Source organism: Apium graveolens, chromosome 5 (assembly GCF_009905375.1).
Source record: "Apium graveolens cultivar Ventura chromosome 5, ASM990537v1, whole genome shotgun sequence".
In the NCBI taxonomy this organism is placed as follows: Eukaryota; Viridiplantae; Streptophyta; class Magnoliopsida; order Apiales; family Apiaceae; genus Apium; species Apium graveolens.
In genome coordinates this window covers 12991640-13063728 of record NC_133651.1, presented here as the reverse complement: position 1 = coordinate 13063728, position 72089 = coordinate 12991640, and the positions used below count along the sequence as shown (strand labels likewise).

The 72089-nt window shown below is 33.7% G+C and overlaps 2 protein-coding genes and 1 long non-coding RNA gene across 5 annotated transcripts; 1 reads left to right on the top strand and 2 right to left on the bottom strand.

Moving 5' to 3' along the window:
- Positions 1-43736: 43736 nt before the first annotated feature.
- LOC141659827 (uncharacterized) lies at positions 43737-44570 on the bottom strand. Its single transcript, XM_074466754.1, has one exon. The coding sequence runs from the start codon at positions 44568-44570 to the stop codon at positions 43737-43739; it is 834 nt and encodes a 277-aa protein (XP_074322855.1).
- Positions 44571-58143: 13573 nt separating this feature from the next.
- On the top strand, positions 58144-61948 carry LOC141723426 (AP2-like ethylene-responsive transcription factor ANT). 3 transcript variants are annotated; one of them, XM_074525228.1, is made up of 10 exons: positions 58145-58611; positions 58765-58877; positions 58993-59641; positions 59896-59978; positions 60117-60125; positions 60202-60290; positions 60379-60452; positions 60557-60607; positions 60702-60781; positions 61019-61948. In XM_074525228.1, exons 1-10 carry the CDS (start codon positions 58562-58564, stop codon positions 61612-61614), a joined length of 1794 nt encoding a protein of 597 aa, XP_074381329.1. In that variant the 5' UTR covers positions 58145-58561; the 3' UTR covers positions 61615-61948. The 3 variants fall into 3 exon arrangements, with proteins under 3 accessions (XP_074381326.1, XP_074381329.1, XP_074381327.1); XM_074525225.1 differs by having other exon boundaries at positions 58144-58877; XM_074525226.1 differs by having other exon boundaries at positions 58147-58877; positions 60705-60781.
- A 2460-nt stretch (positions 61949-64408) lies between these two features.
- On the bottom strand, positions 64409-65037 carry LOC141724347 (uncharacterized). The gene is made up of 3 exons (XR_012576610.1): positions 64893-65037; positions 64745-64808; positions 64409-64599 (listed from the first exon to the last, which is right to left on the bottom strand). It is a non-coding gene; the product is annotated as an uncharacterized LOC141724347 (long non-coding RNA).
- Positions 65038-72089: the final 7052 nt, after the last annotated feature.

Below are 72089 nucleotides of genomic sequence, written 5' to 3'. Positions count from 1 at the left end.
ATGTGTATATGTGCATCCATTATTATAAGCTTCAAATATTTTTATAATATTTAATTGATCTCATATGGTCTCTCACTCATTATTATATTATTAAATTAATATAACAAGTTTCAGTTGCTTGACAATTATATGTGTAGATTAAAAAGAAATAAATAAATATTATAAATGCTTTACGTGATTAAAAGCATGTTTATGATGTGCTAGATTTGCTAGTTACTTTATCATTATATTTTTTATAATTATTTTAATAGAAAACTTTAAGAATTAAATTGTGTAACGACATGTATTTTCAGTAGCCAATTTAGTTTATATTAGGTGAATGCATGATAATTGGCCTTACTAATTATAAGATTAAGGTGTAAGTGTATGTGTTAATTGGGGCAAGGTGTATGTTATTAAAGATAAGTTTTAATAATAGTTAATTATAACATAGTGCATAATTGTGTTTAAGACCTAGTTGATTGTTTTTTTTTGACAAATTATGGCTTATAGCCTTACAAATGATTATATGTTCTCATAAATTCTCGGGGTGAGCGAGGATCGAACCCAGTACGCTGGGACGACAGAGGATAAACTCTTAACCAATTGAGTTATCCGACCGTGCTCACCTAGTTGATTGTTTTTAATTAGCATGCATGCCTTGTATTAGTTGACTAATTAAATGAGTATAATATGTTAGCAATAGAGAAAGTAAATATATGACATGTTGGTTTATTTATTAATTTATATGCATGTTACACCTAGCAATGGTAATCGCATGGACCTTGTACTTGAATGCATACCATACTAGTTGCATGTAATGGGCTTTTAAGGCCATTTGACTATATGATTTAATTGTTTTTGGCTTTGTTAGATTGTATGCATGCTTTAGTCTATTGGTGTATTATTAATTAAATATTAAAGTTGTAAGTTTCTGTAAATAAATTCTTATGAGTAAAGTATCTGTGTTGATGAGATTTAGTTTTTTATGATTTATTTAGAGGTTATAATCGATCATGTTCCGATTATTAAAATTATAGGAATTGCTCGTATTAATTTTGAGTTTTCAGTCGATTTCGAGGTAAGTACTTTTGACTTTCTTTTAATTTTCGGAAAAGATATTTCAATTCTATTTTTGATTTCGTATAAGATATAAGAACTTTAATTTCGAAATTATAAGATATAAGTATTTGTGAATTTCAGAACCCGGTCTCTACGTTTTCGAACCCGTTCGTAATTTACGCTATAGTTCCGGAATTAGCCTTAAATACCCTTAGTAGGAGCACAAGTGTGCAATTTTAGATATCTATTAAGGGCGCGTAATTATTGAACTTTAGATGCCGACCAGTGGCAAAGTGTGGTAAATAAGAATAAGAATTAGATGCCGGCTACCACAAAAGTGTGGCCGTATATCAAGACTGTGGTACTTATAAGAATTATCGTTTCGATCTGTTTTACTATATTCTGATCTGTTATAAAACCTGCTATGTTCTGTTTTAAATTCTGAATTTTAAAATATAAAACTTTGGGTTGGCTTTATTTTAGAAAATGTTTTACAAAATTATTATTGTTTTGAGAAAATTCGTTTTATTAAAACCCCATTATTTTTCTGTTAACTAGTTCGTCAATTTGTACTTGCTGAGCTTTGTAGCTCACCCCTTTTAATATTTCAGGTTCAGAATTTGGAGCATATTAAGAATAAAGAATGAGAACTATATGAAGATCTGTGCGATTTAAGTTTCGTGATATTTGAATTAGAATAAAGACTTTCATATTTAAAAAATAAATTTGATTATATGTTTAGACAATTAGTATCGGATTTGTGGAGCTGCGTCTCTGTGTTTATGATTTTGATTATTGAGTTTGACCGCTGCTTTGACTTTCGTGATTTATTTGAATTATCGAATAAGAATTTATTTTATTTAAGTTTTGGCATTTAGATTTAATAGTTCGAAAAGTGCGGACCATTACACCAGCTCTCTCCTGGAACTCAGTGAGCAGGGTAGAATCTCCAGTCATGTGCCTTGAGCAACCACTATCCAGATACCAAATTATTCTTTCTGTTTCCCTGCACATATCAAAATCAAATCAAGTTGATTTTGGTACCCAAGTTTCCTTGGGTCCTGCCTTGTTAGCCTTCTTTTTAGGTTTCTTAGGCTTGTCCTCATTTGACTTAGGTGATTGTGATTCAACCTTGGTCATAAGAGTAGGGCTTTGAAACCCATTCATAATTGCAGAATTATCATGCACGGGTTGGTTAACATGAAATGACATATTATGTGCAAACATGTTATTCCAATATGGCATGCTAAATGGCATTTGAGGCATACTGAATGCAGCATAGTAAGGATTTTGTGCAAATGGCATATTAGCAAATTATGTATTCAAATTTTGTTCAGGCATAACATTCATAGGCATTGTGGGCATGTTGGGAAATGAGGGAAGTGCAGACATAGGTGCAGGCATAGCAGATTTGCAGTTAACGGAAAAATGATTAACACTACCACACTTAACACAGATTTTTCTAGATGCATATTTATTAGGTGTGTAGTTGTTATATTTGTTAATTCCTACTTTCCCATTCCTATTATTTTTCCTTTTGGAATCTGTCTTGACCTCTAATTCTCCAATCTGTCACTCAATTGCTTCATTGACAAATGCCCCACATTGCCTCTTTTGTTTTCCTTGACTTGAATTGATTCACCTGTAACAAAGTTCTTGGAAACTGATCCATATTTTTCATTGAGTTTGGATAGCTTAGCTTTGCTAATTTGTTTTCTCTCATTCGACGGATAATTCCTTTTATCTTTCGACAGATAATTTTCATTATCCGTTATATCCACATCCGTTGAAAGTCCTTCTATTAAACCAGGATCCAGTTTCTCCTTGCTCTTTTTTCAGGCTTCTTCATAGAAAGATTCTATGCCTTGAACTTTAGCAATTTGAGTGTGTACATCTCTTGATGACTTCCAAGCTTTGATTACCTCTTGCTCTCGTTCAAACTGCTTTCTTAAAATCTCCTTTTTCTTTAAGGATTCAGTCAGTTCCTCCTTAGCAATTCTACACTCTATCTTCAGTTTCTCAAACTCAACAAATTGAGTTTCTAACACAGTATTTCTTTCACTTAAAAACAATTTTTTCCCTTAATTTTTATGTTTTCCTTGGTGAAAGATTTAAGTGTAACACGCAAGTGATATAATTCTCTTGACATGTCATTTATAGCATCATTACACTCATCTTTAGAAAGGTGTGCTAGATTAGTAGTGATTACCTGATTGCTTGAAAAACTGACTTCTGCTTCATCTGATTTGGCCATTAGAGCTAGATTGACATAACTTGTTTCTTCATCTTCATCTACCCCATTAGCTGCCCAGTCATTTTCTTGAGTCAAAAAAGCCTTTCCTTTTGTTTGAGCAATTCAAAATACTTCTTTTTATAATCCACAGGCTCAAACTTCTTTCTTTCAGAATCAGGCTTTCTGCATTCACTTGCAAAATAACCACTCAAGCCACATTTGAAACATTTGAATTTGGATTTATCTACCATGTTTCTATTTGACTTGGCTGCTCCAAAATTCTTTTTGAATTTAAGCTTGACAAACCTTCTTGATAGGAAAGCTAGATGTTCATCTATGTCCTCCATTTCATCTTGACTCAGATGATCTTCATGCTCAGCCACTAGCCCTTTTCCTTTGCCTTCACAAACCCTAGAGTTTGGTGCAGATTCCACACCTTCAACCTTCATCTCTTTCACTCTCTCTTGTTCACCCACCAAAGATATAGATCCTCCCTTCTTTATTTCTTTCTCTATCTGCTCATCTTGTTCCAACTCAGGCTCATAAGTTTTTAAAATACCATACAGTCTCTCTAAAGTAAATTCCTTGTAATCTTGAGAATTTCTCAAAGAGACAGTCATGGGCTTCCATTCTTTTGGTAGAGATCTAAGGAATTTTAGTTTTGAATCCTTTGTCTGATAGACTTTTTCCATGCAGCTTTAGTGCATTTAGTAGTTTTTGAAATCTATTAAAGATGTCACTTAGAGATTCAATGTCTTCACAATGAAAGTGCTCATACTGCCGGATTAGAAGTTGCATCTTATTTTCCCTCACTTGTTCAGTTCCATCACATATAATTTGAATTGTATCCTAAATATCTTTAGCAGTTTTGCAATTGATGACATTATCAAACATATCTCCATCATGGGACACTTTGCTCATTTCCTACAACTCCTTCAGTATCTGTAGCAGCTCTTCATGGAACATGAGGGCCTTTCTCAATGCAATCAACATATCTTTCATCTTGAGAGAGAAGATGCAAGTGCATTTTCACCTTCCAATGGTGATAGTTGTCTTTATCTAAAAAAGGGATCTTCACTCCAACATCCTTCCTGCTCATGTTGTCAGTTGTTTTGATCTTTAAACTCTTAGTGTGTCAAGAGCTTGCCCTGATACCAAATGTTATTCCCAAGCAATCTAACAAGTAGAATTATAGAAGGGGGGTTGAATGTAATTCTTGGTTTCTTTTCAATCTTTAAAACTTCTTACAAATATAGATATAACTGTGTATGAATATGCTAAGTGCGGATAAGAAATTTTCAAGTATTCAAACATTAAGTAAATAAACAAGGATGTTTAAAAACTTTCTGGTGGATTGTTGTTTCCACCAAAGATATATATAATGTAGAAGATCTCTGTGATGCAAAGAGCACACAGCTGCTTACAAGTAAATTTTACAGAGAGAGAACTAAGAAATTCTTAACAGATTGTGCCTTATCTATTTCTCAGTTCTTTCGATCGATATTTTTCTACTTATTACTCTTGGTTTATATATTACCAAGTTACATATGAAAATGACAAACTAATAAAACAAACATGTCTAAGTCTAATCACATGTTCCTTCATTTTTCCATCCAGCATCTTTGTATTTCTTCAAGTTAACATGGAAATGGAAATGGAAATGCTTCTTGATCTTCATAATCCTGATTACAGGCTGCCACATTCCTTTTATATACAATTAACCCATGTGACTGTCAAGTCACTATCAACTCCTATTTGAATTTGTTATACGTCGAGACTCTGTTGGATCATCCGTAGAGACTCTATTGGATCATCCGTTGATTGGAACTTGGGTCATCCGTCGAAGCCTTGTAGAAACATTCGTTGAGAGTATTTCCATAGCAGTTGACTCAATTTCACTTATGCAAAATTACAAGGCATCTAATATTTACAATTAGCCAACCTATTTTACAGTTTATTCTTGCAGTCAACATGACTTAGAATATCCTACAACTTCTAGTTCTCCAAGGCATTACAGTACACAGAATTGTGCTACAAAGACTTATTTAAACATAAGCTACTCTTTCAACCGATGAAGTGATATTATTCGTTGAAAGCTACAAAGTCACTTAATTAAATCTACTAAGGTGTTTTGGTAAAATATCATTAAGCCTACAACATATTCCTAACACCTTACTTATAACACGACACCCTAATTTAGAATTTACAAGTTATAAGAACATCTTTCATGGGTTAAAATTCTTAACTAAATCTATGTAACTTAGTCTTGTTATGTTAACCTTCTTGTTTCTGTTTCTGTTCAACCTTCTTGTTTCTGTTCAATGCATCATAATCCAAGCCAATAGCTATGTTTGCACATGGCTTTTTCTTCTCATGGTATTGACCAACTAGCTGAGACGCATTGAATGACTTCAGTTTCACTTCATTCTTTTCTATCTTCTCTCTTAACACAACCTATATTTCACTAGCACACTTCAACTTGTTCTTTAGAGATTCATTTTCTTGCTTGACTGTCTCAAGCTCCACAAGCAATAACTCAAACTTTTCTTTCTCACTCTCAAGCTTCTCATTAGCTTTTGATAACCTACTGACCTCCTCAGTAGCTGCTACCATGCTAGTATGATTGTGGAACATTTCTATGCTCATCTTTTCAACAGTCTCCTTATATTGACTTTCATTTAAATCAATAGTGGTAAGAGTTGGTGAGGATGACTCTCCTTGCTCCAAGGCCATGAGTGTATAGTTTCCTACTTACTCATCATCATTATTATCTTAATCATCCCAACTCTTTCCTTCTACAATATAAGCTTTACCCTGTTGCTTTCTTAGAAGAGCCTCATACTTTGCTTCCAATTCAAGATAGGCCTTTTCCTTTTTCACTTTCTTTAGCTTCCTACATTCTATAGCAAAATGGCCCAATTCATCAAAATTGAAGCACCTGATATTTGACATGTCAACATATCCTGTTTTGTAGCTATTTTTGCCGCCAGAGTTCAACTATGTTTTTGTCTTCCAGCTGCTGTCCATGTTGGATGTTTGTCCCTTGTTTTTGAAGAACTTTGGCTTCTTTACTATAATGGTAGAGAATTTTCTTGCTAAGTAAGTCGTGGACTGATCTAACTCATCCAGTTCATCCAAGGTATAGAATTCATCCTCTTCAAGTTCAAGAATAACTTGCTTCTGTGGTTCCTTGTTCTTTTGCTCATTACTTGAAGCAGCTGGAGTCTGGATTTCATGTTCATCATCAGATGACTGGATGTCATTAATAATTAGAGCACTTGATCCATCAACAATGTGACCTTGACCACCTCTTAAAGATTTTCTTTGGATCATTTCCAATTCATAGGTTTTTAATATACCATATAAAACTTCCAGTGTCATTTTGCTCAAGTCTCTCCCTTCTCTTATGGCTGAAATCTTCTATTCTAGATAGTCAGGAAGGGTGAGCAAAAATTTCAAGTTAACCTCCTCAGCTTTATAGTATTTTTCATGAAGCTGTAAGTCATTAATCAGCTTATTGAATCTTTCAAAGACATCATTTATACTTTCCTTTGGTTTAGCAATAAAACCCTCATATTGAGATACCAAGATCCTCTTTTGATTTGACCTAACTTCCTATGTTTCCTCACATAGAATTTCTATTTTCTCCCAGATCTGTTTGGCTGTATCACAGTTGATAATGTTATTGTACATTACATTGTCAAGTGACTCTATCAGTATTAGTTGCAAACCACTGTCCAGAGAGACTTTCTCTTTTTCAATCTCAGAGTACTTTGAGGGATCTTTAGGAGTATAATGAGCTGGGATGACCATGTCTCCATCTGTAGATTCCTCAACTCTTTCCATGGGAGTGAAAGGGCCATTCTTGAGAATCTGAACATGTAATGGGTTGGACATCTTTGTAAATAGCAACATCTTCTTTTTCCATAATGTATAGTTGGCTTTGTCAAAGGCTGGTATCTTGATACTACTTAGCTTCTGTGTATTCATTCTTCTAAGATCTTTAATCTGTTTGCTTTCAGATTTTGCTCTGATACCACTTGTTAGGTAATGAAGACAACATAGGGGGATGAATGTGTTTTTGATGTTCTTAAGGCTTTTTGAATGTTTGTTACTTGGTTAACAAAGTAGATTAGAAATGCAGTAATATTATATTAACTGAAATAAAACAGTGCACACAATATTTCAAAACTCACTTAATTTTGTATTACAATCAAGCTAGTGTTTTGCTTCAAATCCTGGGTTCTTTGTAAGTAAAGAGCTCAGCTTCTTCCTTGAGAGAGTTACAAGAAAAAATAGATCTGTTTGATATAATTTAAAAGCAAAGGACCATTGTTTACTTTATAAATTAGTAAACACGGGTTTACACAGCATGCAATAAGATGTACTAAACCCTACTTTAAGTTATCTCAAAAGCTTTCCATTTCTGGCTTAGTGTATCTTTGCAAATCCTGTGGATCTGTGAATTTCCTTTGTCAGTTAATCTTGGCCTTTGATCTTATACACTTCAAGCTGCTTTTGTAGACTTTTTAATCTAAGTGATTAGATCGTTTGTTGATTGATAATTTTGAATATTTAACTTGTCTACATTTTGTACTTGAGCTTCATGTCGAGATCTTTAGTTTGGTATATAGAGAACTGACATCTCGATAAGTATAATGGCTTATCGAGATCTCTTAGTTCTTTATAAGTGTTTTGACTTATCGAGGTCTCCAAGTTCTCTATAAGTGAATTTGGCTTGTCGAGGTCTCTGAGTTCTCGATAGATAACTTTGACTTGTTGAGATCTCTGAATTCTCTATAAGTGAACTTGGCTTGTCGAGGTCTCTGAGTTCTCGATAGGTAACTTTGAATTGTCGAGATCTCTGAGTTCTCTATAAGTGAACTTGGCTTGTCGAGGTCTCCAAATCTCTGCATGTGGAAATAACTAGTCGATATCTCTAATCTTCACATATTTATTTCCCTTTTCGATATCTCTTAGTTCTCGATATGCATAAATGACTTGTCAATATCTCCAATCTTCATATCTTCATTTGACTTGTCGATATCTCTGAGACTTTTCGATAGGCCAATTTGGACTTCTCGATGGAGTTCTCGAATGACTTTTCTATATGACCTGATCTGTGACTTGTAGATTGAAGGAATTTACGGATGAGCGGAAGCGTGATATAACAATTATTTCGTAAAAACCATGTATTGCACATATAAAAAAATGTATAAATCAGAAAAATGGAGGAATCGTAACCATACCTTGAAAATCGAAGCTTTATAATATGGTTGCTAGCAGTTGCTCCTCAGTGTGTGAAGCACTCTACCGGTATCCACCAAGAATGATCCTCTTCGAAGAAGCTTTTTATAAAACCAAGCTTTTATAAAAATGGAGTTTTGGGAGAGAGAGAGAGGAAGAAGATGGAGGCTAGCTCTTCTTAGGGTTTTCACAAAACCAAGTGTATGTTTAGAATGAGCCATCTCATTCTATTTATAGGGCTCTCCTAGGATTTTTCATAATATATCAATATATATATATATTAGCCCCACATTATATCTTTATAAAAAGCTTTATTATTTCTTTTTCTAAACTATTTAGAAAATAATTCTCTCTCTCATTATTTCATCAAAGAAAATATTCTTTTATGGTGTGACCCTGTAGGTTCAATATTATGCCGGTAGTAGAAATAAATAATTATAAACTTTTATTAATTATTTACATGAATACTAAAATTCACTAAATTTAATTAACTGATTAATTATATTTATTCTACATCGTGAGTGATGTTTCTCAACATATCGCGACTATTCGGATAATATGAATTCACTTCTTCGAATACCAAGAACCTATTAGTGACTAGTTACCGTACAATGAATTCCTTCTACCCTTACAATATCCTGATTAAATACAAGGCATGGATCTCGTGTCAGGCCTATCAAATTTAATCATATGATTTCTTATTCATAATGCAAAGTTCATATTAATGCAAATTAGAAACTCCTTTCTAATTTCATACACTCTGGCCAGAGATTCCAGAACTCGCATGAAAGAGATGTGTCCTAAGTCCAATCATGTATGATGATTTAGGAATAACTTTTACGTAATCTGTTTTGATTTCATTGATATTAATAAAAGACTTGTTTTGGTTTTATTGCGGGCTTTATATATTTAAGTGTTTAAATAAGATATACCATAGTTTAGAGTAAAGCTTTTTATGGATTATGATGAGATCATAATAATGAGACCTAAAAGATGATAACTCTAAACTTAAATATTTTCCTGGTCGTAGGATTACTAACTGGTAATTAGTAATCCGCAAAGATCGGTACATACTATGATTGCTTCATTATGAAGGATGTTTGTTCTCATAGACATTTGTGTGGTGACACTATAGCTAGTATGTAGGTGCTTATTATAGAAGAAGTTCACTGAACATGACTCACACAGCTGAACAACTGATGAAGTTCACTCACGTGTCAGTAGTTATTCACATAGTGATAGTTGTACAAGTATCCTTAGACTTGAGGTCATCATAGTCATCTTGTGTACACTAAACTATGCTTTGGTTTAGTTCTTAGTCTCCAGGGACAATTATAAGGGCTCTAATGGGTATAGGAATTTGTACACGAAGATAGTGTATGATCAATAAAGGATCTACCCCTTCCAGTGAAGGAAGAGAATGTTCAATGCTGATCCACTTATGCTAGTTCAGGAATCTCTGGCCAGAGTGAATGAAATTAGAAAGGAGTTTCTAATTTACATTAAATAGAACTAAGCATAGTGAATGGGAAAGCAAATGATTAAATAAGATAGGCTTGACACAAGTTCCATGCCTTGTATTTAATCGTGACATTGCAGGGTAGAAGGAATTGATTGTACGGTAACTACTCACTGAATAAGTTCTTGGTATTCTAAGCAGTGAATTCGTATTATCCGGATAGCCGCGATATGCTGAGAAGTATCCCTCACGATATAGAATAAATATGATTAATTTATTAATTAATAATATTTGATGAATTAGAGAATTTATATAAATAATGATAAAATAGTTTTATTATTATTTATTTCTACTACCGGCTTAATATTGAACCTACAGGGTCACACCATAAAAGAGAGTGATTTAATGGTGGAGGAATTAATTAATAATGGCTGGTAATTATTTATTTGTGAAATAAATAATTAATTTGCAGATTTAATAATTGATTAATTGAGATTTAATTAATTCTTAATATTATTAATTAAGAATTTAATTTTGGAAATTAAATCAAGTGAGAGAATTATTTTTCTAAAGTGAGAGAATTAAATCAAGTGAATGGGAAAGCAAATGATTAAATAAGATAGGCTTGACACAAGTTCCATGCCTTGTATTTAATCGTGACATTGTAGGGTAGAAGGAATTGATTGTACGGTAACTACTCACTGAATAAGTTCTTGGTATTCTAAGCAGTGAATTCGTATTATCCGGATAGCCGCGATATGCTGAGAAGTATCCCTCACGATATAGAATAAATATGATTAATTTATTAATTAATAATATTTGATGAATTAGAGAATTTATATAAATAATGATAAAATAGTTTTATTATTATTTATTTCTACTACCGGCTTAATATTGAACCTACAGGGTCACACCATAAAAGAGAGTGATTTAATGGTGGAGGAATTAATTAATAATGGCTGGTAATTATTTATTTGTGAAATAAATAATTAATTTGCAGATTTAATAATTGATTAATTGAGATTTAATTAATTCTTAATATTATTAATTAAGAATTTAATTTTGGAAATTAAATCAAGTGAGAGAATTATTTTTCTAAAGTGTTTAGAAAAGGGATTAATGATTAAAAGGTATTTTAATTATTAGTTAATTGGTTAATAAGAATAATCAATTAAAGGGTTAATAATAATAATATTTTATGGAAAATTTTCAGCTGAAAATTTTGCTTATAAATATATTATTATAAACCCTATTTGCCTCAACCCAAAATAATTAACCCTAATTCTAAAGTAGAACAAGAGGGAGGCAACTAATTCTCTCAACCTCTTCCTCCACCATCACATTGTACTCTTGGTGGATACCGGTGGAGTGCTTCACACTTGAGGAGCAGCTGCTAGGGATTTCCGTTCATCGTTCTTGGATCGCTATTAAAGACCTCCATCTTTCCATTAACGTAAAGCTTCTTACGGTAAATATACGGAACTACGAATTAAATATTATTTTTCGCATGGATCCTGCGGAAGGTTTCGTTTTTTTAAGATTTAAATTTACATTTTCGTTGCGTTTATGTGCTAAAACCCTTCATCGCATACTAAGAATAATATAGGATATTTTCTTCCTATTCTGGAAGGGGTAGATCCTCTATTGACGTTAACTATCTCTATACACAAATCCCTATGCCCAGAATAGTCCTAATGGATGTCCTTGATACTAAGGACTAAACCAAAGCACTGTTCATTATATACAAGATAACTTTAACGAGCTCAAGTCTAAGGACACTTGTACAACTATCACTCAGTGAATAACTATTGACACGTGAGTAATCTCCATTAGTTGTTCAACTTATCGAGTCATGTTCAGTGAACTTATTCCCTAATAAGCACCTACATACTAGCTATGGTGTCACCACACAAATGCCTATGAGAACAGACATCCTCCTGAATGGAGCAAGCATAGTATGTACCAATCTTTGCGGATCCACTAACATCCGATTAGTTATCCTATGATCAGGAACTATTTAAGTCTAGAGTTATCATCTTCTAGATCTCACTATTATAATCTCATTATAATTCTAGAAGCTTTACTCTAAACTATGGAGAATCTGATTTAAAACACTTTAAATAGATAAAGCCCATAATAAAACCAAAATAAGTCTTTTATTAATTTCAATGAAATCAAATAGAAATACAAGAAAGTTCTTCCTAACTCATCATACATGATTGGATTTAGGACAAACACTTTCAATCTCCCACTTGAACTAAAGCCAATCACCCTGGTATCTAATACTCATCTTCTCTTTATGACGATCAAAGTGAATCAGAGACAATGACTTTGTGAGTGGGTCTGCTACGTTGTTATGTGTGTCGACTCTCTCAATCCTCACATCTCCTCTTTCAATGATTTCCCTAATCAAATGAAAGTGTCGCAAAATATGTTTGGAATTTTTATGAGACCTAGGTTCCTTGGCTTGTGCTATTGCTGCATTGTTATCACAATACAACACAATAGGCTCCTCAATGCTAGGAACAACTCCCAACTCAGAAATAAATTTCCTCATCCAAACGGCTTCTTTTGCAGCCTCACTTGCAGCTATATATTCTGCTTCCGCTGTGGAGTCAGCCGTTGAAAACTGTTTGGAACTCTTCCAACTAATCGCACCACCATTCAGAGTAAACACGTACCCTGACATGGATTTGCTATCATCACTTTCTGATTGAAAACTAGAGTCAGTATAACCCTCTATTTTTAACTCAGATCCACCACCAAAAATAAGAAAAATATCCTTAGTCCTTCGTAAGTAGTTAAGGATGTTCTTCACTGCTTTCCAGTGGTCTTCACATGGATTCGACTAATATCTGCTCATCACACTAATTGAATAAGCAATATCAGGCCTAGTACATAACATCGCGTACATGATAGATCCTATTGCTGAAGCATAAGGAATCTTACTCATACGCTCTCTTTCCTCAGGTGTCTTAGGAGACATCTTTTCAAAAAGGGACACTTCATGGCTCATCGGTATGAGACCTCTTTTGGAGTTTTCCATGTTAAACCTTTTAAGCACTTTCTGGATGTATGTACCCTGGGTAAGACCAATCATTCTTCTAGATCTATCTCTATAGATCTTCATACCGAGAATATAGGATGCTTCTCCCAAGTCCTTCATAGTGAAGTTCTTTAATAGCCAAACTTTGACTAATTGCAGCATTGGTATATCATTTCCTATAAGAAGTATGTCATCCACATACAATACAAGAAATGTTACCGCGCTCCCACTAACCTTCTTGTAGACACATGGTTCATCTATGTTTTTGATAAAACCAAACTCTTTGATTGTCTCATCAAAACGGATGTTCCATCTACGAGAAGCTTGCTTTAAACCATATATGGTTCGTAGCAGCTTACACACTAGGTGTTCATTTCCCTTGGAAAGAAAACCCTCTGGCGTGTCATATACACTTCCTCTTCAAGTTTCCCATTGAGGAAGGCCATTTTCACGTCCATTTGCCAGATCTCATAGTCGTAGTAAGCAGCAATCGTAAGCAAAATCCGAATTGATTTTAACAGGGCTACAGGCGAAAATGTTTCATCAAAGTCAATCCCTTGCCTTTGTCTGAATCCTTTTACCACGAGCCTGGCCTTATAGGTCTCTACCTGGCCATCTCCTCCAATCTTTCTTTTGTATACCCATTTGCACTCAATAGGCTTCACACCCTCAGGTGCTTCAACCAAAGTCCATACTTGGTTGGTATACATAGATTCCATTTTAGATTTCATGGCACTTTGCCATTTCTCCGAGTCAACACTACTCATAGCCTCATTATAGGTCATAGGGTCATTATTATCAATGATTGATAACTCATTGTCATTCTCAATGACAAGGCCATAATACCTCTCAGGTTGGCGAGACACTCTCCCTGACCTACCAATAGGATGTTCCACAGAAGGTTGTTCAGTTTGAACAGGTGTTTTCACTTGAACCGTAGTAGTTTGTGCTTCTTGAACTTCATCAAGTTCAATTTTGCTCCCACTGTTTCCTTCAAGGATAAACTGCTTTTCCAAGAAGGTAGCATGACTGGAGACAAACACCCTATGATCGGTGTAAAAGTAATACCCTAAAGTCTCTTAGGATATCCCACAAAACTACATTTTACGGATCGAGATTCCAGCTTATCAGGGTCAACTTTCTTGACATAAGCTGGACATCCCCAAATCTTAACGTGTTTAAGACTTAGTTTCCTTTCTTTCCATATCTCATATGGAGTTTGAGGAACAGATTTGGAAGGCACCTTATTCAGTAAATATGTTGAGGTTTCCAATACATAACCCCACAGGAATACTAGAAGATCCGCATAGCTCATCTTGGACCGAACCATGTCTAACAAAGTTCGATTTCTCCTTTCAAATATCCCATTCAACTGTGGAGTATATGGAGGAGTCCACTGGGAGACTATACCATTTTCTTTGAGATAATCTAGAAACTCTCCATTTAAGTAATCATCATCTCGATCTGATCGATGAGTTATAATACTATGTTTGGTTTGTTTCTCCACTTCATGCTTATATTCTTTGAACTTTTCAAAGGCTTCAGACTTGTGTTTCATCAAATACACATATCTGAATTTAGATCGATCATCTATGAAAGTAATGAAGTATGAAAATCCACCCATGGCTTGCGTAGACATTGGTCCACATACATCTGTGTGTACCAATCCTAGTAAATCTGCAGCCCTCTCTCCATGTCCACTAAATGGAAATTTGGTCATTTTGCCCAATAGACAAGACTCGCATATAGGATATGATTCAAAATCAAAGGGGTCAAGTAGCCCTTCCTTATGCAATGTCCACAGTCTATTTTCACTAATATGACCAAGTCCGCAGTGCCACAAGAAAGTGAGATTTTCATCATCCCTTTTTCTTTTATTAGTATGTTCAATTTGTAGTAAATTATGCTCTATGTCACATACATACAGACCATTATTTAAAATACCACTTTTATAAAGAACGTTATCTCTAAGAATTGAACATTTATTATTCTGAATAACAAATGAAAATCCAGCCAAGTCTAACATGGGAATAGAAATAATATTCCTCACAATCGAGGGAACAAAATAACAATTATTTAAAACAATAGTCTTGCCCGTAGGCATATGTAAATGCGATGATCCTACAGCTTCAGCAGCAACTCTTGCTCCATTTCCCATCCGTAGAATCACCTCCTCTTCCTCAAGAGTCTAACTTCTCCTTAGTCCCTACAACGAATTGCAAATGTGAGAACCACAGGCGGTATCTAATACCCAAGTAGAAATTTGATTCAATGACATATTCACTTCAATTATGAACATAACTGAAACAGAAGCGGTAGTCTCACTACCCTTCTTCTTCTTCAATTCTGCAAGGTAAACCTTGCAGTTCCTTTTCCAGTGCCCCACCTTGTTACAGTGAAAGCAAACAGATTTGCTCTTGGGGTCTTCAGGTTTTGGTGGAACCGGCTTTTTCTCACCTACTTTCTTCTTCTTGGAAGGGTTCTTCTTCCTTTTCTTAGGATTGGAACATTCACCAATTATAAGAACAGAGTTCTTCTCAGAGGGAAAATTTGATTCCGCAGTCTTCAACATGTTGTGGAGTTCAGCCAAGCTGACATCCAACTTATTCATGTAAAAGTTCACAACAAACTGCGAAAACGAACCCTGAAGTGATTGCAAGACCAAGTCTTGGCTCAGCTCCCCATCCATGGCAAAACCAAGTTGTCCAAGACATTCAATTAAATTAATCATCTTAAGTACATGGTCATTCACAGATGATCCCTCAGACATCCTACAGCCGAACATCTCCTTTGATATCTCATATCGAGCTGTCCTCCCTTCCATATCATACAACTCTTGTAGATGCGCTAGGATAATGTGAGCATCCATATGCTCATGCTGCTTCTGTAGCTCAATGTTCATGGAAGCTAGCATGATACATTGAGCAACATTTGCATCATCTATCCATTTACGATATACAACATGTTCATCATTATATGTGCATCGTCAGCAGGTTCAGCAGGCTTAGGTGAGTCAAGCACATATTCCAGCTTCTCAACCCTGAGAACAATTCTCAAGTTTCGAAGCCAATCAGCAAATTTAGGACCAGTCAACTTGTGAGCATCTAGTATACTCCGGAGTGATAGTACAGAAGACATAACGTATATAGTAAATCTGTAAATGATGAACACATAACAACACTTAGGAAATATTCAATTTCATTTCAAAACACTTATGAATCGGGTCTTTATTCATAAGTGGCTCCCACTAGTTTATCTAATTTATACAACCCCCTTAAGTGAAAAATTAAGCATTCATAATGCTAGTAGGAATAGGGGTCCTACATTCCATCACACAACCTCAGCTGTAGCACGAAACGTCATGTGATGTTCAATAGGCAGACAACTCTTGTCAATTACATCTTATGTTATTCCCTAATAAAACTTTAGCCTCTTGAATAATTGAGTCACGGTTGTAGCACGACAGACTCAATATTCTAAGTCAAGTATAACCCAACATTTCGTATAATTGAATCAGTCTCCAACGGCCCACGCCTGCAGCACGTAACGACCTTTAGATTCCAATTCAATGTACACATCTCTATGTAATAGACAAGTATTTCTTATTTCGAAATCAAAGCCCTCGGCTGTAACACGAAACGACAATGATTTAAAAATAAGAACTACTTTCTACCATGTTGGAAGGCTATGACCGACACAGGCTCGTTGTGTCATTGGCCAATTACTACTTGATATTATTTAATTTTAGAGGGATTATATTATATTACAATCATAATCATATTATAAAGAGATTCTTCCTTTTAAATTAAATATTTCAAATCAATAATCGATAATCAGATGATTCCCAGATCGGGGGGAGCATTATCAAAAGGAGTCACTTAATACCCCTTTCTTACAGATCGAAATTTGCTTTTGACAGAATCATCCTTTCTCTCAAAATTGAAAATTCATATTTAATTATGTGTTTCATAAAAACAAGAATCTCATGATTGTATTCATAATATTATTTTTAAGGCAAGAAACGATTCATATTCTATATTTTCTAGAGCACGCCTTATTTTGATTTAAGTTCACCTATATCTATCATCGCATGGTAAACATAGGCATATATCTCATATATAAAATAAATAAACAAGTAAGCATGCAAGTAATATCATGTCACACATTGATATAATGATGTATGGATTTATTATAGCATTTTAAAGCAATTAAAACATGCTATAAAACACTTTCGGGAATATAAACAGTTCAAAACTTTTATATAAAAAAATTTGACCACTCCATTAGATCCGTCCCGAAAAAATGAATCCAACGATATATTGCACGCCCAAAACGGAGTCACGAAACTCCAAAAAAATCAAATTTAATGTGGACAGACGGGCTGTAACGCATTGTAGGAACGCGTTACAAGGGTTGTAACGCATTCCGGTAATGCGTTACAACACTGTTAAGTCATTAAAGTGTGTAACGGATTCCGTAAATGCGCAACAGTGTGTAACGCATTCATGGAATGCGCGACACCCCCCCCCCCCCCCCGCGCGCGTGCGCTACACGCGCCTGGCACAACATCTAGCCGTTTGCAGCAGTTTTTTTTTGTTTCTTTTTTCTGTGATCCAACAGTCACCTGCTGTTACAAAACCAGGGAGACCCCCCTTTTCCTTTACTCCCTTATTAACAACTCTTTATTAATATTGTCTCATTTTAATTTTATTATTAATAAATTAATTAGCATTTAATTAATAAATTAATAAAAATCAAAATAATATGATTTCTTAAATCAGGCAGTAGCAGAAAATTATCAGATCAGCCAGGGGTACATATTTTTATTCACATGCATAATTATTTCATGAATTTTAATTAAAACAATTTTTAAAAATTCATAACAAATAATCTATACATCACAAAATTATGAAAAAATACCTAGATTATCTACAACACTTGTAGAACCCAGAGCAGTAGTCAAGATCTTATGCAAATTTTTTTTTGAATTAATTCATAATTAAATCCAAATAAACTTGCAAAAATCATAACAAATCCAAACATGCATAAAAAAATCTAAATTTTTTTATATGAATCTCTATATGCAGAACCTAGAGAGAGAGAGAGGAAGAAGATGGAGGCTAGCTCTTCTTAGGGTTTTCACAAAACCAAGTGTATGTTTAGAATGAGCCATCTCATTCTATTTATAGGGCTCTCCTAGGGTTTTTCATAATATATCAATATATATATATTAGCCCCACATTTTATCTTTATAAAATGCTTTAATAATAATTAAAACTATTTTAATCATTATTTCTTTTTCTAAACTATTTAGAAAATAATTCTCTCTCTCATTATTTCATCAAAGAAAATATTCTTTTATGGTGTGACCCTGTAGGTTCAATATTATGCCGGTAGTAGAAATAAATAATAATAAATTTTTATTAATTATTTACATGAATACTAAAATTCACTAAATATAATTAACTGATTAATTATATTTATTCTACATCGTGAGTTATACTTCTCAACATATCGCGACTATCCGGATAATATGAATTCACTGCTTAGAATATCAAGAACCTGTCAGTGACTAGTTACCGTGCAATGAATTCCTTCTACCCCTACAATATCCTGACTAAATACAAGGCATGGATCTCGTGTCAAGCCTATCAAATTTAATCATATGATTTCTTATTCATAATGCAAAGTTCATATTAATGCAAATTAGAAACTCCTTTCTAATTTCATACACTCTGGCCAGAGATTCTAGAACTAGCATACTAAGAATAACATAGGATATTCTCTTCCTATACTGGAAGGGGTAGATCCTCTATTGACGTTAACTATCTCTATACACAAATCCCTATGCCCGGAATAGACCTAATGGATGTCCTTGAGACTAAGGACTAAACCAAAGCACAGTTCATTATATACAAGATAACTTTAACGATCTCAAGTCTAAGGACACTTGTACAACTATCACTCAGTGAATAACTATTGATACATGAGTAATCTCCATTAGTTGTTCAACTTATCGAGTCATGTTCAGTGAACTTATTCCCTAATAAGCACCTACATACTAGCTATAGTGTCACCACACAAATGCCTATGAGAACAGACATCCTCCTGAAGGGAGCAAGCATAGTATGTACCAATCTTTGCGGATCCACTAACATCCGATTAGTTATCCTATGATCAGGAACCGTTTAAGTCTAGAGTTATCATCTTCTAGATCTCACTATTATAATCTCATTTTTATTCTAGAAGCTTTACTCTAAACTATAGAGCATCTTATTTAAAACACTTTAAATAGATAAAGCCCATAATAAAACCAAAACAAGTCTTTTATTAATTTCAATGAAATCAAATAGGAATACAAGAAAGTTCTTCCTAACTCATCATACATGATTGTATTTAGGAAAAACACTTTCATAGATATCTTGACTTAAAATATTTTTCCCAAAACAGATTTATTCAACTTCAAGCTTCTTCACAATTTCTATGAGGCATGATTTTCTTGATCTTCTTCCAGTTTATTCTTAGGCTTGAGACTGTTTACAGAAAAATACTCCAGTCTAATCTTTGACATTATTACAGACTCAAGTAATACAGTACAAAATTTAAATTTAGATTATCATACAACTAATTATTAGGGCTGCCAATTTGACTTAGTCTTGTTATGATACAGGCATGTCTTGCACAACAAACTCATTCATGCCCTACCGCGAATTCAGTTTTTGACTTGTCGCGAACTCAGTTCTCGACATACTTTTGCTGCATTTTGATTATGCCTTATATTAGTTTCACATATTGTCAATATGAATTAAAACTAGGTAGTTTTCTTAACATTAGAAAAATTCCAAGTTGGATTTTTATTTTATTTTTAGTTTTTGAAAAATAAATATACAACAGGTTTCTGAAATATTTATAAATCATATTCCAGTTAATTCTTACTTAAATCAAATTAATTTTAATTTATTAAGATTTAATCTGTTGCAACATGTTTGCTGAGTTATTGCCTTAAGATGAAGAATTTGACATTCCAATTTCACTTACTACTCTTGTAATGTTACTTCATCTAAAAGTTTAATAAAAATGTCAGCTAACTGTTTTTCTGTTAGAACATAATTGAGCTCAATGGTACCATTTGCAACATGTTCTCTAATGAAATGGTACCTTACATCAATGTTCTTTGTTCTAGAATGATTAACAAGGTTAGCAACAATGAATATTGCACCAGTGTTATCACACATGATAGGAATTTTTTGTAACACTAGTCCATAATCCATTAGTTGATTTCTAATCCAAAGCACTTGAGTACAATAACTTCCAGCAGCTATGTATTCAGCCTTAGTTATGGAAGTTGACACAAACTGTTATTTTTTACTATACCAGGATACAAGTCTTTGACCAAGGAATTGACAACTTCCACTAGTACTCTTACTGTCCACCTTGCATCTTGTAAAATCTGCATCTGTGTAACCAACAGCTTCAAACTTTGTTCCCTTAGGATACCATAGTCCCAAGTTTGGAGTACCCTTCAAATATCTGAAAATCCTCTTAACAGCCATTAGGTGTGATTCCTTTGGATTAGCTTGAAATATTGCACACAAACAAGTAGCAAAGATGATGCCCAGTCTACTAACAGTCAAATAAAGTAGAGATCCAATCATTCTTGTATAGCTTATGATGTCTACAGTTTTTCCTTTCTTATCTTCATCCAACTTAGTAGTTGTAGACATAGGAGTTGATGGAGGTGATCAATCTACCATTTTAAATTCCTTTAGGAGATCTCTAATATACTTAGTTTAACTGATGAAAATTCCATCACTTCTTTGGCTAACTTGGAGGCCAAGGAAATAATTTAATTCTCGCATCATGCTCATCTCATATTCACTTTGCATGAGGCTTGAGAATCTTTGACAAAACTTCTCATTGGTAAAATAAAAATTGATGTCATCCACATAAATTTGAACCAGAATAATATCATTACCATGTTGCTTAAAAAATAGAGTCTTATCATTTATCACGCTAGTAAATCCATTCTTTGATCAAAAATTCTGACAAAGTGTCATACCATGCTCTAGGTGCATGTTTCAATCCATATAGAGCCTTTAGAAGTCCGTAGACAAAGTTTAGAAATTATGGATCTTCAAAGCCTAGAGGTTTTTGCACATAGACTTCCTCTTTCAATTCATCATTGAGGAATGTACTTTTCACATCCATTTGATACACCTTAAAGTTTGAGTCTCCAGCAAATTCAAGGAAAATTCTTATTGCTTCAAGTCTTGCAACTGGAGCTAAAGTTTCATCATAGTCAATTCATTTCTCTTGTAAGTAACCTTTAACAACCAACCTTGCCTTGTATCTAGTAACAATACCATTTTCATCCGTCTTATTCCTCTACACCCATTTTGTTCCAATAACACTTCTATTTCTTGGTGCAGGAACCAACTCTCATACTTTATTTCTCTCAAGCTGATTCAATTTTTCTTGCATTGTATTTTATCTAATCAGGATCAAAAAAGGCTTTCTCAGTTTTTTAGGCTCATTTTGAGATAGAAAACAACTATATAGACATTCATTTACAGTGGCACTTCTAGTTCTCATACCAGCATTGTGATCACCAATAATAGTTTCTTTAGTATGAATCCTATACCATTTTCTAGTGTGATGATTTTGATGACTAGAATTGGTCTCATTTTCTTCATCCATAGCATGACTTGCAGAACTATCACCTTCTCCCCCCTGAGTTTGTGCTATCAAATTCAGGTGAGTTTCTGATTTGAGGTGGATCTTCACTCGTAGAATTTATTGGCTCACTAGTTTCTTCTTCTTCATTGTTTGCATTCTTTCCATCACCACTTTCAGAATCACTATCAAGGTTGCGATTTTCAAAATTCAAGGTTTCAGTTTCACTTTCATCAATGCAGTCCAATCCAGGGTACTTGTCATCATCAAAAGTTACATCTGCACTTTCCATAATCTTTCTTTGCTCTAGCACATAGGCCCTGTATGTAGTCCTTTTCAAGGAGTAACTAAGAAAGATAGTTTCAAGTACTTTAGAGTCAAATTTGCCAACGTATTTTGAGTTGTCCTTTAACACAAAACATTTGCTTCTAAACACATGAAGATATTTAAATGTAGGCTTCTTTCCAGATATGATTGAGTAGGGTAACTTGCCAATACTTTTGTTTACAAAATATTTGTTTAGAATATGACATGTTGTGTTAAAAGCTTATTCCTAAAAGCTTGTTGACAACTTAGCATCCTGCAACATTGTTCTTGCAGCTTCAACTAGAGTTCTATTTTTTCCTTTGAACCACACCATTTTGTTAAGGTATTTGTTGAGTGGCATTTATGACACTTTATTGTGCTCTAATAAGCTTTGAATTGATGCAATTTTACTTAAGTTGTTCAGTATTTTAATATGTTTTCAAGTGTTTTTGCATTTCAGGCATTATCTAGGTAATCAAGTGAATTAGCATTGTTTTGGTGTTAATTTGGTGTCAAGGTGGTGTTGGAATAAAAGCTCATTAAAATCCGGCTCAAATCTGCAAGAAAGATGAAGAAGTCAAGTTTTGGCAGAAGCCCAGCGCGCCCGCGCTGATCAAGCGCGCGCCCGCGTTCAAAGCACAGAAACCAGCGCGCCCGCGCTGATCAAGCGCGCGCCCGCGCCAGGTCAGGATGCAGAATTCTGATTCTATTCTAATTCGAATTGGAAGACTTCTTTGTTGATTAGGGCTGCTATATAAACAACTTTAGGTCATTTTTAATCATATATCAAGCCAGAGACATATCAAGGAAAGCCGCAAGAAGACCGTGTTTAGCACGATTCAACGAAGACGAAGAAGATCTTGTTTTTACTTGTGAATCTTTGTTCTAAGTTGTAACTTGGATGCTATTTTTCTTATTTGTGAACCTTAATCTTGTTTTTTACTTGGTTTTATTTATTCATTATAAAGACTACGTTTGTTATACCATGCTTTCATCAGAACCCACGTTGATGATGAGTCTGATCATGGGCTAATCGTTATCGTGGGGTTCTAGCGGATTTATTTATGGATTTCTTTAGTTAAATTGTATTGATGCCTTGGTATGTGGTGATTGTATGATAGCTTAGTATTGGTTGTGCTTATTCATCTTATGAGCGTCGCTAACTTATAAGATAGTGTGTTAATTCTTAATGAAGCGAAAGTGAATTTAAGGATTTAGAACTTGTCATGCTAGCATAGGTTCATGTATTGTTATGCATGATTCGTAGGTAATTTTAACCATCTTACTTGCCCTATGTAATCAAGATAGATAACTTGTGCTTAAACCGTTATGTTGTCAAATTCTATAGACATATAGGGTCTCAATATAATTGGTGTCTATTCAGCTTCTATCTCTTTTGTGGATGTCTAGTAGTATGGTACTCGTGCAACGAAAGTTGGCGTTTATCAGTTTCGTGTTATCTGATTAGTGTAATCACCATTGCATGCTAATATTAACTTTAATTTTAAAATATATGTTTGTAAATATTTTTTAATTCAAAATTCACTAATTAAGATAACTTATTTAAAATTTATTTATTTTTGTTCAATTAAGTTGAAAATTTTATGACTTCAAAATAAAATTATCTAAACGCGTGAGTATTCGTCAATTATAAGTCATTTATTATATTTATTTTAAGATTTCCTAACAATTATTATATCGTTTGTATAATCTTAATATAAAATCTTGAAAATGTTCATTCTCTTAACATCATGAGGTATGAGGTTTTATGGTGACTTGTTCGTTAACATTATATCAGAGGCTTGTCAGGTGACTCGGGTTCGATTTCTGTCATTTCCAATATTTTGATAATTTATCGTGAGCAAATTAATGTCCCAAATATAGGTGCTTGTGATACACTTTTTGATCCATAAATAGGTTTTGACTGAGTGAGAGTGTTAGAATCTTAATATAAGGATTTTCGAGTAAGAGAGTGTTAGAATCTTGAGTGTTAGATATGAATACAACACAGAGGGGGGGGTGAATGTGTTTTGGCTTAAATGTTTACTTTTTGATCGACTTTGGGTTTAGCAGTTGGTTGTTATCAATGATTTTGTAAAATAGATGTTAAACATAAATAACAATGCAAATATGTAAAATAAAGATCTTCAAAACTCACTTAATTTTATATTAAAATCAAGCAGTGTTTTGCTACAAAATCTCTAAGTTCTTGATTTAGAACTTAGCTTCATTTCTTGAGAGAGAATACAAGAAATTTGATCTTAATTGTTACTTCTAACTAGAGAACTAGTGTTAACTTTATAACTCAGTTAACTGCTGGTTTACACAGTGGATAATAAACATGCTATTAGCTTTTCTAAACTGTCACTTGTCATTTCTATTTATAGAAAAGCAAATCTTTCATTTCTGGCTTAGCATATCTTTAGCATCCCGTATTTACTTTAATCTTCCTCTGTCAGTTAATCTTTACCATTAATCTTGCACATCTCTCAAACTGCTTTTTGTAGACTTGTCAATTCAGCTGTGTGAATTGTTTGCTGATATACAACCTTGGATATTGAACTGTTCTGCAATTCTGTACTTAGAGAAATTTCTTCACTTCGAGATCTCCAATTAAGTTGTAGAGAACTCGACATCTCGATAGGCATGTTGGCTTGTCGATATCTCTGAAACTTCATTGTTGACTTGACTTATCGACAACTCTGAGTTTTCTAGTGAATTTTGGTTTATCGATAACTCAGAGTTCTCTAATGAATATATACTTGTCGATATCTCTGAGTTCTCGAATGGGTATCTGACTTATCGATATCTCCAATAGCATTTCCTGAGTTCTCGATAGACAATTCCTGAGTCCTCGATAGACAATTCCTGAGTTCTCGATAGGTCTTTCTGAGTTCTCGAATGACTTCTCTATAACACTAATTCTGTGACTTGTAGAGATCTTGACTTAGAATGTTTTTCACCAAACAGAATTATTCAACTCCAAGCTTCTTCATAATTCTTCTGAGGCATGACCTTCTTGATCTTCTTCCAGATAAAATTCTTGGGCTTGACACTGTTTAGGGAAAAATGCTCCAGTCTGCTCCATTTACATTTTACAGACATTAAGTGTTACAAGTATAAATTACATATTAAGGTTACAATACAACTAATCTTAGGGTTGTCAAGTTATGATACAGACATGTCTTGCACAACAATCTCTCCCAATTTGTGAGAAGATTGCTTATCACAAATTCATTCCTGTTAACAAGACTAACCCCAAGTTTAACTGATTACTGAAGATAACTGTTCGTTAATCTTCTACTCAGATCATATGTCCATCTGATTTGCTCCATACTATGATCAGAGATGTTAATGACATTGTTAGCTCCAGTAATCTTTGATATTATTTATTATATATTACAATCTCCCCCAACTTGTTCATTAAGAAATTATGCACAAGTTCTGATTGATGATGTCAAAACTTTAACTAAATGCAGAAACCAATCTTCCCATATGGTCTTTTTTTATTGAGTTGCATTTAGGATTATTCAACATCCATTAGCTGTTTTGGCATTTAGATATATCTTCTCCCCCTTTTTGACATTATCTCCAGGAAGAAGGGTCCAGCTAGATGCACATTGTTCAATCTGATGTCATTATCCATTTGGAACACTGTCTGCAGCTTCAAGCTTCAGTGAGATTTATGGTGACGAGTTTATCAAATAGAATAGAAATTTCACTTAGATCTGCAGAAAAAGTCTGTCAGTGATAAAAGTCCTAAGTTCTCTGTTCTTTTGAATAAGTAGTCTCACTACTTCTCACTGCACTAGTCTCATGACTTTTGAGAGTCAGAGTTCCCTCACAAGGATTACTAAATCCATACACTCATCTACCTCTCTTTTTGCCAGGAAGGATCCTGCCTCTCTTATTCTCTGTTTTTCTCTCAATCTTTTCTCTTATTCTCACATGAAAGGCTCAAATATTGTTTGACCTACAGGAATAAGACGTGGCTGAGAAGAGTTAATCTGTGATCATATGATAAGAGGAAGACCATATAGGGCTAATCATACTCATTTCACCAGAAAAATGAGTGCATAAGCAACTATGACTGGGGTCACAGTTTGACTCACAGATTGCTCTGTGGTTGTGACAGTGTGTTGTCCTCCACTTGTAGTGGGAACCTCCAATTGAATTGGAGGAGATTTGACTGGGTTACTGCCATGTGCACCAGCCTCAAACTCTTGTGTGTCTTGCAACACACTGGCACTTGAATGTGCTAAGATTTCCCTTCTTATGACATTGTCATAGGCAATTGTTCTTCTAGCTTTGACTGCTAAGACAGCTTCTGCTAGAGTTATGAGGGGAGTTGTTCCTTCTTGAGGAACCTCCAATTGAATGGGAGAGGATTTAGATAGTTCTCCCTCAGAAGTACTACCCTCAAACCTATCAGTCTGTTAAGATTGTTTTGCACATGAAGGTGCATTAGTGATATTCATGAAAAGCTGATAAATTTCCATGTTTGTGATACCAGTTCCTTTTTCTCAAACAATCAGAACAACTGAAGAACATTTTGGGGATTTTGTCCTTTTATAAAACAGGTTCCTTTTGAGAGTTACCTGAGTGGGATTGTGTTTGAGTCTGTGTTCATGTGCCTGGGTAAACTGCAGTTTGGTTTTGAAATGTTTTAGCTACAGTTTTAACACAAATACCTTTTGATTGAAACTTGAATCTCCTGGTATTGTCTGAGTGGATTGTGTTGAACCTGTAATGCATTGAACATATTTATATGTATTGATTAGGCATAACCATTGAGACATACAGTTGCAAGCATTATGACAGGAAAACTAATAATCAATTAATTTGTAAACACAAGGCAATCATGACATAAACAATCAAGCAACAAAAACAAATTGATAAAGAAGAAGATAATTTCATTAATATTAAACACAGAGTACATTAAGATGCAGATTACATCAAGTAAATCATAATCCTAACTACTCTAATTTAGACTTCTTCTTCTCGGCCTTCAACCTCCTTGCCCTGCGCTGGTAAGCTCTGGACATGGAGTTTGCAAGAGAGATGATCCTCTCCTGCAACTCCAAAGCAGCAAGGCGTTGCTGCTCAACCACCCTTGCACGTCTCTCCATCTCCAGAGAGACTTCCCCTTCAAAGAAAAGAATGCCGATTTGATAATTCCACGAGAGTTCGTCAAAGACCTCAAGTGGAATATCAAAGGGGCTGCAAACAACCCCCTTGAGATGGACACGAAGTCCGATAGGATCAAAATAAACTAGGTCATCATCCAAATGATGGACCAGTTGGTAAACTCCATTTAAAAGTCTGTAAAAGACTGGGGCACCCATTTGAGAAAGAGATAGATGAACAAGAGGTGAGTTTGAAAGTGGATGTTTGTTGAGAATAAGAGTAGAGATAAATGATAAAGAGTGAAGCATTTTAATTTATAGAGAGAGTAAAGATAGAAACTAAGAGACTCTTGAGTTGCCCGGATAATAAGAATAATAATCACATAAGCATACTTGACAGTTAGAAATTACTAGTTACTATTCCCCATGCAAGTACTCAAGAATATTAGTTTACTTTAAAGAGTGACTATTCCCCATGCAAATAAGCACGTACTCCCTACACAAAAAGTAACTCATCCTATCAGCATTTAGTCAAATAAATTAACCACTATCAGCATACTCAAAACAACACAAATAATGTACTAGTCTACTAACATTGGACTAACCTATTTTCACGTAAACAAGAAATCATATAAGCATGTAAATGTGTCAATAAGTCAGAGAAATTAGAGACAAAGTATGTCAAAAGTATTTTTATGAACATAATTTATGAATTAAATTTGTTCAGTTTTTCATACTTTTTTTTGCTTCTTTTGATCTGTTATTTATTAGGTTCATATACTGAAGATATGAAGTAATAAATATTCAGTTTACTTAGAATTTTGAAAAATTCTAAGTTCAAATTAATCTAGAAGTCTGGGTATTTATCGAAAAAGTAAAATACTTATCGAGAAGTCAAATAAACGGTTGATATTAAACTTATCGAAAAGTAATTTTGAATTTGAAAAAGGTACATTCGATAAGTCATTTTATTAATTCTTTTCGAGAACTAAGAAATGATTTATCGAGAACTCTAACTCTGATAAATGCCCAGTTTGTCCGAAAATGGACAAAAAAAATTCTAATTTATTTGAATTGAATCAAATTAAAATCAGAATAAATTTTTCAAAAGTATTTGTCTAAAATAATTCATTGAATTAAATTATTTTAGTTCTAAGTTATTGATAAGTCTCAAAATATCCTTGTCGAGAACTCTGTGAATTAACACTATTAGAGAACTCTACATGGTCTTATCGATAAGTCATAATAGAGCTTATCGAGAAGTCATTCGAGAAGTCTGTAAATAGATTTATCAAGGACTCACTCGAGAACTCTAAAATGACTTGTTAATAAGTCATTTTGACTTATCGAGAACTCAGTTCTCTATACCTTTGAGTACTATTATTCTGCCTTGTATTAATTTTACACATTTAAGATGTAAATTAACAACTAAGCAGTTTACTTAGAATTTGAAATATTCTAAGTTAATTTTTGAGTTTAAAAAATAAATATACAGAGATTCTGAAATATTTATAATTCATATTTCAGTTAATTTCCAATTAAATTTAACTTGGTTGATTTATTAGAAATTAACCTGCTGCAACACATTAGCTGAGTTCTTGCCTTAGGATGAAGAATTGAGCATTCCAATTTCACTCACAAGTCTGGTGAAGTTTGCTTCATCCAAAGGTTTAGTAAAAATGTCACCTAATTGTTTCTCTGTTGGAACAAAAATAAGCTCAATGGTACCATTTACAGCATGTTCCCTGATAAAATGGTACCTAACATCAATGTGCTTTGTTCTAGAATGATTAACTGGATTAGCTACTATAGATATGGCACTAGTATTGTCACACATAATAGGAATTTTGTGTAACACTAGACCATAGTCCATTAGCTAATTTCTAATCCAAAGCACCTGAGCACAACAACTTCCAGCAGCTATATATTCAGCTTCAGCTGTGGAAGTTGACACAGATTGTTGTTTCTTACTATACCAGGATACAAGTCTTTGACCAAGAAATTGACAGCTTTCACTAGTACTTTTCCTATCAACCCTGCATCCAGCAAAAACTGCATTTGTGTATCCAACAGCTTCAAAATCAGTTCCCTTAGGATACCATAATCCCAAGTTTGGAGTTCCCTTTAAGTATCTGAAAATCCTTTTCACGGCCATCAAATGTGATTCATTTGGATTGGCTTGAAATCTAGTACATAGACAAGTAGCAAACATGATGTCTGGTCTACTAGCAGTCAAATAAAGCAATGATCCAATCATCCCTCTGTAGCTTGAAATATCCACACTCTTGCCTTTCTTGTCTTCATCTAACTTGGTTGCAGTAGACATTGGTGTAGATGCAGGTGAGCTATCCACCATACCAAATTTCTTCAATAAGTCATTCACATATTTGGTTTGGCTGATGAAAATACCATCACTTCTTTGACTAACTTGAAGTCCAAGGAAGTAACTCAATTCTCCCATCATGCTCATTTCATATTCACTCTGCATTAGCCTAGAGAATCTTTGATAAAGCTTTTCATTTGTAGATCCAAAGATGATATCATCCACATAGATTTGAACTAGGATCATATCTTCACCATGCTTCTTGTAGAAGAGAGTCTTATCAATAGTACCTCTGGTAAAACCATGTTTGAGTAGAAATTCTGACAGTGTGTCATACCAGGCTCTAGGTGCCTGTTTCAATCCATATAGAGCCTTGAGTAATTTGTAAATAAAGTTAGGAAATTCTGGATCTTCAAAACCAGGTGGCTATTGCTCATAAACTTCTTCTTCTAGTTCATCATTAAGAAAAGCACTCTTGACATCCATTTGATACACCTTGAAATTTGAGTGTGCAATAAATGCCAGAAAAATTCTTATTGCTTCTAGTCTTGCAACAGGAGCAAAGTCTCATCATAGTCAATTTCCTCTTCTTGTGAGTAGCCTTTAGCAACCAGCCTTGCTTTGTTTCTAGTAACAATTCCGTTTTCATCTATTTTGTTCTTGTACACCCACTTAGTTCCAATTATTCTTCTGTTCTTTGGTGCTGGGACTAATTTCCAAACTTTGTTCCTCTCAAACTGATTCAGCTCCTCCTGCATAGCACATATCCAATCAGGATCCACTAGGGCTTCTTCAGTTTTCTTAGGCTCTACTTGAGATAGAAAATATGCATGTAGGCATTCATTAGCAGTTGCACTTCTAGTTCTCACACCAGCTGAGGGATCACCAATAATAGCTTCTACTGTATGACTCTTATCCCACTTTCTAGTGTGTGTCTGTTGACTAGTGCCTTCATCATTTTCTTCAGTATTATCATGACTGTCATTTCCATTCTCTCCTTCTCCCCCTGAGTTTGTGCCACCAAATTCAGGTGTCTGAAGAGAGCTTTCATTCCCATGATTTTGTTCAGAGGTCTCTTCATTTGTCATTTGTTGTGCCACAACTTCATCTTCCTCATCAGAATCACTATCAATGGTTAGATTCTCAAATGCAAGGGCTTCAGCATCATTTACATCAAGGCATTCCAAGCCTGGACACTTGTCATCATCAAAAGTCACATCTTTCTTTCCATAATTTTCTTTTGATCAATCATATAAACTTTGTAGGTTGTTCTTTCCAATGAATATCCCAGAAAAATTGCTTCAAAAACTTTAGAGTCAAATTTTCCCATATATTCAGAGTTGTCTTTTAGAATATAACACTTGCTTCCAAACACATGTAGATGCTTCACTGTAGGCTTCCTGTTAGACATGATTGAGTAAGGTGATTTTCCATGAGCTTTGTTGATGAGATATCTGTTTTGAGTGTAGCATGCAGTATTAACAGCCTCATCCCAAAAACTAGTCGGCAACTGAGCATCTTGTAGCAAGGTTCTAGCAACTTCAACCAATGTTCTATTTTACCTCTCAACTACGTTCTAGCTGCTGAAAATTCTTGAACAATGCCTTTGCTTTTGCAGAATTCACTTAATGTTGAGTTTCTGAATTCTGTTCCATTATTACTCCTCAATCTTTTCACACTAACTTTTTCTTCAGCTTGCTTCTCAATTTTCTTGATGTGCTCAATTATAATATTTGGAGTTTCATCTTTAGAGTATATGAACTCAACTCAAGTGTATCTTGAAAAATCATCAACCATGACAAGGGCATATTTGTTCCTTGAAATGGACAAGACATTTACTGGCCCAAACAAGTCCATGTGAATAAGTTGCAGAGGTGCACTTATAGAATTCACAGATTTTGACTTGTGACTTGATCTTTTTATTTTTCCTTTCTGACAAGCTTCATAAACTTCCAGTTGAGCAAATTCCAGACTAGGCATGTCTCTCACAAGCTCCTTCTTGACTAAGGTATTGATTGCTTTGAAATTCAAGTGAGATAGCTTCTTATGCCACAATTTGCTTTGCTCTTCTGATGCCTTGGTGTAGAAACAACACACTCGTCTGCAACAAACAAGCTTCCCTTTCTTACTCCTTTAAGAGCAATTTCACCAGTCTTTTTGCTAATAAAAGCACAATCTTCTTTGTTGAAAATAACTTGAAAACCTCTGTCTGCAAATTGACTAATACTTAGAAGATTTACTTCTAATCCAGCAACTAGTGCTACATCTTCAATGACAACATTTCCAGAAACAATCTTGCCATATCCCATTGTGAATCATTTGTTGTTGTCTCCAAAGGTCACCAAAGGGCCAGCCATCTCCTCAAATTGTGGTAGCAGGGCCTTATCACCTGTCATATGCCTGGAACATCCACTATCAATGATCCAAATGACCTTCTTTCCTTTTCCCTGTACACAATGAGGATTAAGTGTGTTTAGCTACCCAAGCTGTGTTGGGAACTTTCTTGTTTTTAATTGATTTTGTAGAAATAGAATGAGAATTTTCAGATAAAATGGAATTCATAGACTGTTGAGCATTTTCCCTTTCAGATATAGAACCAATTTTTGATTCTATGAGATCAATTCTCAATTTGTGGCAACTCTTCATCACTTTCATGTTGCAGGGAATGCAGTCAAACTTGTCACAGAATGAATAAGGATCATTAGCCTTAGCTTCATTGTACTTGCAGACTCCTTTAGGTGGATTGCTAACAATATTTTTACAAAGGTGAGTTAGGTGATTCATTGATCCACAATTCTCACACCTCTTTCTAGGAGCATCTGCAACATAAGCAAAATTATTGCTTTTGTTTATCCCAAACTTTCCATTTTTATTCTTCTTTTTCTTTTTGACTTCTTCAGCTTTAATCTCCTTCACAGGCTCCTTAGTTTCTTGATTGGCTTTTAGTGTTTCAACAGAGATGGAAGACTGAGTTGTCTCATCATTTTTCTTTTCCTTGTCCTCATCAGCTATCTCCTGTTTGATGATCAACTCTTCTTCACTGAAGTTCACCTCACATGCCTTGAACAAAGGTGATTCAACTTTCTTCAAAATAATTGGAACATTCTCAGTTTCAGTTGATTTTCCTTTATCACTGACAGACTTCTTTTTGTTGTTCAAACCCTCATAATCAAGACCAATGGAAATGTTTGCACATGGCTTGTTCTTTTTATGATATTGGCCAATCAACTCAGAAGCATTTTTGAAGGATTTCAGCTTCACTTCATTCTTCTCCGACCTTTCTCTCAATACTGCTTTAATTTCACTTGCACACTTTAATTTGTTCTTTAAGTATGCATTTTCTTGCTTAGCAGCATCAAGCTCAACCAGCAACAATTCAGTCTCTTGTTTTTCACTCTCAATTTTTTCATCGATCTTTCTCAATCTGCTAACTTCCTCATTTGCAGCAACCATGCTTGTATGAATATGGAATATTTCTGTGCTCATCTTTTCAACAATTTCCTTATATTGACTCACATTTAAATCAATTATGGTAAGAGTTGGTACATGTGATTTAGATGATGAAGAATCTCTTTGCTCCAAGGTCATGAGTGCATAGTTTCCAACTTCTTCATCTTCATCATTATCTGAATCATCCCAGCTTTTGCCCTCAGCAATATAAGCTTTCCCTTGTTGCTTCTTTAGAAGAGCATCATACTTTGCTTCCAATTCAAGATAGGCTTTGTCTTTCTTTGCCTTCTTGGGTTTCCTACATTCTGTAGCAAAATGGCCCAACTCATCACAGTTAAAGCACCTTATGTTTGATCTGTCAACAGATCCATTTTTGTAGCCAGTTTTGCTATCAGGAGTGTACTTCCCTTTTCCTTTCCAGCTGCTGTCTTTGTTGAAGGAATGTCCTTTGCTCTTGAAAAATCTTGGTTTCTTCACTCTAATGTTAGAGAATTTTTTAGCCAAGTAAGCCATTGATTTGTCTAGCTCATCAAGCTCATTAATAGTGTAGAACTCATCTTCTTCATCCAATTCCAGTATGACTTGCTCTTTAGTGTCATTGACTATTTTCTCACTTGTAGAAATTTCTGGAGTTTGGGATCTTTGCTCATCATTAGTGGTCTGGCCATCATTCACAATCAGTGCACTTGGGCCATCCATTACATATCCTTGACCAGCCCTTAATGATTTCTTGTGAATCATTTCAAGTTCATAAGTTTTCAGAACCCCATAGAGCACTTCCAGTGTGATTCTACTCAAATCCCTTCCTTCTCTGATTGCAGAGATCTTTTGTTCCAAATGATCAGGGAGAGTAAGCAAGAACTTCAAATTCACTTCTTCAACATCATAAAATTTATCATGAAACTGCAAGTCATTTATCAGCTTATTAAACCTTTCAAACACATCAGTAATACCTTCCTTTGGTTTAGCCATAAAACCCTCATACTGAGAAATCAATATCCTTCTTTGATTTGACATAACCTCCTCAGTTCCTTCATAGAGTATCTCAATCTTTTCCCAGATCTGTTTAGCAGTGTCACAGTTGACAATGTTATTATACATTACATTGTCAAGTGACTCAATTAGTATCAGTTGCAAAGCACTGTCTAGGAAAACTTTCTCTCTTTCAATATCAGAGGCATCTTTTGGAGCAAAATGAGATGGAATAACCATGTCTCCATCTGTGGTTTTCTCAACTCTAACCATAGGAGTGAAGGGCCCATTCTTGAGGATCTGAATGTAAAGATGATTGGCCATTCTTATAAACAGCAACATTTTCTTTTTCCATAAAGTGTAGTTGGCCTTATCAAAGGGAGGAATCTTGATACTACTAATTTTCTATGTATTCATTTTTCCAAGATCTAATCTGTTTACTTTCAGATTTTGCTCTGATACCACTTGTTATATATGAATACAACACAGAGGGGGGTGAATGTGTTTTGGCTTAAATGTTTACTTTTTGATCGACTTTGGGTTTAGCAGTTGGTTGTTATCAATGATTTTATAGAATAGATGTTAAACATAAATAACAATGCAAATATGTAAAACAAAGATCTTCAAAACTCACTTAATTTTATATTAAAAATCAAGCAGTGTTTTGCTACAAAATCTCTAAGTTCTTGGTTTAAAACTTAGCTTCTTTTCTTGAAAGAGAATACAAGAAATTTGATCTAAATTGTTACTTCTAACTAGAGAACCAGTGTTAACTTTATAACTCAGTTAACTACTGGTTTACACAGTGGATAATAAACATGCTATTAGCTTTTCTAAACTGTCACTTGTCATTTCTATTTATAGAAAAGCAAATCTTCCATTTCTGGCTTAGCATATCTTTAGCATCTCGTGTTTACTTTAATCTTCCTCTGTCAGTTAATCTTTACCATTAATCTTGCACATCTCTCAAGCTGCTTTTTGTAGACTTGTCAATTCAGCTGTGTGAATTGTTTGCTGATATACAACCTTGGATATTGAACTGTTCTGCAATTCTGTACTTAGAGAAATTTCTTCACTTCGAGATCTCCAATTAAGCTGTAGAGAACTCGACATCTCGATAGGCATGTTGGCTTGTCGATATCTCTGAAACTTCATTGTTGATTTGACTTATCGACAACTCTGAGTTCTCTAGTGAATTTTGGTTTATCGATAACTCAGAGTTCTCTAATGGACTTTGGCTTATCGATAACTCAGAGTTCTCTAATGAATGTATACTTGTCGATATCTCTGAGTTCTCGAATGGGTATCTGACTTATCGATATCTCCAATAGCATTTCCTGAGTTCTCGATAGACAATTCCTGAGTTCTCGATAGACAATTCCTGAGTTCTCGATAGTCAATTCCTGAGTTCTCGATAGACAATTCCTGAGTTCTCGATAGGTCTTTCTGAGTTCTCGATAGGTCTTTCTGAGTTCTCGAATGACTTCTCTATAACACTAATTCTGTGACTTGTAGAGATCTTGACTTAGAATGTTTTTCACCAAACAGAATTATTCAAGTCCAAGCTTCTTCATAATTCTTCTGAGGCATGACCTTCTTAATCTTCTTCCATATAAAATTCTTAGGATTGACACTGTTTAGGGAAAAATGCTCCAGTCTGCTCCATTTACATTTTACAGACATTAAGTGTTACAAGTATAAATTACAGATTAAGGTTATAATACAGCTAATCTTAGGGTTGTCAAGTTATGATACAGGCATGTCTTACACAATAATATCTCCCAATTTGTGAGAAGATTGCTTATCACAAATTCATTCCTGTTAACAAGACTAACCTCAAGTTTAACTGATTACTGAAGATAGCTGTTCATTAATCTTCTACTCAGATCATATGTCCATCTGTTTTGCTCCATACTATGATCAGAGATGCTAATGACATTGTTAGCTCCAGTAATCTTTGACATCATCTATTATATATTACATTAATATAACATCCTGAAATAGTCCTACCTCTAACATCTCGAATTTTTAGAATAACTGATTTCTTAACATTGACGTTTAATCTTAATTGTAGGCAAAGTAAAATAAACTTACGATTATGTCTATATGTCTATTGCCTTTGAAACATTATTTATTATAAACTTTAGTTTTACATTATTTTATTAGAGTACCATAAATTATCTCGCTTGTGAAGACAAAGTGATAGAAGGATGTGTTATGTGGCTTTAAAAAATGATATATATGTTTGTACAAATATATGTTTTCTCTTTTTCTGAAGAAAAAATGACATAATTACCACTATTTAGATCATTCATTACCGAAATAACACTTTCAGATGTAGATGGCCAAAAGTACCAATCTATTATGCCTATGTCAAATGCATAATATTTATTAACCGGCCCGTTAATAACGTGCCCATATGGACATAACCCGCCTAATTTTATTAGTCCTCCATCTTCTTATTTCAGATCATTCCAAATTATAAACCTAATTCTCTCTCTTTTATTTGCGATATACTGCTGAATTGTAGCTGTAGAGCTGTTCACTATGCATATCAGAGTTAATTCTAATGTAAGTGTTGTTGCTTCTTTAGTCCTTAGTTTCTTATTTTATTCATCTGTTATATCATTCTATATGCTTAATTTGAGTTTAAGTGTGCGTGAAGGGGATAGATATATATATAGTGTGCGTGAAGGGGATATATATATATATATATATATGTATAGATAATATATATAGATAGAGAGAAAGAGAGAGAGAGAGAGAGAGATGACAAAGATAGATAGAGAAAGATATAAGAGAGATAGATATGGAGAGAGGGGGGAGATGAGAGATAGGAGAGTAAAGTAGCTACTAAACGAGCTTCTTGCAAATTGACAATAGCCTTATCCTGCAATTGGGAGTCATTAGTATTGGATTCGGAAATAAGGATAATGTTAGCATCATTGCTAACTTGAGAAAAAATCCAGCTGACAAGGGTACATGACAATGGTCTATAATCTCGGTACTGATGATCTCTAAAAATTCAGGAGCTTCAAAGATTGATACATATTCAACCTTTATCCCAGTTGCTGTGTATTTTGGTTTAAAGCATTAAGACATCCATTTTCACGCAAATATTTGCCTTAGTTCTTGAATCATTCTGAGGCAAGTGCCCTGCAACATTTAGAAGAACAAACTCAATAGTGCTCTCATGAACGATCAAATGGCAACAACAATCTTTAGCTCTATTTGTACACTACTACGACCCTCTCCATTATCTTATTTTTAATCTGATGGAACAATAACTTGCTTGTTGGAATGTTTATTTTCAATCTGATGAACAAGAACTTGCTTGTTGGAATGTATTTGTGTGTGAAAATGATTCGAAGAACATTAGATAATAGCAACAATAGCATGGCTGCTTCTTAGTTTATAATTATAATGCGTACACATAATGTTGCGATGATTGTATTTGTATTTTCAAAATTAAGTTACTTCTTACTAATGGGTGCATTTTAAGAGTTAAGTTGTTGATATATTTGTGTTTATGCATTAACTGATGGATTTTTTATATATGTATAGGTATCGGATGACACATTGTTAGATGATTTTGAGCTTCAGCCGGGACCTAGATATACGTCCGTCTTGTATCTGTAGGCAGAACATAGGTCAACTAATGTGTGGAATTAAGGGTGTACACGGTTTGGCCAACCCGACCAATCCAAACCGAACCGACCCTATTTCGGCCGAACCAAACCGATTTTTTTCAACCCGATATATAGTTGGGTTGAAAAAATGTCAACCCGATTTAATTGGGTTGGATATGGTTTTTGATAATTTTAAACCAATCCAACCCAACCCGATTAAAATATATATGTACATGCTAATAAGTTAATCCAAAATTATGTTTAGGCCATTTACATAGATCCATATATCTCTAACTCTAAATATAACTTATAACCTCCGTGTTCGTAGTTCATTTCTTAATAACAATAGATGTTTGATTAGTGTTATATTTTTTATATTTATGATTTATTTCAATATTTAAAGCGTAAGTAATATTATTAGTACTTTTGATGTCGAAAATTAGATGTTTAAGACTATTCAATATGGAGGATTGTAATATTGTTTTGAACTATTTTCAAGTGTTTTAAACTTTGAAACCTTATGTATTATTATAATTTTTTATATTAATTTTGTATATTTAATAAACCGATCAAACCGATCCAAACCGAACCAAACCGAAGTATACAAATTGGTTTGGGTTACAAATTTAAACGGTTTGGGTTGGTTTGAAATTTTGAAAACCCGAACTAATTGGGTTGGGTTGCTAAATTCTCCCAACCCGCCCAACCCGATCCGTGTACACCCCTATGTGGAATGCAGGTGGTGGGGACAGTCAGAGATCCCGGGTTCGTTGCAAGTTTCCTGCATTGCATCCAAGGATGATTCCAATTCTTAGAAAATTGAGATTTGACGGTGTTGCAAGGCTTGCTGGCATCACTATAGATTGGAGCCTTGTTACTGCTTTAGTAGAGCGTTGGAGTCCGGAAACACATAGCTTTCATTTACCAACCGGAGAGTGTACTATTACATTGCAGGATGTAAGCATGATTCTTGGTTTGTGGATAGATGGAAATGTGATCACCGGTTCTACACATGCTGAGGGCGTTGAGCGTGGTTGGAGGGACCTTATAACATGTTTGGAACAGCACCAGATCCAGTTAAGAGTCAAGCAATGGTTGGTGCTAGGTTAAAGTTGAGCTGGCTAGATTCAGTTATTCCCAAGGTTCTTGCTGATGATGCTGATGAGCGTGAGCTAGTTCGATATACTCAGGCATATCTTCTACAGTTGATTGGTGGTGTATTATTCACTGATCATCAGGGTTCTCAGGTGCATTGTATGTTTATACCTCTACTGCAGAATATGGATCATTGTGCAACTTTATCATGGGGTTCGGGTGTACTTGCATACTTGTACAGGGAGTTATGCAAATCCTGCAAGATTGGCGTAGAGGAAATGGCATGATGTGTTTTATTAGTTCAGTTGTGGGCATGGACGCGACTCCCTACTTTGGCCTCTGTCCCAAGTAAGCCTCTTTTGGATGTATGGGGTGATATTGCAGGCCCGTATGGTTTGAGGTACCTTCATTTTTATTTAATTAATTACTTGATTCTATTCCAGAATGATAAAGAAATAGTTAGTTAAACTGTATCTCTGGAGCAGCTACCTGCAGATTTTTGTAAGCTTTTGTCAAGAAAACTAAATATATGCATAATATATGTTTATGCATAATGTTCTGGTATACTAAATAATGATTATATCATTTCCATATATATGTTTATTAGGGGTGTGCACGGGTCGGTTCAGCTCGGTTTTTACCGAAAACCGTTACCGTACCGTGCGTGTCGGTTCGGTTCAGTTTTTAGCTATTAACCATAACTGAACCGTTCGAAACGGTTTTTTCGGTTCGGTTAACCGTTAAACGGTTTCGGTTTTTTTTTGGTTTTTAATCTAATTAAAAAGTTATTTACAAATTTAATAACATTAAAATTGAAAATATTATAATATAAAAATATAAGAACTTAAAATTTATAACGATACATTTTTTATTTTTATTAAATTACCACTATTAACCACTGGTATTGTGCTAGAAACGGTATGGCAGGAGTTGTACATGCTCTGTATATTAGGAATGCATGTAAGGATTACTTCTTTCATCTTCCTTCAAATACAATTGTATTACAACTTCCACGTACTATTGCAATGTTCTGTAGCCAGTGGACTTGAACTCTATATATTATAAAATATAATAATATTTATAGATAATTTTATATGATAATATTGTATATATGTATAAATATATATTATATTATATTATATTATATTATATTATATTATATTATATTATATTATATATCAACGGTTCGGTTTTTCGGTTCGGTTATAAGTATCAAACCATAACCGTTACCAAACCGTTATATCGGTTCGGTTCGGTTACGATTTTTCGATTTTTTCAGTTTCGGTTTTTTTTCGGTTCGGTTTTTCGGTTTTTTTTGCTCACCCCTAATTTTTATGAGGCAGCCTGCTTAACCACAAACTGGTTTGGTCTACACCATTCAATGAATCTTCCCTAAAACTACTATTCCCAGCTAGCTACACAGAGATATATGTGTAAAATTATGTGATTGTTCATCTTTTTGTTTAATTATGTGTACTTTATTTGACAGATTTTAGATGATTTATTTATAGTCGATTGTAATTTGAATTTACATGTTATTATGTTGCCTAGGTGGTGCGGTCCTAAATCATTTGTTGATGTTACTTCACATGTGGTATGTGTTCATCGACTTTCTTTGGATGTTCATGTTCCTCAACACTTATACGGTTGCCATATACAAATGATATTCTTGCCGCTGTTGATGAACATTGCAACGATGGTAGTGCTATTTGGTGTTATAAGGGTCCGATTATCTACTTCTATATAGTGGAGCAACACCAACCGGACAGATGCGTTCGTCGATTTGGTATGGTTCAAGCTATCCCTTCACCTGCTGCTGATTATTCTAAAGAGCTTCATAATATGAATTTAAAAGGAAAGTGGGATGTTGATTGGGGAAAAAACACAAGGACTATATATCATATTGGGATAACCGATTGCATCATGTGTTTGTTGTTGATAATGTTGGTGTCGGGGTCGCCGATGATTATGATAAATGGTATAGTGATATTACATGTCCATATCATACACGCATGGCTGCTGCAGGATCATATTTGGTAATATTAAATTAAGTGTCATGTTTAAATTGCTTGTTCATGTTACTGGTTACCACATTAATGTGTTATTTGTTTTATATATATTGCAGATTCATATTCTTGATCGCATATCTTCTATAGCCAGGGGTGATGCGTTTATCGGGGCTAACAGTCTCATAGATTCACTTGCTACTCATGGACGACGTGTATTGGAATATCAATACAGTCGTGGCTTTTTTCAAGATTTTCCCATTGATGAGCGTCGTATTAGAGAAGGGGCTTTAAGAGTAAAGCCAAAAAAGATCGGTCTTAAAGGAGGTCGAGGAGGGATAAATGCTCCTAAGAGACGTAAAATGGGTATCGATAAGGAAGGCTGTGATTATGGCAATGAAGAGAATATTCATTTAGTGGATGAGGAGCACGTGGTTGAAGGAAGAGCTCAAGAGGTTTCTAATTTCTTTGCTGCTGAAAAATTGGCAAATGACATGGATGATGCAGGTGATCATGACGAGACAGAGATTCTGAATGTCGACCTTTCAGCACCATCTTCTCATCCCAACTTTTACTTGCACCCGCCTACTGACTTCCATTTCCCACCAGCACATCAACATGATTATATCCTTGTTCAGTCCTCACCATCAGATTGGGTTCCTAAGTTTCGGTTGTTGTCATCTAACGACTTTCTGACCCCACCTGCACAGGTCTGATCTGATAATTCATATGGCTTGTACATGTTTCCACAATGATTGTTTTCATTACGAAAAAATGATAGAATTATGATATCTTTTGTGCTAGACACCATGCCTATCAATATTAGTGCTCCCTGAAGGGGAGACGTGTACTATAACGACTATTTGTGATGACATTACCCTCATTTGTGTAGACTATATGATTTTTAAACCATGGTATATTATAATATAAAAGCCAAAAAAATTAGAAGTTTGGTATTTTGGTAGTCGAATAATAACAATATAGAGTATTTAGTCTTTTAGGACAAATTTAATGATAAAAATTTGGTGTTTTAAAAATAATATGTTAATCAACCCTTTTATAGAAAGGTGTATAATTGTTTTCCTAAAGATTTGTTGTATGTTTTAATGTAGCACGAGCATCCTATACAGAAGCAGCAACCACTGAAACAACCAGTACAAGATGAACAACAACCACCACCACATGAATATGATACTGGCAATTGGATTCCGAGCTTTCAATTAGTGTCTTCTAACAATTTTCTGACCCCGCCATCACAGGTTTGATTTAGTACCTAAAAGTAGTGGGTATTATATTTTTATGTTAGTTATTTATTTGGGAAATAAATTAAGAGTAATCACGTAGGGGTGATTAGATTATAGTTTAGTTCGTTCTTTAATGTAGTGTTTTGTACTCACTAAACCAACATGAACAGGGGCATCAACCACCTAAAGATTCTGTACAAAACCAACAATTTGTACTTGAAGGACCCGGACAGCTGCAACAACCAGCTGTGGAGCAGCCTGTACTGGAAGAAGTTGTACGTGAAGAGACTATATTGGAACCTATAATGCAGAAGTTTGTATTGGAGGAACAAGAAGCGGAAAATATGAATCATCACATGTGTTTGCGACCTCGCAATCGTGAACCTCCTGGATGTGGGACTAAAGGTCAGAAGATAGTCCCGCCAATTACTCAACGTTATAAGCGCCTTCGGTAATATACTTTATATTTAGTAAAAACTAAAATGTTGAACTAAAATGATGATTGCATCAGCTAGATATGGACTAATATTAGTCTACATATACGTTTTATTTTTGTGTAGTGATTTTCTTCCCTTGTAGCTGTTAAACTAGTAACTATAGAATGCCTAATATTTTAATTTAATGTTGTATTTATGTAGGAAGCAATTGCCTCAAGATGATGCAGTTTGAGAATTTCAATGATTTCCACAGTTTAGCCTCCTTTTCAAAATTATGCAGCTTTTCATTTTGGAGTACAGAGACCACTAATTTCTGCAACCTATAGTTGACTACTTAGCTGCATTAGAAAGTTTACTCTTGGGATCGATCTTGTGACTTTCATTATCAGATGTTTAGTTTTTGGGCAACTTTTCTACATTTTAGTTATCAGATATATTGTGAAATTGAGCCATAAATGGCTAGATAATGAAATTGTGACTGAGTAGTAATATATGTTTTGGAACTAATTTTATTTTAGGGGGTTTTTAGTGTGTGTGTGTCAATCTATTGCCGGATTGCATAAATTCCTGCCGTAAAATCAATGGGCCGATGTGTTTATTATGGCACTGATGTTAGTTGGTTATTGGCTAGTTACATATCTAGCATTGCAACGGGTGAGGACTCAACTTTGTTGAAGACAAAATTCGAAGATCTAACTATTTCTATAGCTAAAAAATAATATTAGACTAGAGGCCAATATGCTGCCATATTTTTCATAATCACCCTATGATCACTACATGTACTACGCGTCTGGTAAAGCATGGTTTACATAATATAGAAAAAAATTTAGATTGCTGCACTAAATCATGACAAAAGGCTTGGCCAAAAAGAAACTTTTGTGAAATAAAGAGATCATGCAGGCATGCATGGTAATTACAACAGAGCATCAAATTATGACCTGAATTTCAACAAGAAATACTAATGAATGTTAAAAAAAACTACAAATATATCCCATGTATTTGAAAATTAAAAATCAGCCACTGAAATTTCAGAAAATCCAGCAAATAGCATCAGAAAATTCAACCATAAGTACAATACAATCCACAACAATATTTTAAAATAAGTTTCTAGGTTTGACATCATGAAAAATTACAATAAGCTAACAAATCCTTGCACTTATAGAAATTAAGCCCATCAAATTATTATTGTAATTGTCTTCTTATGTGGCTTTAAGTTCATTCCATGCACCAGAATCATCTACCTGCAAAGCAAAAAAAATAGAGATATAAAATAGAGAAATATTACTCTTAGTGCATAATAGCATGGTAAGTGCACGAGTGGTAGTGAATTAGAAAAAAAATTAAATAGTTAAACATACCAAAGAACAAGTACTATGGTATGCTAGAAGAAGCTCCACTAGAAGTTCCCTTGCTTCGTGCCGATACTTGATAATCCATTTCATTTTTATATCATGTTGACTTTATTCGTCCCGGTTTTTTAGGAATGTTCTCAGCATCGGGCACCACTTTGGGAAATGTATCAAATAAAGGCCATCTATCCTCATCCGGCAATGGCTCAAATGCACTTCCATATACATTTCTTGCATTGTCTAGCCTATACCACTTACTTACCAAAGTCGTGTAATCTAAATTTTGGTTGGCACAACAAGCTAGCACATGAGAGCATGGAATATGGAATGTTTGCCATTTGTTACAAGTGCATATGTTTTCCATTAAGCGAACAATGTGTTCATTTCCTCCTTTCTGGCCACGCTTTAATGTAGTCACGGTGAACACCCAAGTGTCACGATCAAATACATTCACATGATGGCCACTTGCACGTTCCTTCCATCTATTAAGCATTTTGTTGGCATGAAGAGTGAATAGATTGCCATCAACACATTGCTTCTCTACTTCCAATCGCCGCTGATCAAAGTAAGCAACCACCTTGTGAAATATAGTCTTGACTAATGCAGTGATAGGGAGTTTTCTTGCCACCTTGATAGCATTATTCCAACTTTCAGCCATATTAGTTGTCATAATCCCAAACATTTTACCGTCGTCAAAAGCCAAAGTCCAACGACTCAATGGTTTATCAGCAAACCATTCTTCTACTCTTGGCTCTACAGCTACCAATGCATTCCAATGCCTAGAAAATTTAGGACATGTAAGTTGGCTACACAATGGAACAATGCTATCCTTCAATCCCTTTTTGAACTCCTTCCCAAAATTTGTAGCTAGGTGTCTAGAGCAGAATATGTGATGACTAAGTGGTTCACACCACCCAAACTCCGGATTATTCATAACTGAAATAATCCCCTTGTGCCTGCTTCTTGTATGCGTATTTGGTTTTGTTTTTATTAATAAAAAAAATTATTTGTATTATGCATACTGAAAATGCGTATTACATATTACCCGGTTAGCCAATGCGTAACAGGCTGGTAAAAATGGTCATCCTTCTCGCGCTGTGGTACTTCTGTTACACTTTTTAAAAAAATTGTTATTTGCGTCCTTCGTCCTTTTCTGAACAAAGGAGTTTTAAAATTTCAAACCAAGTATGCCTTATTAAATGTATATTTATATATGCTTTATTTTCAAATTCTTTATTTTAGATTAAAGACAAAGATAATAATATTTATTTAAAAAAGTGAAGTTTAAAAAATAATATATAGAAGACAAGAATATAACGTAGATTTAGTTAACATTTTATTAATAGGAAAAAATTCTATTAATAATTGTTTTGTTAAGAGTATAAATAACTAATTTACTTGGTTGATCACAATTTAAATTATAGGAGCCATTAATAACATCTCTAAAAGATTAAGTTATCTAGAATGTAATAGAGAACCATATGAAAAATAATATGTAATAAGTGTTCTAAAAAGCGGAAATCGGAATAACTCGATGGAGAGACCTTTCGGTGATTAATCGGATAATCGGTGATTAATCATAGTATTAATCGGAAACAATTTATTTAATAAATAATTATATTTAAATGTCACTATCTTTCCATATGATTTATAAAAATAAAATCACGTATCATTAATTCAATATTAATGTTTAAATGATAAGATTTACAAAAAAAATCACCGTCACTAGTTCATAATTGATATTTAATTTGTTTATACTAAGTAATTACTACTTACTGCTCACTAGTCACTACTTGTTAGAAAATTACTACTCCCGCTAGTTCAAACCTTAAAATTTAAAATATTATAAAAAATATTAATTATTAAATGTTAATTATTATTTTCAAAAAACTTAAATTTTTCTTTAATTTTTTTTTTATTAATTTCAAATTTTGACTGATTTTTGACCCGATTCGACCGATTTTTCCCGAACTACCCGACTTTTGACCAATTTAAAAAAAAAACCGTATTTTGACCCGATTAACGATTAATCAAGACGGAAGCCGTCCGAACTCCAATTAATCGGTTAATCGGCCGATTTTTAGAACACTGCATCTAATTATTAAAAATTGAATAAAATCTTAGCAAACCATTATTTTTATTATAAATGTTTTGTTGCAGTATCCACTGTCCCCTAGCTAGACAAATTATTTGTATCGGTAATGAAAACACGTGTAATATTTTTTGGATGAACACCAACCTAAAATGGGGTTTATAGGGGGGCACGTGGTGAACATGCAAGGAAGGGAACAAAGAAAGTTTGTTGAAATAAACAATAATGAGAGTGAGTTTTTTAGCCGAGGATATTAATCTAGCTGAAACTTCTTCCTTACATCACGTGTAACATAATCAACTACTCCTCCAAGTTTGTTTTGTATGAAATCGGTTAAATAAAGGGTATTTTTTTTTGGTAAGATCGATGGGAATTTTGTAATCGTATGTTTTTTTTCTAGTAATATTTTCACCTTTTTTTAGCATCATATATAATTCTGTAATGATAAAAGTTTTATGAAATTCTTATTTTTCATGGAATATTGGAATCTGAATACATTCTACATTTTAAATATTAAATAAAATATTACAAAATATATTATTTTACTAATCATCTTGCATAAACATATGTATATTTTATGAATAGAAAATTATAAAACATATATTCTACAAAACATGTTTTGTATGTAAAAATATATATATTGCACAAAATACATGTCCTACTTGTAAAATATATAAGATTTAGAAGATTTTCATATAAATAGTGATATTTTTATAAAATAATTTGTAAAATAATATGTTATGGAATATTTTTACATAATAATTTAATTACCCAAACGCAAATAGACTCAAGGACGCATAAAAAATAAGGATTTCATTGAACTTTCTTCTTAATTCATCTATATTTCTATTTTTAAAATATAAATACACACATCTAGAAATTAAATATAAGGGGTTTAGCTATAGAATCAGTAATTCTTTTCATTTGACCGTTGATATATAAGAAGAGTGCATGTTTAGCTATATTCATTGATCACAGTTCAATGAAATAAAAGAAAAAAAGTGTAGAATTATGAGAAAACGTCATAATATGTTCGATGATTTCCCAGAAACTACTTTTTTTTTTGTCAAGCACGAAAACTAGTTTAGAATTAGGTTGACAGATCAAATTTTTTGGTACTGGTATCCAGCTCGGCCCAAAGAAGAAGGAACTGGGCCTTATTGGCCAATAAGAGTCGTAGAAAAACTAGCACTCGAGGAAGCAAAAAAAAATTGATTATGCGGTTGAAGAAGCCAATTGTTGTGGGCGTAGTTACTGCTAGAGTCCTACAAACTACAAGTCTTGGCTAAAACAATTATCATTCTTCCTTTCTGCATTGAGCTCCTCAAGTCACCTCGGTGCATTTTAACTTCAACGCTAGCATTAGCACTTACCAGTAGAGAGCCGTAAATGAGTCGAGACGCTCGTGAACCCTTCGATATTCGGCTCAAGTTTTGAACATGATTTTCAAGATTTTTCCATAAACGAGCTGAATTTGAATATACAGGAGTTCGACTCGATAGTAAGTGAACAAGTTGGATAAGAAGGTTATTCCATGAACGTGCCGAATTGTAATTCTGTAAGTCTGCAACAGGTTTTTACTTGCTTTGATCATTTGTTCCCTGTAGGGTGGTCTGTTTGTGATCAAAAGGAATAAATTGTTGCATGCACATAAAAATGAACCCCTGATCATGCTCCTTTAGACAATTTCTTTGATATTAGCCGCAGAGTTGTTGCATTAATAAGCAATGTAATTCCAACTTCATTTTTTGCTCCATCACAACAAGTTAACAATTAGCGAGATTTGAATGATTACTCTATAAGCTTGTCCTTCTGGTAAAATACTTGGAAACATATATACTGTAATCTACTCTTCTCAAGGTAATTGCCGTATTGACGAAACGTAGTATTTGTCGTAATCTTATTCGGACCCATTTCTTGTCTGCAGGGGTAAATTAGGATCACAATACCCTTGTTTGCATATTTAATTTCAACCTATTTTCATGTTGAAGTAGGAACATTTGGTCCTAATTTTAATAAGAAGAGCATGCACATATAGATGAGGGTGTGCACATATCAGCTCCCTCTTTTTGATGTTATCGAGTTAATTTCAGATATTTGTTAGTAAGTAGATACCACGTTCCTAGCTCCCTTGTAGCAGTTTCTGTTGGAACATGTTTTCTCTTGGTAGATGTTTACTGGAGATCTTGCAGCCATTGGATGCTGTCAGCCGGACGAGCCTACTCGTGCAACGCCGCAATGGAGATGGGCAAACAAAGCTTCCAATGGGGAAATGGAAAAAACCATTGGTAAAAGTCTAAGCTATCCAAACGAATGTTCGTCCAGAAGCACTTAGGCATGTTTGGGCTGGTCTGCAAGTCAAACTGGGCCATAATATTATGCAGGCTTAGGTTGTTCAAAGTGGATTGTGTTGCTGGTAAGGCTATCCTCTCGGTACCTCTCTTTCCTAGATTTATTAAAATTTTGAACTTACAATTCAATTTTAAGTTGCAATTTATCATCAAGTAATTAAATTATTTGAAGTCTAAAATTAATACTAATAATTTGTAAGTTAGTTTGTCAGTGACATAGTTATGCGCTAGTGATGGCCGTAGGAATCCTCCACTTAATCCGTACTGATTATGGTAGCCATTATCAAAAGATTGTGTGTTTGAGAGAGCGTTGTGTGTGTGTGTGAGTATCTTGTTTATGCCCTTCCAGTTCGTTTCTTTCTCTTTTTATTCCCCGAGACAACCGTCTAACTTATTACTACATGATGTAGGAATATGACCAAACAAGACTATATGGACACAGTACATTGATTCCAGAATTTGAAAAATTAGTGGAAGAGTATAGGAGGACATGTGTGAGAGGAAGTTGACGTGGGTCCAGGTGTGTGGTTACATGGAGTAACGGTAAAGGTGACAAGACGGACACGTCCAGGTGTGTGGTTTGGTGTCACGAGAAAGGTGACAAGACAGATTTCATGAATTATTTGGACTTTGGGTTACGGATAAAGGTCCTATGAAGGACCCCCAACGAGGGTCCCCGAGCCTTGTCATGGTTTTTTCTTTACTTTCGTAGGTAATGAACTTGAAGATTAAGCCTCTACAGATAACAAATTTTTTTTGATCACCTATATATTTGAAGACTTCAAGTTGATGTCTCAAATCTCAAAGATGATCTTAATTTTGAAGACCTGAGGATTTTATATGTAATACTATTTACTATGTGGATTAGTAGATATAAATATTTGAACTAAAAAAATACAACTTCACCAATCAACTAGCTGGAACCCGGTCCCTTGCAATCGTTCCAACATAGAATTTCTCAGCAGTTTGATCAACCATTCAACGACTCTGGTTTTAAAAAAAATAGACATATTGCGGAAAGTTTCCACGGTACGGGCTATAGAATCCGCGAAAAGTTTAAGGGATATATGACTTTTTCGTAGCTCGTACCATTGAAATTTTTCGCAGTGCGCCTAATTTTTTTTAAGTCAGAATCATTCAATGATTGATCCAACCATAGAGAAATTACATACGATCCTTCTGTTATCAATCTTGTACGATAAAGACATTATTATATATATATATTAAATATATAACTAATTCATAAGAACATTGCTAATTCTTAAATCACATAAGCATATAAGAATAATAATTAAATTAGGAGAAGGGTTTGAGAAAACAAACAGAGATTGGATTTAATCTCGAGTCCAGAAAACTGTCTCCTTAAAGCAGTTTCGCCCCGCACCATCCGTGTTTAGCGACCTGCTTCCCAGGATAAAACGAGATACTAGTATAATCGATAGATCGAATATACTCTCAGCGAACTTGAACTGAGCCCGAGAACTATCACCGGAATATTGAAAAAATTTAAGACTAAAGAGACCAAGAATGAAAGAGATGACTCTTATTTTCTTGACTTAATAAAACTGGTGCCCTAAGACTCTATTTATAAAGAGAGGCTTGAAAGCACTTGTTTTTCTTTTCGATGTGGTACATGGTATTTATAAGAAAAACTAAGGAATAGGTTTGTGCTACTCTCGATGTGGTACAAAACCACTTTTCATATTAAAAGGTAAAACTTTGAAACATCAGTTCTCATTCACCTGTTACTCATTTTGAGCGTGTTAATATGCGTTGAAATCCCCTTGAAGAGAAGAATACGTTCCAATAAATACACACCACTAACACATAACGTGTCTCACTCACATAGAGTCTTAAAATGATTCACAACTTAGTCTAAAATACTAAGTTTGTCCAACAATCCCCCACAAATGAGATTGATGGTCCAGTAGCACGCACCACATAGACACCACATAGACAGACAGACGCGGAGCTTGACTTGGTGATAGTTCCGGCGGTCAGATATAGCATACGATAGGTAGAGAATGCTCCTTGAACCTTCGCTCGAATAAGTATATCGACTTTACTGGTAGACAGTATGACGCGATGTCCTTGAACTGTTCGACCGTTTGTGTAAACGATGACATACTCATCACTATATCTTTCCTGACTCATTCAGTTCATATTGAAGACACATTTTCCTTGTCATTTAGGAATATCCTTACAAAGTGGCTACTCAGCCTTTTAACTGCATTTATTTTATGCACCAGGCTCGTATTCCATCATGAATCGAGCTAAGTTTAGGATTTCCATGACACGACTGCTAAGTGTGAAATATATTCTCGAATGACTTTTAAGTTCTTAAAGTCAAATATCTAATTTACATATTTAGCAAAAAAAAATATATCTAATTTACATACTATATTCACATACTACAATTAGATATCTTTCGTATTGCAGTCCAAGCTCACGAGCACATATCATACACCTTAAATCTCATTGCAATCACTTCCAAGTGACCAATTTCCATTGTACTCGTGCATCTACCCAGTTTACCAACTGTGTAGCCTATGTCTAATTTTGTACAATTTTAAAAAGTACAACAGACTTGCAATCCTTCTTGAGAGATCCTTGTCCATCTACGCTTGGATAAATATAAATCCATTCCAGTTATGACAACTTTAGCTTCGTTGATCTCTTCAAAATTCACATCACCAACATGTGACATGTATCATCTAAAACTTTTAAAGTCACGAAGATTGTAATCTTCAAATAAAAACTTTTCAATCTCATCAAGATTTTCAGAGATGATCCTCTTGTCATTACTTCTCGTAATGATCAGATCACTCACATGCAATCAATTATGACTTGCATATCATGTGTAAATAACACATGCACACTTGTCAATTCTCTGATTTTGAATCAGTTTGACATCTCATATTGACATATTTCACATTTATGAAATAACTTTACTAGTTATTACTTAAGGCTTCACTTGTTATTGATATTACCAGCTTTTAGCGTCCCAAAAATCAGCAATTTCAGTTTGCATCATTACCGGGTTTAAGCATCCTTAAACTGGCAATTCTTATTCACATAGCAACCAATTTTGAGCGTCCTCAAAATGGCAACCATGTCATTTATTTGAATCCATTGCTTATCATAGCAATATCAAATTTAATATGCCATTATTTCGTGTCAATGTTGTTTCACTCAACATGATCACCGAAAATACAGATTTTCTACTCTTACTTTATCTAGAGCAACCCTCGGGTTCACGTAAATAGATATTTCTCCAAATATCTATTTAGAAAGACCATCTCAATGTTCATTGATGCACTTTTAAATTTCACAATACGATAATTTTAGTATCATCTTAATGAACCTTATTCTCAAAACTCGAGAATATTTCATAAATTATATAAGGTCATCACTTTCGACTGTAATATTTTTGTATCAGTCTGACCTTATACTTCCTTCAGACCCAGATATATTTTCCCAATTTAAAAATTCATTTGGGTCCTAATGCTTCTATCTCGTAAGAAGATCTATATATTTTTTAAACAAGATTTTGTCAAATAGAACCACTCTCTCTATTTCTTAACATCCTTTCCCCCACAAAGGACATAGAGAGAACATGCACAATCCATTTTCTAGTACACGTGCTAGAAAATCTTGATTTATTGACTCTCAGTAATAGTCAAATTTTCTCTTGATATATTCACTTATCAAGAAATTATACGAGAAGCGCATTGCTTCTATTAAATTTACGAGTTCACCTTCAAGCAAATTATCAAGACATTCGGGACTAGCAATTATCCAAGTCTTTTGCTCTCTGCAGGTTCATCCTCACATTCATCCAATAACTCGTAAGTTCATTTAGATGACTTTTAATTACAGATCTACTAGGATCTACTAGCTTATCGCATAAGCATTCCTAAACTCTGTAATAGTATTCTTACAAATCTCAAAAATTAGATTCATATATCGGATATTATTAGACTCAACCATTGTCTATGTATCCATCCAAAATATCTCAATTGATTTTGGATCTCATGCTACCAACAGAGGTATTGGTATCAAGTTTCGAGATACCCCCACATTTCAATTATTTTCAAGAATGTTTCACTACATTCCACTATTCATAGAAAATTCAATAATTTTATATTTTAGATACCCCCACAATTTTAATATTTTACAGAATGTCAGAAAATATTCCAAAACTAATAGGAAATTTAATTATTTCCTTCTGTGGTATCATGTTTAAGGAACGATTAGCCCTTCGTAACTAATATTCTCAAATTCAGTGATAGTCTGAGCTGATCACAATCGTTTTGCATCTCTCTCAGAGCGCAACTCAAGCCTGCATCTACTCCATTTATTTAATGCGAGTAAGGTGCAACGACCTCATGAATATTCACGTTGCAAACAGAATTTGCCCGGTGATTATTCATCATCAAATTTATTCACTACCATCTTAATTATCTGTATTAAGTTGGATTTACCCTTGAGTTTATAGAGCACACATCTCTCTATTTAGCTTCAATATTGACTCGACTACGATTACGAGTGATAAATGTTTTACTATCAAACTAGACAGTAAACACGTATCGTGTCACTACCTCTCATCTGAGCAGGTTTTACGTCATTCATTAAAACCTATAAGATTTTAATATCATGTTTAAAGAACTTCCCGTGGTTCTTATCATTAAAAATTCAATTACCGAATTTCTCTAAAATATTTACATGGTTCACACGAACCTACATTTCCGGCTCACCTACTGGTACAACCATAAAAGGCCCAAGGAAGAACATAAATCTTCAATAACCCCACATTCAGTGATCCTTGATCAACTGATGCGTTAGGGTTAACAACTTTTCGGATTCTCTCCGAAGTTCAGCATAACTACTGAGATCAATATTCGCCGTATTAAGTATCATATGAATCACTATAATAGGCTCGTGTGTCACTGCCGCAGCAGACCGACACCAACACGTGAAATTACTATTTAACTGGAGGAAAAATCCAACCAGAAAAATATAATTTATGTACCGACCCATAACCTGTACTCCAGACCCATTAGGTTTTTTAATGTGGAGAATCATGAGCAATTGTAAATCTGGTTCACTTCAGCTGCCCACCTCGTCACATTATTTAACAACAAACATGTTACTGCATTCTATCCAGTATTACAAGTTTGTGATATAACTCCATTATTAAAGATTAAACAATAATAATTGATGCCTTATCATCACTCAACAATGATTAAAAAATTAATCACCAAATAATCAAGTTCCATCATGAAGGGTCACATTTATGTAGCCATATCATTTAATTGCATAGCAATATCATGTTATGAACTTGCAAACACGCATGTAAACTATAGCATATACGATTCTTGTATCGGTGTACTAATAATTCCAAAATCAATTCAGAATTAAGAAATCAATCACCATGTTAACAAAACATAATAAGCTATCCATTAATAGCGAAAACATGGACGAATTATCAATTTGGGTTTAATCTACCAATTTATAATGATCAACCCGAGAGAGATGTCACCAAATATGTCCACTTGAATATAAGTTGATCATAAATCAATAACCATTAAAGCATCAATAGCCTTATAAGAAACCAATTATCCAACAATTTTGTGCTTACTTTTGCCTCGTACCTGTTATGCTTAAACAAAGCACCACTTAAAATAAATTTTATATTAATTTCAAGCACATGGCAACAAGTGATCAAAAAAATTAACGCACTAAATTTAATTTAATTAATGAGGCAAATAATGGCCACTCATATACCCATAAATAAATCCAATTTAAACAATCAAATTGACTTTTGCGTCTACTCACAAGAAAGTATGAAAATTGAAGAAAACTGCTTTAAGATTGCTATCAATCTTGTACGATAAAGACATTATTATATATATATATATATATTGAATATATAACTAATTCATAAGAACATTGCTAATTCTTAAATCACATAAGCATATAAGAATTAACAATTAAATTAGGAGAAGAGTTTGAGAAAACAAACAGAGATTGGATTTAACCTCGAGTCCAGAAAACTGTCTCCTTAAAGCAGTTTCGCCCCGCACCATCTGTATTTAGCGACCTGCTTCCCAGGATAAAACGAGATACTAGTATAATCGATAGATCGAATATACTCTCGGTGAACTTGAACTGAGCCCGAGAACTATCACCGGAATATTGAAAAAATTTAAGACTAAAGAGACCAAGAATGAAAGAGATGACTCTTATTTTCTTGACTTAATAGAACCGGTGCCCTAAGACTCTATTTATAAAGAGAGACTTGAAAGGACTTGTTTTTCTTTTCGATGTGGTACATGGTATTTATAAGAAAAACTAAGGAATAGGTTTGTGATACTCTGATGTGGTACAAAACCACTTTTCATATTAAAAGGTAAAACTTTGGAACATCAGTTCTCATTCACCTTTTACTCATTTTGAGCGTGTTAATATGCGTTAAAATCCCCTCGAAGAGAAGAATACGTTCCAATAAATACACACCACTAACACATAATGTGTCTCACTCATATAGAGTCTCAAAATGATTCACAACTTAGTCTAAAATACTAAATTTGTCCAACACCTTATCTTTTTGCTAAATAACCAGCTAGTTGCTAAACTGAAATGAAAATAAGTGGTAGCCTTTTGTTTGACAGAATTTCGTCTGTTTTTGAGTCTGTTTTTATAGTCTGCAATGGGCTACGAAGTTGTACATAAATGACCATTCTGGGGGGATGTGGTTCAAGTTTCTTAGCATGGTTCAGATGGCTGCATGCTGCCTTACAGTTGTTGGCAGTTTCCTATATTTGTGATATAAATCTAGTGGAGGTTCTTTCCTAAAAGCCTTCTATTAATTTAACGATGCATGCTGCCTTTACCTTTTCTCCCCCCCCTCGTTATCTGAAACCAAGTTTACTACCAGTTTTTATCTTTTGGGTAAATTATCACCGAATATCTCTGGTGGAAGAACAAAAAGAGACATGAATAATAATGCTTTGTCATCTGTAATATATTGTTCTGTATAATATATTTGTAGTGAATGTAAAAAACAAAAGGGTGGCATAGCTGATATTTGCTGGGAGAAGTGTAGACTATAGTCTATAGAGATTCCAAGGCAATACTAGATGAATGTGACATGACGCGCATGCATCACAGCAATTGACAGAATTTAAGACCAGCAGTGAACCAACAAACTAACAATAGGGTGAATTTGATACATTACATGCCCTCCACGTCGACATCTTGTAAACGGGAGCGAGGGTGGTACCAGAAATATCGTCTTAATTTGAATATTTTAGTTACATTAACCAAATTTTAACTTCGACGTAGAATTTATTCATCCTTTCTTATTGGTATAAGACTGTGATTATCAACTCGAAAAACAGGAAATCACGGCCTCATGGTAAAATCTTTTTTATTTCCAGGGGCATCAAGTTTTGATCACATAGGTCTGGAGGATTGAAGTTTTGGAGCAAGGGATGGGGGTTGTAAAAAATGAAGGCTCATTTACTCTTTGAGTATGGAGGTTAACTGTAAGTGTACCTCTACTCCTATAAAAAGGGGCAAGAAGTTTGAACAGCTTTATTTTTGAATGTGTGTAGCAGGATACTATAGCGTTCTATGGTCGTTCTCAGTTAGGTTGCCATCAATAATCTACTTTTTATGCTGACGCCTGCCTGTGTGAATCTTATTTAGATTTTGTTTGGATCCACTGTTCCCTCTTGTCCGGAATATGCTTAATTTTTGTGTCTTGCTCTGCCCTTTTAATACTGTCCTCTAATCTTCAAGAAGCTAGTAGATGTTAGTATTACTTCACTACCCAAATTGCATTTTCTGCTTGTTTCCTTAGATCCAACATAGAACAGGACTCATGAATCAAGTTAATTACAGTGACATTAATAAGCCTTCCGTAACCGGTCCGCTTAATGATAGAGACTTTTTCGCTTAATAATAAGAGATCGTTGATTCGAGTATAAAAAAAACGTGAATATTTACAACTTTACGCGTCTAAAAAGATTTGCTCGATATGTAAGTGCACAGTGCCGAATGCAGAAGGTGGGCTCAGGGGGCTTCAGCCCACCACTGACTGAGTCCGTAATATCCCCAATTCCTATATAAATTTTGGGCAATTTTTGTATAAGCATACCCTTCTAAATATTAGTCAAGCCCATTAGTATATATGACCCCAGTCAAATCACTAATTATTAAGTTAAACACGCATGGACTTGTTACCGTAAACTGAAAATATTTCCAAATAATCTACAACTCTATTCTACTGCTGGTCTGTTATGCGTCTGATCTTCCTCTTCAGTGGCATGGACTTGGGTAAAAATTTTATATTAATGAAGCCCCCTCCTTGGTAAAATCCTGGATCCGCCACTGTAAGTGCATCGTTGAATAAATAGTAGAGTTAAAGATCTACTTATTAATCAAGAAGGGATTGCTGCAGTTGTCGAGGTCTTGACTTCTCTGACGAAGGTCAAGAGTTCGACACAAAGATCTATTATTGTATGTTTTCCAATGTAACTTCCTTCTCTGGAAATCTCTCACTTTTTATTCTTGTAAACAAGTTTAGGAACCAAAGTTTGTCAATTTTAAGACAAATACATGATCTATGGGGGTGATAAGAAAAGAGCAGCTATGTCTGTGTTTAAATGCTAGTGTGTCTGGGGTCAGGAAGCACAATGGTCCCCGTAAGGTAAAGAAGCAAATGACATACATTTTGAGCAGAGAGCTCATTACTCTTAAAGATAAAAAAAGGATAATTGACAAGGCTCTGGCCCTATTAAAACATGCAAAGGGGATAGTGAAAATGAAAGAAAGCAATTTCTTCTGGGGGTAGTAAACAGACTCCTCTTCCTTTTTCAAACACAAACAATTACACAATGTATATATGTGTATATTATAAATCAGACCTTTCACTAAATTTGGCAAAATGCAGTTCTCTCATTTACTGATGTGCTTGTGTTTTGGTGCATTTACTCATTATTAGTTCAATCACTAGGTCCCCCCCATCCCTTCTCAACATTCTATCTAATTTTTGGCACTATATATTTACCCCTCTCATTCTTTTCTTTTCTTTATCATGAAATCCAAATCATTCCTTCTGAAAATCTGTCTCAATTGCTGATGTCCCAAATGCAAACTTTTAATATAATGCTATTTAAAAAAAATCAAAATAAGTCACCAATATAGTTAGATGAGTGATCGACATAACTGCGAGGACACGGATTTAACTTAATGCACAACTAATTCCTACATCCTTTGTACTATAATATGCCTGAAATTGATACTAATACAAGTTAGATGGTTTGGTAATTAGAAATGCAGGAGGTAAACTGTTTTGAATTTGATACTTGTCAAATCTTGTTCTTGCCTGAATTATTTTCAAGCTTACATGTGTAAAATAATGTATATGAGGACTTGTTGTCCAGGCATATTACCGAAGGTGTTGTTGCATCATGCATTTGGCCTTTTGTTATCCTCACAGCCCAAAGGGTCCTACAGTCTAGCTTGGACAGAAGAGTATAGATAGAGCTCAAGACTAGTTAAATTATTTCAACCATGAGGTTCTGGAACTGAAGTAACTACAGAAGGCTATGTGATGTACCAGAGCCTGCCAAGTATTCAGATGACAGTTTGGTCTAAATTGCTTCTCGTGAGAGATAGAATCTATCTCCCCTCCCCTTCAGCAAGTTGAAATACCAACAGTTAAAAGCTAGGCCTCATTTTCTTTTTGTCTATGGTCAAATTATACTATATTCTAGTAAACCATTAATTGCTAGAACTTAAAATTAGAACTGCACTTGTACTTCTCATTGTCTTTAATTAATTTACAGATTCTGTATCTCTTCTAGGGTGCTATTGTGCAGTCCAATCCATTTCAGAATAAAGATTTTTATTTAAAAAAATTTGTTAAAGAATTTGAGGGGAGGGGGGTAACTGTGGCTATGATCTTGATATTAAGTCAATGGTCTTAACTAAAGAATATAAGTACATATTTGTAAGGGAAAGAAAAAAAAAGAAAAAGAATGCAGGATGGAGCTTGGGAACAAAAGCAAAAGAAGAGGTCTTTCTCAGGCACAGATCCCCATGAAATGCAAGAAGTATTCCCAGCATTTCTTGCTGGAACTCATTCTTTTTGTTTAGTTTAAAGGGACTTGCTTTGTTCTCTTTACAAATCTTTTCAGAGAGAGAGACCACATTCTCATCAATTCAGTGAGATAGGATTTGCTTTCTTGTTCATGCTTAGTTTTGCTACATGCATCTGCAGCTACAAAACAAAATAAAAACAAAATGCATGGAAACAAATAGGAGCTGTGTTGATGTGATGATTAGTTTATTAGTTTAATAGTTTCCCAATCATTGACCTGCTTTTGCACCAAGAAAAACTTGCTAGCTACTTTGAAATTCTCCTTTTCAGTAGAAATTTAAGGGGGATCATTCATCATTCCAAGTGAGAAAATGAAGTCCATGAGCAATGATAGTAACAACAGCAAAAACAATAACAACTGGTTAGATTTCTCACTCTCTCCTGATCATGCCATGACCAACACTTTAGAAGCTCATTCACACTCTCAGCATTCTTCTTCTGGTGCACTACTCCCAACAAGTAATGGCAGCTCTTTTAACATTCATTCTCATTTTAACTACTCTGGAATATACAGTGGTATGGGAGGTGAAAATGGTGGCAGCCTCTACTCTCCTTTGTCTTTGATGCCACTTAAGTCTGATGGCTCACTCTGCATCATGGAAGCTATGACAAGGTCTCAACCACAAGGTAACTTTTGGAGTATTTCTCAATGTAGTTTTGTCATTGTGTTTAAAACTTGTAGTACTTTCTTTACTTGAATTTACTTCTGGACCCCTTTCTTATTTACCATTATTTCTTCAAGGAATGATAAATTCAAAATCAAAACTTGAAGATTTCTTTGGTGGTTCAACAATGGGGACCCATTCCTTTAAAAACAATGGCAGAGCTACTGCACCTATGGCTCTGAGCTTGGACAGCATGTATTATCACCATAACCAAGAGCAACATGATACTAAAAATAGTCAAGATCTTGTAAACCATCTTCAAGAAAACTCAAGGCAGCAGATTGAGATTCAAAATTACCAAGACTACTATGCATACAGAGGCCATGAACTGTACCAAACACCATCAGGGGAGACTAAAGATTCCCAACTTGGAGATTGCAGTTTTAATCTTCCAACAGTGCCAGAGAATGAAGTATCTGGAATGAAGAACTGGGTTTCAAGGAATTACCTTGTCAGTCATTCATTGGATCAGCAAAACATGAATGGTTGCATGAGTGTTGTGGGAGAATCTGTGTCTGCTAATGGTGCATTGGGGTCTGGGGATTTACATTCTTTGAGCTTGACCATGAGTCCTGGTTCACATCAAAACTCTCCAGCAATAGCTAATTCTTTAGTCATGGATACAAAGAAAAGAGGGTCTGGAAAGGTGGACCAGAAGCAGATTGTTCATAGGAAGTCTATTGATACATTTGGCCAAAGAACCTCACAGTATAGAGGTGTTACAAGGTTTTCTTCTTTTCCTGTTATCCTCTTTTATCTACTGCATTTTCTTCAGCTACTAATAGTTGATTAGTATTTACTTGATCTTTATATACAACTATGTTTTATCTGTTGATTAATTGCTTCCCAATACATTGTCATGTTTCTTATTTGCTGCTAAGCCTGATTTCTTAATATGTTGGTAATTTGTTTCTTTCATTTGTTAAGATTGATATTTATTTAATTTTTCATTTTTTCTAATGAATCTTTAAACTTATCAGACATAGATGGACTGGTAGATATGAAGCTCATTTATGGGACAATAGTTGCAAAAAAGAAGGCCAGGGCAGGAAGGGAAGGCAAGGTTTGTAAAAGCATAATTAATGTACAGTTTAATCTGTCTTGTAGAATGTTATAATCATTTGAAGCTGGCATTGCTAATGATATGAAATTGTTTTGATTGCAAATGCTGGGGATCTTGTTCTATTGGCAAACTACACAGTTTACCTGGGTAAGCATTTTTCTGAAATGTTTCGACATTCTTTTGGTTTCTACACAGTTAAATTTAACAAGTGTGGTACGTTTAGGTGGTTATGATATGGAAGAGAAAGCTGCGAGGGCTTATGATTCAGCAGCGCTTAAGTACTGGGGACCTGCGACTCATATTAACTTTCCGGTAAATGTACCGTTAACATTGAATTTTTTTAAGATACCCGAACCTATCAGTCCAATTTTCTTTAACGCTGTCTTTGTTGGTGTAACAGTTGGAAAATTATCGTCAAGAACTTGAAGACATGAAGAATATGACCAGACAGGAATTTGTAGCTCACTTGAGAAGGTTAAATTCACGCGAGCACTTACTTTTAAATTGCGTTAGTTACATAGCTAACAGGTGCATAAACAAATGTGCATACATATGAACCATCTGAATTCACATTGCAGGAAGAGCAGTGGGTTCTCTAGGGGTGCTTCAATCTATAGAGGAGTAACAAGGTTTATGTTGTGCTTATTTCGACTTCAAAACATGCTTATTAAAATTGTAGTAATCTTCTAATCCTGAAATCTTTGTCTTCGCTTTGAACTTTAGCAGACATCATCAACACGGCCGATGGCAAGCTCGAATTGGCCGCGTGGCAGGAAACAAGGACCTATATCTTGGCACATTTAGTAAGCTCTTTCAAAACTTCGAACTCCTGGGGACAAAATTTAGTCTAAATATATTCTTTTGATTAAGCTTTGATCGTAATAATAGGATGTTCATATATTTCTTCCTTTCTTTGCAAGTCAAGATGACTTCTGTTCTAGCCTCTTATGCGTGGTGTACATAACTTAATTACCATGTTTTACGAAGGCGATTTACAATAACAACCAGCTCTTTCTTGTTTTATTTAACCATAAATTTAGGCACCCAAGAGGAAGCTGCTGAGGCGTATGATGTAGCAGCGATTAAGTTTCGTGGAACAAATGCTGTCACAAATTTTGACATATCGAAGTATGATGTAGAACGTATCATGGCAAGCAATACTCTTCTTGCTGGGGAAATGGCAAGACGAAACAAGGACGTTATTTCCCCTTCTGCAGTCTCCAACTATAACCCTTTTACTCAAAACCATAACAGTGAAGGATGCGTCTCAAGAGATAGCACTGGGAGCACATCTAACTGGAAATATCATCCTTCACAGCCTGATAAAACTCTAGCCAGTGCTGAAAATTTCAGGTCATCATATGTCTCTCTGAGCGGACATAATCTGCTCGGAATTGGAATAAGTCCATTGGTTGGAGCGCAGCAAGAGGCAAATGAATCTTTAAACTTGGGCACTCCCTCCTTGTCAACAGATTCTTTATCGGTGAATAGCTTAACGGCCTCTAGAAAAGGCAGCCCGAATAATACCACCCTTCCGATGCTTCTCTGTAACCCTGCAACTAGTACCGGTTCTTGGATCACAACGGCGCAACTGGGACCTCATGCACCTGTTTTCGCTGCATGGACAGATGCATGAAGAATGTTTCTGAATATTGTGGCTGGCATTGAGGGGGGACTAAGTAAAGTTGAGTCAGTTGGGACCATAAAAAGGCTGCATTTTGTTAACAAGGTTCCCAAATTTTCAAACTCTAATTATTCAATGTAGTACTAGTATGAAGAACATGTTGAAGGAATTAGATGGGAGCTTTAGAAAAAATGTTAATGATTATGATTAACCCTTGTTGAAAATGCTACTTTTAATCACAAGTGCAGCATCCTATTTAAATTTAGCTTTTGCTGTTATTTGTACTAGAACAGCTCAGTAATCACTTGTAGCCTTTGACTAGAATTTTACAATGTTTAATCTTGGATTGCCTCTTGTCATGTAGATGTAGAGTACAACATCATTCTTAATCATCATTGCAAAATCACTTTGTTATCAAAGATTTCACTAAAGGTAACAGACATTGTTTTGCCATCAAATAAAGAGTTTGGTGGAACAGAGATTAGATTCCCGCATCATTATCATTTGGTTTAACACACTCGCAAAAACACTTTTTACTCGATTAACTTGCTCATTCATGATGATGTTTTTCCCATATGTATTCCTCCAGGTCATCCTAAATTAACCATAAAAAGTCTTCACAAAGACTGCCATGGTTTTGGTTGTATTTTGATTTTGTTCACAAATTGTACAGTTAAAACTGATACTCTGTATGGGTGAAGTTGAGTTACATTAGAATGCATGGCTGCATATAATTTGCATTGTAATTTTGCTCCAACTCTAATTACTTTTACCACAGTCCACACTCCACATGAATAAATCAAGAATTAATTTTTAGTTCATTTTAAGTAAATTAAATATACAAATCTTAATTATAATTTTTGGAGTACAAAATATATTTAAAACGAAAAGTTACTTTTTTATCTGAATATAAAAATGGCTGTGATAAATTTAGGTTTGCAACTCCAACAGGATTATTCCTTAAAAATAATATAAATAAATAGGATCCTATTTAAGACATTTCAGGATAAAATAACCCTAACAACAATCCATATTTTGGTTCGTTAATATTATTGTAATAATAAATTCAAATCCTATTCAATTATTTTAAAGAAGATAGAGAAAAAGATGTGAGAAAAGGAGGATGAAAAAGGAGGGAAACAAATATTTAATAAATGAAAATAAGATAAATAATGGTTATGCATTCCTTATCTTTAAGGAAGTAAAAATGAAATTTAAGTTTTTAGGGAATTAGTAGAATTTTGTTAAAGTGACAATCTACAATATTCTAAAAGAGACTGATCTCATTATTGTTGATATGTCAAACTCTCATTGAATAGCTACGTTATCAAATCTTGTGTGTCAAAATTATTAATTTGATAATATCATCTTTCACTAACATGTTCCCTTACTTAATTATACTTTCTTTCATTTGTAAGCTCCACTCATTTTCTCTCTTCCTCATTTTTCATTTCTCCCTCCTCATTTTTACAAGTCACCACTAATTCTCTCTTTCAATAATTTAAATATTTATCAATTTATTATATATTTTTATAAATAATAAAAATATATTAAAATTTTTGTCATACTCTTTTTAAGCGTTTATATTTATAATTTTATTGTATTTCTCAGCATCATAACATGATATAAATATAATGCATAATGAAATTAAAATATTTTAAAATATATTTTATATAAAAAAAATAAGATAATCGGGCTCTAATCTAGTTTTAATTCAATTCTTAAAATTTTATATAAGAATTCATTATAAGTAAGTTGTTGGAGTTGTTTTTACACTTTTAAACCAAAATGGATGCAGAGCCCAAACCATCCTGATACTGAACATTTAGTCTGCATTCACTGTACATCAGGTGAATACAAACCGTTGTATTCATTTTTGAAATGAAATTGAGTGTAAATGAGAGCCAGCTGAAATATTCGAAGCCCACAAGACTCTGATTGGGCCTCCAGTTAAGAATTCAATTATTTGATCTGTGTTCCTCTTGCATTCTTTTTACAAAATAAAAAAAAAATTATCATTTTACTTCGTATGCGTCTTTGTTAGTAATCTTGCAATTTGTATGCGTCTTTATTTGTAATCTTTAAATAGTTTTACGTAAATCGAACCGAGTTTTCTTATCGCACAAAACATGTATTTGAGCTTGTTAACATATCGAGTCATGCTCAAAATTTTATTGAAGATAAATAAATGGAGTTGAACTCGAGTCTTTATTGAGCAACTCGTGAACAATAAAATTTAACATGAAAAGGTTTGGTCTAGGCCTAATTGGCCCAACTAAATATCAGTTTTGACCCGAACAAACCTCAAATTTTGATAAATTGTTCTCAAAGAATTTATGGATTAAATGTTTGGATAGTAATATTTAAATTTAATTATTTTTAGTATTATAAAATAATTAGGGTTTATGATGTATTTTCAAGTTTTAACGCATCAAGTTCAGAATAAATTCGAGTTTGTCTCAAGTCAAACTTGAGCCGCACGTGCTAATCGACTTGAACTCGTTATCTTGACACTTAAATTTTTTGTGTCGAATTCGAACTCGAATTTTTAACGAACTAAGTTTTTGTTAAACCTAACTCGAAGTTCTTGTTAAACCTAACTCGAATTTATTCACGAACACCTAGTTCCGTAACAACTCTCCTTGCACAATACATTTGTGATAAAGATATTTATATATTTTATATTATATTAATTAGAAAAATGCTTGGAGATTTTTTAAGAAATGAAATACCAAAACTGGGTAAACATTTACCTGAAAGCTGAGGCTTCAAATCCATTAAATCAATTTTATTTGTTTGCTAAATAATCATCCAGTGAAATTGAACCTCATATAGCCACAAACAGAAGTGTACAGAAGTGTTTGAATATATAATTATTCATAATGTCAAATGCATGAACTTCTTGTTGGCCTATCTGTAACAGTCTTCCTCTTCTAAAATAAGATTTCGTCCTCAGTTCCGTGATTAATGGGATGGGATAAAAAGTTTTGCTCAAACCTGAAAAGACAGAAAAAATATGGCAAGCAAAACTCAGTCACATAAGTGGCTATTGAGTAATGAGTAAAGGCAAATGATCTTCGAAAAAATAGATTTAGTAGTATCTTAGGAGGGACCTCGAATGTTATCAATAATGAATACCTACCAGCATATACTTATCATCCTTCTCATCAATCCTTTCTGGCAACTTGAGCTGTGTAACTTTTGTCCTGTAAAAGAAGTTGTTAAATGTGTCTCAGCTACATTTGCAAGTCAATATCCATCCGAACAGTGCCCTGTATATTGATACTAACCTGTCTCGTGGATACAAGTTATTAGCCAGTGCTGATTGTCACCACACCACTGCTCTCTCACTTGTTGACACTGTTAGTCCCCTTCAATGTTAGCCAGCCAATTTGGAAAACAATCACTCTTGTATTTTTCTCTCTTTTTGCATAGAGGTTTTAGATTTTGTTACATATATTCTTTCTTGGGTTTAATACTCCTAAGTACTTGCAAAATTTAAGAGCAGTTGAAGTGTTTGGTGTAAAAATTCTTCTATACATGGCAATGGATTTCAGCAACTCTTCCTCGATTTATATACATGACAGTTGCGGACTTTTAATGTGAATGCATGTGATATTTTTGTAACGGTCTTTCTAATGTGTGCCCTTAGGCACACATTAGTCACTAACTCCAATAAAAATGGGTTTTTTTTATGGAAATTAGTGTCTATTGTATGCCCTTGGGCACATCATAGAAAATCTCTTTTTGTAATTACAGAATTCGATTAAAAAATAGAACTCAGTCATTAAAAATATACTACATACTCATATAACTCCCTTACTTAGGAGTATTTTTTTCTTGTCTCTTTCACTTAATAATAGTAGGTCAAGATTTCGGACCGAAATCCTAGGTGGAGGCGTGGTGCGTGAGTATATTAATCTCCGTAAACAACTAAAAGAACTTATATTTGTTGAGAAGGTAGGAAAGTACTCCAAGATCCGGGTACAAAATTTGTAAAAGAATAGGGAACATGAAAGAAAACTAAGAAGGGCAGATATGAGGATTGAACTTGTTAAAAAACATGTCATAATCAAACTCACACGCACAACTGCACAAGTGTATAATACAGCCAGATGGAAATAAGACAGGGAAGAAAAAAAACATAGGGGGATATGGATGATATTAAAGAAATAAACAATGTCGAGCATATACCCACATAATGGGATGAAGTGACAAAGTAATGTAATTGACTAATAAAGAGGCTAGTAGCCAGATTGGATATTTTTGTTGTCCGTCCAGGGACCTGCCAGCTTCCAAGGGTGGTCCTTTTTTCATTCACAACCTCACCTTGCACTCATTGACGTTCTCCACCATCAAATTGGATCTCTATGACCTTTACTCACACACAATACCACATGCATGTGTTTCTCAGATTTGATGATGGTACCGCTTCGTTGTTAAGGGATTTCCAATTGCATGCACACAATTCTTCTTCTTCTTTTTTGTTTTTTTAACCTTGTGTCCGGGCTAGATTACGCGCATTTCGAGTGGGTGAGCACAGTTACTCACCGCCAAACAAATGATCATTTTGAAACTCAAATTGATTCGAAATAAGAAATCTTGCACGGCAATATTCTTTTGCACAGATATTTTGAGTTCTATGACTTATGGAGAGAGTGGGAATGGGAATCATTGATTTAGGGCAGGTGATTAGATTTTGTGTCAAAGTTTCTTGACATATTTTTGTAGGAAAATGCTGAAAAATATAATTGAAGTGCTATCGTAGTACGAAAATAAAAGAAAACGAGAAGGGAGGATGAACGGAAAGAATGTCAAATTCAAAATGACTACAGGCATTGACAAAGCAAAGAGGGAATTTAAAGGTGAAATGATGAAATTCCAGCTTTGTAAATTCAGACTCATTTATCCGGTCAAACTCCACTCATATTGCGTTATGTAATTACCGAACTCTATCTTCGAGTGGCAACTCCACTTGTAATTAGATGCAGCAAATCGAATAAGGGGGCGTTTGGTACAAGGTATTCAACAAAGGGAAAGGGAAAGAATTGGGGTCATTCCCTTTGTTGATGTTTGTTTAGTAAAAACAATCATTCCCTTTCCCCTTTTTTAGTTGTAGGTTTACCCCTTATTCCTCAAACTCTATTCCCCACTTCCCACTAGGTATTTGAACACCCTTTCTCACTTTTATTTTCTTATTTCAATTATAATTTAAATCTTGGACCAAAAAAATACATCAGTATGCAAAATTAATTTTGAAAATTAAAAATGATTTATAATTTAGTTTTTATAAATTAAAAATAATTTTGATATAAATTTATATGTTAATTTATTAAAAAAGTTAATTGTGCTATTAAATAATTAAATTTATTTATTTATTATAATGTTAATATATTATACTGTTATAATATAAATATATTTGACTATATTGAGATTGTTTAATATTAAAAAATCAAAAATAAATGTAATCATGTAAATTTTCATTCCGTTTCCGAATCTGAACCAAACACGTAAAACAATTCTGGGTCTTTACTTTCCTTTCTCCTCCTTTCCCTTTCTCGATTCCATTCCGTTTCCCCGAGATGAACCAAACGCCCCCTAAATGGATTGGATCAGTTTCAGATTGAATTCATTTTTGGATTATGATATATTTGGACACAATTCGAATTGGATATGATTTGGTTTGTGTCTAATTTGGATTAAAAGCGGATGAAATTTGTATTAAGATCAAATAAAATTTGGTTTGAATATTTTCTGATCATAAATTTATTTATTATTAAGTTTTTGAGACTTAATTTTTTTATTACATGTAGTATATTTTTTTTATCGTAGGTAACCCGTAGCCGCTACCCTTCGGGTGCGCACTGGGTAAACCCTACAGGCTCACGCAATAGCCTGCAGGCTCTGACTCAGGAGGCATAATCATAAATTCTCCTCCCGTGGGATTCGAACCTGTGACCAAGAGGATAGTTTTCCTCTCTTTAACCAGTTGAGTCAACCCTTGCGGGCAGTATTTTTGATATAACATAATATACTTTTTCAAAAAGTTATAACTAAATAATTATGTTATCATAAATATGAAATAATTTTAAGTATGAATTTTAATTATTTGGGGTCATATTCAGTTAATATAATATATTATTTGATTTTGTTCGGTGCTAATTTATAATCGAATCTAGTATTTCGAATTATTTTCGGTTAAAATTTCAGTTCGGGTAATTTTTGAATTGGTTTAATTTGATTTTCGAATAATTATTGGATTATATGATTTGGATCTCGAATCGAATCTCGATTATATAAATTTCGGTTCGATTTTTCGGATCGATACCCATTTTGCCAGTTCTACCTGTAATTACATGTGTGTGATCAACTTATACAGAGAATTGTACTATGAGCAAATTGAATCATTTTGATAGCGGTAAAATTACAATTTTGTCCTTTTATGTTGAAAAATTATAAAAATACAATTACTCGCACAATTTTTGTTAAAATAGGTATATTGTTGTATCTATTGTGAATCAAACCCCAAATCCCCTAATCAAATATTTCATATCACTATTATTGTGCTACATAACATCTTTACTTACTTTAAAATTCCTATTAGATAGACCACATTCTCTCTTTTTATCAATTTTTTTTACTACTTTAATTTTTAAGTAAATAAAATGTTGGTTTATATTATTTATGTGTCTACTTTTTATTTAGTTTTTGTAGTTTCATTATAAAATTTTAAAAATGCCACCACCTCATGTTTATTTCACTCACCTCATATTTATTTCTAATTTGTGTCACTCACTTTATATTTATAAATTCCCTTAGTATATATATATATATATACAAAAGTTCTATGGAGAGTATGTATATATATTCTTATATATTTTATTAAATATTTTTTTATAAAAATATTATTTAAAAAATTATAATAATTTTAAAATAATCTATAATTTTATTGATCAATTTTTTACATTATAATATAATACACATTTTTAATTTGTCATTCATTTACATTATAATTCAATTTTAATATGTTTTGATATTAAAAATATGAGATATTATCAATGTTCTTATATATTACAAATTATTAGACTATTTTTATTTAAAAAAATATACTAAAAATATAAAATTATTATTTTTAATTATTCTCCGTATCCCCGTAGGAAATCCCGTTTCGACGGGGATCGGTAATGAAAAGATTTCTCATTTAGGATTCAAGGTTTGTTCAGGGATCAGGAGCGGGGATTGTACTCCCCGATCCCCAAATGACACATTGCATATCCCTACAATTAAATTTCAAATATTTTTGTTTAAAAGATGTAATTTTAAATTTTTTTATTAACATATAGCTTACAATAAATATATAATCTCAAAATTTTTGGGCGAAGTTAAAATCGAACTCTACGATAAAAAATAATCTCTCCTCACTTAAGTTATCCAATACCGATTGAATAGTATGTATGACAAAAAAAAGAAGTAAGACAATTGAGTAAAAAGTTAAAATAATTATTTATTGTATTCAAAAATTATGTATGTATAAATACAAATTCGTTCAGGATAATATTTCAATATATACGCATCAAATATGCACGGGTTTTTACGTTAGTTTCTTATTAATTTTGGCATGAAACTCTGGTATGTATAGATTTTAATGGAAGAAGGGAGTGTAACTTTTCGAATAATAAAATCTACACCGTATCAGATCCTACTGATTAATAGATCCATCCACCGTCCTATTTATAAGTCTATGCATATCTGCTCATACCGTTACAATTTAGCACTAGAAGAAATCAAGCTGTGCAGTGTAGCTGAATATGCTGGCCCTGACAATGTTTTCTGCCTCGAGCCCATCAATAAATAAATTTATACTCCATATACCATATCTAGTTTTTGAGATATTTTTCATCTAAGCAGTGATTAAAAATTTCATTTCAGGTATTAGTATGTTATATTTTCAAAAAAAAAAAATATTAGTATATTATAAATAAAATCTAAGCACCGAACTAAATAAGAATAATCCGAATATTTTGGACTTGTGTGAACAAAACAAACTTTAGTATTTTATACTCCCTCCGCGCCTTATTTCTTTATAAATTTTTTTGGACATTTACTCATTTATTTTTATTCCAAAAAAATAGTAAATTTTTATTAAATAAAAATTAATCACATTCATTATTTTATTTTACTATACTCAATTTATACATTAAATATTGATAAGTCATATCACTTTACTCATTTTTATTAATTTTTACTATTAATTTTTACTTTTTATTAACATACCCTTATGATTGCTTCAATACCCATGAGAATAAGGAGTCATTTGTTAATATCTTAACAAATTTAACTTAACTTAATAATAGGATTTTAAAATGTTAAAATCATTTGTTTAATATTTTTGTGTTTTAATGATTCATAATTCTCTTAACGCATAAGAAACAAAATGTCAGCTCAACGGTTCAGAAAAGAAAAGTGTTGGTTTTGCTATTGCTACGTATCCCTGTTATACATCTATGATACTTCTTATTGTTTTCGTAACTATAATATTATTTATTTTGATCATTTTATTAATAACAATTATACAAAAGTTAAATCACATAGTAAATGTAATTATTATTAACAATGTCTCCGATTACGTACTGACTTCTTTAAAGTAATTCTTATTTACACATAAAAATATTACCATCACTTCCTTATAAATAAAAATATCATTAACATCTTACGAATATTGCATATATATATATAAATGATTTAAAATTTTAATTTATATAACAAGAAAAAATCAAAAAAAAAAATCCATTCAGATGTTTCTTTTTATATTTATCATCAAATGATCTTATTCGTTAGAGTTCAAATTTTGAATCCTTAAACAATTTAATGATTCAAATTTTAATAATTCAGATTTGTTAAATAATTTAAAAAATTAAGTGAGACTAAGGGAACATATATTTTAAAAAATGTACGGAGTCCAGCCGGGGCGAGCGCTTCCCTGCATTCGGCGGAGTATATAAATATAAAAACTAGACACAATCCAGGGAGCATATATAACAAAAAATGTACTCCCTCTGTCCCTCCCATTTGTTTACACTTTCCTTTTTTGGATGTCCCTTCCAATTGTTTACATTTCAAAATTTTCCAAAAATAGTAAAGTTTTTATAATTTTTAAATTAACTACATCCACTACTTTCCTCCACTATACCCACTTTATACATATAATATTAATCGGTCCCACTACTTTACTCACTTTTTCAACTTTTTTCCACTACTTTATCATTTTTCTTAAACTCCGCGCCCCACCCAAATGTAAACATTTGGGAGGGACGGATGGAGTAATTAATAATCCCTCCTTCCCTCCCAATTGTTATCGTTTATGAGAGAGTGTCCGGCATGTATTTTAAGATGAAGAAAAATTATAGTTCTATAACTTTTTTAAAAAAATTAATTTTTCTGAATAAAAGTTTAAACATTCTATTTTAATTCAAAAAAAGAAAATTTTTTAAAAAAATTATAGAACTATACTTTTTATTCATTTTAAATGTGTATCGGACACTCTCCTAGAAACGATAAAATTGGGAGGGACGGAGAGATAGTAATTAAGGTCAGGCTTTTGACAAGTGCAGAATAATTCTCTGTATATTCTCCGTCACCTATATTTAGATTTAATTTCAGTTTATTGAATTGAATTTTAATTATTTCACACAAAATAGCTAAATTTTTATTTGTGTCAGGATCCTCTCTAGAATTTCAGAGACCCTGGTCATTTTGACGAACATCTAAAAGTTTATAAGCTTAATAAAAAATATTTTGAACTAATAAACAAAATTTAAAATAATTCAAATTTAAGCTGAAAAGTTATATTTCGTTTTACTTTTGAATGTGAAAATTCTCTAATTAAATTATTATAATTCAGTTTAACCAACATTTGCTTCTCAACAAACAACAATACAACATAGCTAAATTAATCTCACTTGAAATTTTCATCCATAATATTCTCGTACAAATTATCGCTAACAATGATATTGTCCCCTGAACTGCCCATTATATTAATAGATTTCATATACATTCTCATATGTCTTTCTAAAAATCGTGTGAGTTAATTTTGCCTATATTTCATATACATTCTCATAAATCTTTATAGAAATTATGTGAGTTTGTTTTGCCTTTATCTTTTATTTCTGTTTAAATATCCTGAATAATATTTTCTTTTATCCGTCATTATGCTAACACCTGTAAAACATAATATGCAAAGATGTGCAGATATACTCACTACAATATATCAATTTTGAATTTATAATTAAAAAAATGAAAAAATGAAAAGAACAATGTAAATTACCTTAAATGGTCTTATTTGTTATATGCCATTGAGCGTATTAGATTCAATTTTTCCTTTTTGGATTTTATTAAACTAATTTATAAGATATTAAAATATCATCATTTGTTAACTAAATGGGCCTCTAAAATAACTAAAAATGAAGGAGGATGTTGTCCACCCGAAA

Bases quoted from the DNA above. Each gene is read 5' to 3' on its own strand.
- LOC141723426 (XM_074525225.1), top strand. From the start codon at position 58,562: ATGAAGTCCATGAGCAATGATAGTAACAACAGCAAAAACAATAACAAC. The intron at 59,642-59,895 runs GTTTTCTTCTTT...TAAACTTATCAG, and splicing joins CAGTATAGAGGTGTTACAAG to ACATAGATGGACTGGTAGAT. The intron at 60,608-60,701 runs GTTTATGTTGTG...TTTGAACTTTAG, and splicing joins ATCTATAGAGGAGTAACAAG to CAGACATCATCAACACGGCC.
- LOC141659827 (XM_074466754.1), bottom strand. From the start codon at position 44,570: ATGAATAATCCGGAGTTTGGGTGGTGTGAACCACTTAGTCATCACATA.